We start from the raw sequence: 68,576 nt of genomic DNA on the forward strand, positions 1-68,576 counted from the left end.
TGCCCTCTGATCCCCCAGAAGAGCCTGTTCCTTCCACCCACCAAGAGCCCGTAATCGGCACCCTCAGGCTGGAGCCAAGGCCAGCAGCTGGGGCTGGGGGGGGAGACGGTCTGTCCTCAGGGGCCCCAGTCAAGGCTCCACCCAGCTGTCCTTCATCCCCCAGCCTGTCCTGAGGCCCCCACGAGGACCCCCAAGAGGTCTCAGCCTGTAGCCCTAACCAATCCCACCTGGCTCACAGACCCCGTGACACTCCCCATTACCCCAAGTCCAACAACGAACCATCTTTTCCACTGAATTTCTTTATTCTGTCAACAAACGCTCCCAGAGCCCCATCTGTGTCCACCCTGTGCTAAGGCCTCAGCCCAGCCCCCAAAAAGCCCCCAAGTCAAGGAAGACAGAGCCGGACACAGACACTCCCCCAGCCCCAGGGTCAGAGTTGGGCTGGAGGAAAGGACAGGGCTGGGATAGTGGTGGGAAGGCTGCAAGGATGTGATAGCTGGGGTTTTGAGAGATGAATGAGTTTTCCAGGGAGGCAAAAGTGGCAGAAAAGCTTTGCAGGCAGGTGAGAAGGAGCAGTGGGAGCTTAGCCTCACAAGGTGCCTCACACCAGCCTCAGGAAGTTGACTCTGCATAGCCAAGGAGCACACTCTGCCCATTTTACCGGGGAGAGACCTGAGACCCCAGAGAGGGAAAGCAACATGCCCACCAGCACGAGTGCAAGTGGCAAAACCCTGGGCTCCAACATGTGGGCTGTCAACCTCCTTCCTCTGAGCCTCCTTGCCCTGGACATGCTATTCCCTCTGCGTGGAATGTCTGTCATTCCCTTGACTGTCCAGAAAGCTCTCACCAGGCTCTGTGCCATCCCTTTGTGACTCTTGGAGGGGCAGGACAAAAAGGGCCCCATTGCACAGGATCCCAAACAGACACATGGGCTCCCCCAAACAGCAAAGTCCCAACCCCCGCAACTGCTCTTGTCCTTGGCTTCCTCTGGGGAAAGAGAGAGAGAGAGCAGAAGTCTGATGTCGTATGCTTAAAGCTACATTAATGTCCCTAATGGAAATAAGACAGGAGACTCCAAGCCAGGTGCGGTGGCTCAGGCCTGTTGTCCCAGCTGTTTGGGAGGCTGAGGTGGGAGGATTGCCTGAGCCCAGGAGTTGGAGGCCAGACTGGGCAACATAGTGAGACCCTGTCTGTTTAAAAAAAAAAAAAAAGGAAAAGAAAAAAACTCAGGGGAATGGGACGATGGGAGGGGCTTGGCCAGGGCCTGGGAGGTCCCACTGGCCCATCCATCTTGAATCTTTACAAATTCCAAAGGCCACCAGGCTACTCCACAAGCCAGGGGAGCCCCCTAAATGCAATGTCATTTGCCACATGGGGGTGTCCGTCAAGCAGGGGACCCTCATGAGGCCTGAGGCCAGAGAGGGGCACTTCCTTGCCTACTAAGGTCACACACACAGCCAGTTAGTAAAGACCAAATCCAGAAGTTTATGTGCAGGAGCTATAAAAATGACAGGGAGTGGGGTTTGCCCTCTGGATGAGCACGGAAGACCTGGGTCTCACACCCCAGCTGCTACCCCCGTCTTCCACCCCACAACGCCTCCAGCTGGGGGCCCAAGGTGCTGAATGACGGCCGGTCCTGGGGTCTAGGGGCCCAGCACAGCTTCATGAGCTCGTGAACCTGTGGAGCAGGGGAAGAAAATGGGGTCATACTTGAGCTGTTGGAAGGACATGACTCCCATTCACAGATTTTAAAACATAAATGAGATTTTACCCTATCTCTACTCCATAACCTCCCATGGCTCCCTATGGATCTTAGAACAAAATCAACTAAGTCTCAACCCTTCCCTCCATCACTTCCCTCCAACCACACCAGCCCCTGCCACTTGCTCCATGCAGCTACACCTGCTTCCATCTCACTGTGAGTTAAAGGCACCAAGTTCATTCCCACCCCAGGGCCTTTGTGCCTACTGTGTCCTCCACTGGGAATGCCTCCTCCTGGCTTTATTCATGGGTGGGCTCCTCCTCCTCCTACAGGCATCACCCCCTGCGAGGCCCTCTTCAGTCACCCCACCCCACCCTCCCCCCTGCTCCTCTCTTTCAAGGCACCTGTCACTACCAGAATGTTCTTATTAGCTGCCACTGGTTATGGGAGGACAGGCTAGTAGTGTCTCTTCTCTCCCTGACTAGGTCCCCAGCACCCACGTCAGGGCCTGGCATTTGATAACTGTCTGTGGACTGAGTGAGTTGATGTATGAATGACCAGCCGCGTGTATGAATGACCAGCCAAGTGACAAACACTTCCACAAAAGTCACGATTATCAACCCTAAGCGTCACCACCGCTTATGGAGCGCCAACTGTGTGCGGAGCTCTGAGCTAAGCGATCATAGGCATTAACTAGTCTGATCTTCCCCCACCCTATAAGGCTTTACGATTCCCACTGTGGAAATGGATAAACTGAGGCTCCGAAAGCGTCGCTAACGTGCCACACGATGAAAGAGCAGCCAGGTCGAGGCCAGCATCCCGTTCGGCCTCACACTCGCAGTCAAGAGACAGGGCAGCCCGGAGGCCCAGAGAGAAGGGCCAGCCGGCTTGCCTGAGACCCCAGCGGAATCTACAGATTGGGAAACTGAGGCTGGCCTTGCAGCGCTCACCTCAGCAGGGCAGGCAGGAGGCGCCGGCAGCCTCTGACCCTCCTCCAACAGTTCCAGGAGGCGACAGAGGGCAGGGGCATCTCGCTCACATCCCATCATCCGCAGGAACTCCTGCGGCCAAGGGAGAGCGCCGTGGTGGGGGAGGGATTCCTGGTGATGCAGGGGGCGGGGCTGCTGCGGTGGGCGTCGGCATGGCGAAAGAGGGTCGTCCCCACTGAGGCCTGCGATGCTGGGACCTGGTGACCCCAAGCTAAAGAGGGACGCAGGCGCGGGCAGGTGGAGAGTGGCCACGAGGGGGTTGGGGAGCAGGAGACCGGGGGTGCAGGGTGCCTGGACTCACGGACGAGGGGCTGCAGCTTTTGTCGCTGTAGGTGAAGAGCTCGTACAGGACGACCCCGAAGCTCCAGACGTCTGACTGGCGCGAGAAGATGTTGTCCGAGAGGGACTCGGGGGCGTACCTGGCGCAGGATGAGAGGGACTTGAGACGCAAGGGTGGGGCAAAGGAGGAAGGGGCAACCTCGGAACGGGGCACCGGTCAGCTGCAAGACGGTCAGCCCCGGCCCCAGGGGCTCAGTTGCCCCAGCTGTGGAGTGGGTGGGTTCTCCGACCCTGTGACTTGCCTGGGAGGAGGCAGGGCCAGCGCTGGGGGCGGAACCAGGATAGATGAAGGGGCGTGGTCAGACAGCTGGGCGGGGCTATGCAGGATGAGGGGGAGGGGCCGGAGCTGGGGAAGGGCGGGGCTAAGTCTGGGGGCTGGGCTGGGTGGAGCCAGGACAGGGGGCGTGGCCAGAACGCTAGGCGGGGCTAGGCAGGATGAGGAGGAGGGGCCGGAGCTGGGAAAGGGCGGGACCAAGGCTGGAGACGAGCGCAGGAGTGCGGGAAGGGGCGGGGCCATGGCTGGGGGCAGGGCGGAGACGTGGGGGGAGGGGCAGGGCCCCCGCGTGGGTCCCCACCAGAAGATCGGGCTCTGGCCGGGCTCGCGGACCACGTAGTAGTCTTTGTCGAGCGGCAGCAGCTTGGCCAGGCCGAAGTCAGCGATCTTGACGTGCGCCTCGCTCTCCACTAGGATGTTCCGGGCAGCCAGGTCGCGGTGCACGCAGCGGCGGGAGCCCAGGTACTCCATGCCCTGCGCGTCGCGCGGGGTGAACATGCAGATGGACCTCGGGATGATCCGGCGGGGACCCCCAAGCCTGACTTGGCATCTAAGCCCAAGCCCCAACCCCAGCCCAGACCCGAAGCCTTGCCCTGCCCAGACCCACCCTCCACCACTCTGCCACCCCCCAGCAACCCCCGCACCTTGCAGATCTGCGAGGCGTAGAGGAGGAGCCGGCTGGCGTCCAGGCGCGCGCGGTGCCGCTGCAGGAAGTCGCGCAGGCAGCCGCTGGGCAGGTACTCCATGACCAGACGCAAGCTCTGGCGGCCTGGAGGAGGCGGGAGGTGTCACCACAGGGCCCAGCCCTGACTGCTCCCCTCATTCTTCCCCCCATTCACGGTGGCACCTTGTGTCCCTACAGACCTCAGTGTTGCTGTCTGTAAAATGGGAACAGGGACAATGACACTTCTTGCTGATATCTCTTAAGCATCTTTCACAACGTACACTGCTTCGTTTAAATACCATATGAACACACTTTTCAGCTGGGGAAACTGAGGCTCAGAGAGGTTTAAATTGCCTGCTCAAGGTTGCCCAGCTGGTAAGAAGTGGAGTCAGGATTTGAACCTATGTCCCACCTTAATGTGGATAAACAAGTATGTTAACAGCATCCCTGATGGTCCCAGCCCACTCAAAACAGCACTGCAGGAGGCACCCACAGGCCCTGGTTCATCCATCTGGGAGGTGCTTACCGGGGCCATAGCTGACACCGCGGTACTTGACGATGAAGTCACTGTGCATGGCTTTGAGGATCTGGATCTCTCGCTGGAAGTCCCTCTGCTGGTCTGGCCCACTGTGCTGCAGCTGCTTCACAGCCACCAGGGCGCCTGTGTTGTCCCCCAGCGGGTCGTAGCGGCACAGCTCCACGCTGCCAAAGTTGCCCTGGGCAATGGTGGGGCTGGTGTCCACGTGCCTGGGTGCTGCCCTGCCCACCCAGCCCAGCCCACCTCACCTTGCCCAGCTGTGAGATGTACTTCAGATGTCTCTCCTCAAAGATGGTGGGGTCCTGGCAGGCATAGAGCTGGGCACCATTCCACAGCCCATCACGGGGCGCCAGGGCACCAGGTGTGGGGTCTGAGAGGAGCTCATAATCTGTGGGGGCATGTGGAGTGGTGAGCAGCCCATCTCATCCTGGGCCCTGCTCCTGAGCTTTGCTGTGTAACGTCAATCAGCACACTTACCCTCTCTGTGCATTATGGAAGGGCCACTGCAAGTCAAAGGGTACCTTGTGGGGACAGGAAAAAGGTACCCTCTCCGCAAAGGCAGCCGCCTTGTGCAGTGCAACTCTACATGGGTGAGACCCCATTTCCTGGGTTCCACTGCTAGGAGATGTGGTCACATCACTGAGCGCAGGCTGATAGGTGAGACATGCTGGGTGCCCCTCCAGTCCTGACCCATGGAAACCTAGCATGGGGCCCTCCATACTCTCTCTTATCTGCAGAGGATCCAACAGGGACCCAAGGCCATGCAGTGGGTAGAGCCACAAAGTGAGAGGTTCCTGCGGACATGGACATCTTCATCAAATGAGAACTAAATATCAGGCTGGGCGTGCTGGCTCACACCTGTAATCCCAGCACTTTAAGAGGCCGAGACAGGAGGATCACTTGAAGCCAGGAGTACAAGGCCAACCTGGGCAACATATCAAGACCCTTTCTCTAGAAAAAAAATTATAAATTGGCCGGTGTGGTGATGCACGCCTGTAGTCCCAACTACTTGGGAGACTGAGGCAGGAGGATCACTTGAGCCCAGGAGTTTGAGGCTGCAGTGAGCTCTGATCATGCCACTGCACTCCAGCCTGGGTGACAGAGCAAGATCCTATCTCAAAAAAAACAAAAAACCAACTAAATATCATCATGTTGAACCTTGACCCAAGGGGCCTGTTTGTTACAGCATCTGTCACAGCTCACACTGGCTGTTACAATCACCAACCACCCCAGTCTTGCCAGGTACACAGGATGGTTTCTGTGTGTACAACACACTCCTCCCACTGGGCCCAATATGACATGGCAGCCCTGCCCATCCTGCCTGGCCCAGGGGGCACCTGAAGTGATAAGGTTGTTGAGGTCACGGATGACGGCTCGGAAGGAGGGCCTCTGGCCTGGATCGTAGGCCATGCACTGTTGGATCAGCAAGGCCAGCTCTGTCCACTTGGGGGCTGGCAGCTGCTTCCGTTGCTCGTAAAACTGGAGTTTCTGAGGGCAGGAGGAGGGGCTGGTCACCCCCAACAGACCCTCAGGAGGCCCACAAGACCCACTCAGCCTCCCCTAAACTGGGCTTCATCCACCCTTCTGTCAAAATGGAGGTTCTCAAGACCAAAGCTGGGTAGAGAGCTCTAACCTTGGCAGGATCCAGGGTGCTGATGGGCATGGTGACCCCACTGAACACCTCCCAGACTGTGGCACCGAAGCCCCACTTGTCAGCTTCCAAGCCAAGTGTCTGGGCCTCCTGGAGACACTCAGGGGCCACCCAGGGGATCCTGTCGGTGAGCACTGAGGGGCGGGATGGGGTCAGAGATCCACTTCTACGCCCTGATAGGCCCCTCCCTCCTTCACCTCTAGGCACTTACTCTCCAGGCTTAGCACTGTGGGGCTGACCCCAGGGTCACTCAGCTTGATGAAGGGTGGGCTCCCATCAGCCCCCTCCCGAGCCAGGAGCACCTTCCGAGCTGAGACATTGCCATGGGGAAGGCCTTTGTCCTCCTAAGCAGGCCAGGCATAGGGAAATGCCAAGGAGTGTTTAATGAATGAATAGTCTGTTTGGAAAGCTCCTATACATCCTTCAAAGCCCACCTGGGACTGCTCAAACAAGCTCCTGCATCCTCCCTAGTCTCCTAGCATCCGGTCTTACCTTATGCTGATCTGTGTCCCTTCCCGTCTCAAACATCACCCCCACTGCCTTTGGGACAAAGTCAAATCTCCTCAGCCTGGCATATAAGGCCCTCGCTCACTCTTCCCATAAGCTTCTCTTCTACACCCCCCACCTTGGTTTCCTGCCCACTGAACTACCTGATGGGTCCCAAGATGTCCAACACACTATCTAGCCTGCAGGCCTTTGCTCAGGCTGTTGCCTCAGCCTGACATGTCCTCCCTCCTTTCTCTTCCTGATGAACTCCTATTCAACCGTCAAGGTCCCAACTCCAGTGTTCCTTCTTTTAGGAAACCTTCCCCTCGTCCAGCTCCACCATTCGCTACTCCCCTTGACATGCATGAATGACCAGTTGTCCCCTTCTAGTACTCTCACACCTCTCAGCCTGCACACATGCTGTTCCCTCAGTCTAAAATGCCCTTCCTTTGTACTCTTACCAAACTCCTAACTATGCTACAGAGCCCATTCTTAATTGCCCCTCCACCCAGAGGACACCTTCCCTGCAAAAGGAGGGTGGAGAGGGCGGAGGAGCACTCACCAGATAGTTGAGGGCATAGGCCAGCTGTTTGGTCACCTGCAGCTTCCAGCTGGCTGGCACCAGGTGGCCACGCTTGCGCAGATACATGTCTATTGCTCCAAGGTGTACGAATTCCTGCACCATGGTGCCTGGTGGTGTCAGGGAGCGGCAGGGTTGGGAAGTGGAACTGCACTGTGGTCAGCAGGCTCTGCCCCACTCCACCCTCCTCCTCCCCACCTCCCACCTCTGAATTATTTGGCTGAAATGCCTGGAAGGTCCAAAGTCCTCCTTGTATCTCACTTCCAGTACTTTACATGTCCTGCGTCCTCATCCTCTGCCTGAAACACCCCTCTTCCTTCCCTTCCCTAATTCACACTTGACCTTGCCTTTCCCCGCATCCTCGCCCACCCAAAGCATTGCCTGAGCCCCAGGTTGGGCCAGCTGCCTCTCTGACCACCCACAGCACCCTGTGCTGCCCTCTTCACACCCCCCTGCGCCCAGCCCCTGGCACATACTGGGCTCCCAGTAAATATAATAACTGCTCAATTAAAACTGCCAAAATCAAGGCTTAGAAAGGTTACACGCCCCATGCAAAGCTGTGGAGTGAGACTGGAAACCCAAGTTTGTCCGACTTGAGAGAATTCTCGGGCTGGGTATTGCTGGGGACCTAGAGTTGCTGCCCAAGGAGTGATGAGTGAGAGACATGAGGACAGGATGACAGACCCCAGGGGACACTGGGTCCCATCCAGGCTGGGCTCAGTGTACTGTTGGTGCCGCCACGGGGAGGCTCAGAGCAGAGGTGGGAGGAGCAGCCCGGACTTGGGCAAGGCAGGGGTGGGGTGCGGGGGCGTCTCACTGTCTCCAGCCATGCACACGCCATGGAGCAGCACGAGATGCTGGTAGGACACTTGGCTCATCAAGCTTGCGGCTTCCAGGAATGACTGGGGAGGGTGGGAGAGGAGGATGATGCATAGTGCGCCATTAGCACACACAATGCTCCGTCACGATTCTCATGCGGCTGGAAGTCCCACTATAGTCTACCTCAAATCTCTCACATATAAGTGGGAGATTTGGGGGTTGAGAAGGGCTGAGCCTTCCCCTGTGTGGTCCAACCCCTCCTGCTGTCTTCAGCCATGTTACTCGCTTCTTCCATGCTCCTCCTCTCCAGCCAACTTGCCTCCTCCATGTTCCTTAAACCTGTCAGGCTCAGCCCTGCCCCAAGACCTTTGCACTGGCCGTTGCCTATAACTGATATATTTCCTGTTGGCATCTAAATTCCCAGATCCTTTCATGGTTCAGGCTCAGCAAGGTGGTGGCCATACTTCTGTTGGTTCAAGACTCTGTGTGTTTTTAAATTCTCTGAATCCACGAACCCATCTCCAGCCAGTCCTGACCCAAAAGGTCTGGTTCCCTTTGCTCACCTCCATGCAGTTCTTGTGCTTGGCATCCATCACCTTCAACAGCACCTCTGTGTCTCGGGCCTCACCATCCACAGCCTCGTGGCGACAACCCCGGTAAATCTTGGTGAAGGACCCATGGCCCAGGTTCTCATGCTGGTGGGTGAGGCGACATCGAGAGATGCCACTGAGGGGGTTCCTACAGCATCCTATCCCCTGGCCCTGGCCCAAGCCAGACACGGGTGTTGGCCCCATTTTACACATGGGGAGACAGAGGCAATGGAGGGCTATGGCATATGCCTGAGGCTGCACAGATATAGACCCACGTCTCTGCACCCCACACTGAGGTACTGGGACCCCTTACCCACTGCAGGCTGTTGGCAGGGATCTTGTGAAATGTCATCTGACTCAGCTGGCGTTGGGATTGGGGATGAACAGGGGATGACGTGGGCAGGCTGCAACCACTCCGGACCACAATCAGGTTGGACTTTTCTATGACCAGAGGATGGGGGAGAAAAAAACAGAGGTCAGAGATGAAAAGTCCCCAACGGTCAGCTCACTCCTTGCCGTAGGTTGGGTGGCCCCAGAAGCTGACCCTGAGGTGAGGACCCCAGGGCACATGGTTTATAGGAAGAGACTCCAGGAAGCCCCAATAGGTGTAAGGGACATGAGACATGGAGGGAAGGATCCTGCAGGAGGCGCCAAGAAGCAGGTGACACTGTGGCGCCACCAGGGTTCAGTCCTACTAGGGATTATGGGAAATTCCGGAGAACCTGCACTTCAGAACTATCTCATGGAAGGGTTTGTCTAAGAGTGAAATTCACCCAGAGGAGCAGGGCGAGATGGAGACAAAGCGCTGGTGACATGACCAAGACCCGGCTCCTCCTGGATCTAGCCACACCTGCCGGCTGCACCCTAACCCAGGAGCCAATAAATCGCCTTTTCTTTCCCAAACCACCTTGACCTGCAGTTTCTGCCACTTGCCACCACACAGGAGCTCTCACCAACATAGAAAGTCACGGCCCCACAACAATTGGTCAGCTCAGGAGAGGGGGCAGGCTCACCTTTGGGTCTGGGGGTGCAGCAGGAGGTGAGGGTCAGTGCCACCCCATCGACGTGCAGCCCACCTTCCCAGCAGGCTGCCAGGAGCTCTCGAAGACTGCTGTGGGGCCGGCCAAGGTCAACCAGGGAGAAGGTTCCTGGGGGGTCTCGCCGAATGAGGCAGCCCTTGTAGTCAGGGCCCAGGGGGGTCTGCAGAGCGGAGTGGTCCCTGAGTGGGAGTACACAGCTCCCTCCCCTTCATGCCCTGTCTAAAGCACTGCAAGTTCTTTCCAACCTCCGGACCTTTGCACATGCTGTTCCCTTCCCTGGGAATATCTTTTCCCTCCCCTTCCTCAGGGAGCAAATACTGACACATCTTTCAGGTCTCAACTCCAATGTCACCTCCTCCAGGGAGCCCTCCCCTGCTCTCGCAACGCACTGACCTGGACACAGACGGTTAGGAGGAAGCTGTCGAAGTCCTGCGGGCTGCGGCGGAGAACATAGGAGCCTGGCCGTGAGCCTGCAGCCTTGAGCTTGTGGACAGCGAAATCCAGACTGTGGAGAAAGGTGGAGGGGACAGTGAAAGACGGAGAACGACAGAGAGACCCGGGTTCAAGTTCTGGGCCCTCTGGAGCTCTGGAGTCCTTGCCAGGTAACGCCCCTCCACCATCTATAAAACTGGCCAAAAGTCTTGGCCTCTCCCTGGGAGATTAAATAAGAGGCTGTGGGTGATGCTGGGTGACTTGTGCATGCCCAGGAGTGGCCCTGGGGCCCCAGGGAGCAGACGGAGGAGAATGGCTCCCTGGGCAGCAGGAGGGAGACTCAGCCTCACTGAGCACTGATTATGCACCAGGCGCGCTGTGAGCGTGCGACCCCTGTCCAGGGCTTCTGGAAGGTGACGACACTGAGACGTCCAGAAGGGGAGTGACCCCCGAGTGGCCGCGGAGGACAGGCATGGGGGGGATCCTTACGTGATGGGGCCGTGGCACTGCTCGGCCACCTCTTCCAGCAGCCGCGGTGGTGCCACCTCCTTGCAGAAGAAGTGCCGGGAGTCCGTGGTCAGCCGGAAGTAGCCGTCCACGAGCGCCACGAAGGACAGCGCCTCAGGCAGCCCCGGGAACTCAGCCTCCTGCAAGGGCCCAGCCTCAGCACCCCGTGCACCCCGTCTGGCGTCCCTGCCCTCGGGGTCCCGTACCCACCAGGATCTGGTTGTCTGTCCTGGTGACGGTGACCAGGCGGTGCTCCCCGGCCGGACCAACACAAGGAGCCTGCTTGATGCTAATGTCTACGATCTCTGGAAAGTCGCAGAAAGGCTGGAAGGCCTGGGAAAGAGGGGGAGGGCTGCAGCAGGGGGGCCAGAGCCACCCGCAACCAGGCCTAGGAGCCACGCCCCTCTCAGCCACGCCCACCCCAATCCCCACCCCCCTCGCCCCTCCCTCAACGCTGCCAAACCCCTTCCCAGAGTCCCGCCCACCCGCCCAGGCCCCTCCTTCTAAGCCTCTCCCATTTCGGTCCCATCCCCTCTCTCATCCCCACCCCCACTCGACTGCCCCCACCCACTCCCCAGTCTCCGCCCCTTCCCCCTCCCTCCAGATCCCCACCCCCCCCAGGTTGTCCGGGCCGGGTGCCCGCCGTCACCTGGTCTTCTCCCGGGCTCCAGGCCAGGCCGCTGCCACCAGCCACGCGGAGCAGCCTCAGCCCATCCTGGCCCCCGGAGGCCCCTGGGAGCCCCACGCGGAAGGTTTCGGCGGCCCCCGCTGGATCCAGCCTCTCCAGGTCCAGGATGTACTTGGCCATGAGCGAGTGCCGGTCTGCCTGGCAGGCGGCCACGCGGCGCAGGGCCCGACGCACAGTCCTGCGAATGCGCCTCCGCGTGACGAAGCTCAGGCCCTGGATCATGTCGCGCAGGCTGGGGGGCAGGCAGGCCTTGTAGCTGCGGGGTGGGAGAGACGGGCTTTAGCCGAGGGGCTGGAGTGCGGTCTCAGTGGGGCCAGGAGGCACACACGGACTCATTCAGGGGCACACGTGGGCACAGGACCTCAGGGTGGGGAGGGCCGGGAGCACCCATGGGTAGAACAGGGACACCGCAGGCCTTTCCGCTGCAGGAGGTGGGTCTCCGTCCTGTCGGAGCTACAGTGGGGGGCTGGGTGCATGGGAGGCCCTGGGTCACAGGGACACGCTGCAGGCTTGTAGGGGAGTCCCATGGCGGGGGGTGGGGGACTGGGATCCCCGCAGAGCCCCCGTTTGCTCATTCCCAGGCAGGGGCCGGACCTCGCAGCCTGGAGGTCCTCACCTGACGGTCTTTAGCAGCTCCGCTGGCCGCTGGGCCTGCTCACGGGCCATCCGGGCCAGGTCCAGCACGGCCAGGCTGAGACACTCACCCTGCTCCTTGAGGCTGAGGCCTACAGGGAGGTGCCCGCTCAGCAGGTCACTGCGGTGCTGGGGGCCAGTCACAGGAAGCATCAGCTAAGGGCACCCAACCACAAGCCCTGATGTCGCCCTGCAGACTCCCAATGCTGGGCTACCACAGGAAGTGTCGCCTGAGGCCTCCCCACCCAATCGCCAGCCCTAAGGGTGCCCCGCAGACCCCTACCCCTGGGTGGAGCCCCACGTAGACCCCTACCTGGGCAAAGAGGTGCTCCAGGACTGGCAGGTCAAGGATGGCACTGGTCAGATCCTTGCGTAACCCGAAGCGGTGGCACTTCTCCAGCCCAAACCAGTTGGGGAAGTAAAAGCTATGAGAGAAGAGAGAACCCACCTCAGCAGGAGTGAGGGTATGTGGCAGGTGGCAGACTCTGCTTAGGACTTACAGAGCCCAGGTTGTGCCATTAATTTGCTGTGTGACCTTGGGCAAGCGACCCACCCTCTCTGGTCTCATTTTCTTTTGTGAAATGGGTAATGATCAGACCCTCTCTGGGCGGGGGGCACCTCGAGGTGCAAGGAGGTGATAAAATTGCACGATCCCTGGGGGCTGGACAGCACTTCCTACCGGAGCCTGTAGAGCAAGACTTGGGTGCCCGCGTCCTCCACAGAGAAGATGTGGCTCGGGGGGAACCAGCAGGACAGGTCCTCCGTGGCCAGGGCAAAGAGTGAGTGGTACACAGGCAGGATGCCTAAGAGACAGTTCTATCAGCTCCCTCCTGAGTCACCCCATCTATCCCCCACAGGGCTGCGAGGGTCACCCTCATGCAACCTCACCTTGGACTCTGACACTATGTCTTACCCCTGCTCACACACACTCTGCCCCCTACCCTACTGCTCTCAGGAGAGAGGCCACTGTCCACTCTATCCCAAGAGGTGAGCAGCTATCCTGCCTATGTGCCATCGCACCTCTGAGTCTTTGTACAGGCCATTCCCTCTGCCTCAAATGCCCACCCTGTGCACCCTTCTCCATTGTCAAATTCCTACTCATCCCCCAAAGCCCCAGCTCCAGTGTTGACTCCTTCAGGCAATGATTTCAGCTCCCAATCTGGGCCCCCCCCACAGCCCTATACTTCCCTCTGGCTGAGTCCTCCAGGGAGACACTCACCGCTGGCCTTGGCAGCCTGCACACACAGCTCCTCAGCCAAGTGGTCCCCAAAGGAGAAAGATAGGCGCAGGGGTGGCCCAGGGCCCCGAGTGGGCAGCAGCACGTGCAGGGCACCAGCCTCTGAGGACGAGAGGCTACAGGAGCGCTGAGGAATCAAGGGTGTCTCCTCACTGGGAGGCGCCATGAGTGCAACCTGCCTGGGGCACAGAGAGAGGCAGCCCCTCAGTCCCAGTCAGAAGGACAAGGCTTCTGGGGTGGGGGAGGGGACTGCTGGAGAAAGAGGAGGGGACAGCGGAACAGAGACACACAGAGACAGAAAGTCAGACATGAAAAGAAATAGAATCTGGAGAGGGAGTGAGTGTGCAAGGTGGGTGGGCAGCCATTACCCCCAGGCAGGGGCCATGCTGGGGGCTGGAGGACATTGCACCTGGATTTGTATTTGTCATGCCCAGGGCAGACATCTCCAATCAACCTGCAGCCTCCACATCTACCCCTAACTAGCCTAGCCTGTGCCCCCAGCAGGCATGAGCAATTGATCACAGATGTACAGATTTGCCAGAATGGGTGCTGGCTGTACCCACAGAGGTTTGTCATTCTCTGTGGGTCTTGGGGCCTTCAGCCCATCTGAGGCTGGGGCTGGAAATTCTGCACCTAATATGATGCATGCCCTGGGGGGTGGGTCCAGTCTGGTGACTACACCAACAGGAGTCTCTCTCTCTCTCTCTCTCTCTCTCTCTCTCTCTCTCTCTCTCTCTCTCTCTCTCAGTCCCTCCCTACTGAGCCACTCAGCCCCACCCCCATAGCATCTTCCTTAAGCCCCTCTAGGCCCTCACAGTAGGAAACCTCCCCTCTGCTTTCCAGCCCCTTACACCCCTCCCAACCTCCAGCTCTCTCTCCCTGGGGGCCCTCAGAGCTCCAGACCCCCAGCTGGGTGAGGCAAGGGGTGGGGCTTCGAGCCCAGGGAGAGGAAACAGGTCCCTCAAATGGACCTGAATGAGGAAGGTCCAAAGACAATGTGGGGTAAAAAAGTCTATGTTCCTGGCACTTCGGGAGGCTGAGGCAGGAGGATCACTTGAGGCCAGGAGTTCAAGGCTGCAGTGAGCTGTGATAGTGCCACTGCACTCCAGCCTGGGCGACTGGGACAACAAAAGAAAAGAGAAGAGGGGGGGAGGGGAAAGAGGAGAGGAGGGGAAACAGGAGGGGGAAGCAGGGAGGGGGTGAAGGGAAAGAGGGGAGGAGAGGGGAGAAGGGAGAAGGAAAAACTGTTCCAAAATAAGGCCCTCAGGGTAAGGCGGGGAGCAGTAATGAGGTGTTAGCACACCCAGCCTAGGAGCCTCCTGCTGGGGGTGGGTGATGACCCCAGGCTCTGGGTTTAAAATCCCAGCCCCTTCATATTCGTTTGGCCCCGCAGAGCGAGGACCCCTGGGACTCAGCTTTCCCAGCTGTGACATGGGCTGACTCCCCACTAGTTCCAGTGAGGTGGTTTGCTGAGCCCAGCCCAGGCCCAAAGTCTCCATGATGTTTAATGGGCATTAGCTGGAATAATCCCTGTGAGTGCTCAAGAAACCCTGCTCAACCAGACTGGAGGGACACATGGCAGGTGGTGTAGTGATTACCATGAGAAGGGAAGTCATGGTGAAGACAACATTCCCAAAGTGACACCGTGGTGTTGCCAGTGCCCAGACCAAGAATCAGAACATTCCCAGTCCCCAGGAACAGGGGGACCCCCATCACTGCCCACAGAGGCGACCCTGGTTGTGATTCTAGCACCGGAGCTGACATCGTCTGGTTTTGCCTCTTTGTCCCAGTGGCGTCATCACAGCTCACTGCAGCCTTGAACCCCTGGGCTCCGTCCTTCTGCCTCAGCCTCCTGAGTACCTGGGACTACAGGTGGAGCCACAGTGCCTGGCCCCAAAATAAATCTTAAAGAAACATGATGTTTTAAATACTGAAAGTGAAAATTCCTTCAGAGTAGAGGAGGGGGAAAAAAATAGACAGGGAAAAGGGAGAAAGTCAGAGGTGGCGTTTGGGCCCAGAAAATGCCTCCTCTTAAAAAAATTTTTTTTTTTAAATTTCTCTAAGCCTTAGTTTGTCTATAAGACACCCCTGTTTTTAACACCCAAATTCCTGCATCCTAGGGTTGTTGGGCTTCCCTGTCCTTAGGCCCCGGGGCTTGGACCATCGGAGCTGGGAACTTTGTCCCCAGGGGTCGCCCTCGCCGTCGCGCGTGCGCAAGCCCCCATCCAGAGCCAGAGGGACTGGGAATTCCGGGTCTCCTTTTGTGCAGGAGGAGGCCGAGGCCCAGAGAGGGTAGCGTTCGCGGGAGGCCAGTCCCAGGTCTCGGCTGCCCGGCAGCCTTCCTCGCTGGCCTGGAAGGCGATTTCGCCTTTGCCTTTGTAGAACCCTCCACCAGCTACTGTCCACCCTCAGTGCGTGGCCAGAGCCATGTGGCATCATCAGTTCCTACCTGGCAGATGGGGACCCTAGGCCGACGAGACAGGACGGCAGAGCCGGGAGGCAGCAAGAGGAAAGTCCCACTGTGCTCCTTCCTGTGTGGGCCCCTTGGTTTCCTGAACCACCGTCGCTTACCGAAAGTCAGAGCCCTGTGGGGGACGGGGGTGGGGAGGTGAAAAGGCCCGGCCAGGGAGGGGCAGAAAGTTCCGGAAGCCCCTGTAGTGGCGGCGCTGCACAGGCTGCTGGAGACCCCAGACCCCAGGAAAGGATGACAGCACAGAGAAGGACCCAGGTCACACGGAGGTCTCGTCAGCCCCTGTAGCTTCAGTTTACCTCTGTGTAGCACGTGTGGGGTGGGCACCCGATGGAACTGACGCTACGCGCAGGGAAGGAGGCAGGGAAGGTGCCCAGACAAAAGTCAAGTTCCCTTTGAGGAATTTCTCCCGTAAGCCTTCAGCAGAGATAATGACACATTTTTTTCTGCGCCATCCTAGAAAACCAGGCAGCGCAGCTTGCGCTGGACACAGTTAACGAATGAGCGATTCAAATCATCCTGAGTAATGAGGAAAGCCAGGGTGACGGAGCAGACACAGAGGAAGCTGACGCCTGAGACAGGACGCAGATCTGGCCCGGGAGAGGCCTGGGCGGAGGGCACAGCCAGGGCACAGACCTGCGGCGGCGGCGGGCGCTTGGCAGTTAGCAGAGCAGCTGGAGGCCTGTGTGCCAGACGGAGGAGGAGGAAGGGAACGGCAGGGCGGTTGGCAGGGCCAGATCATGGGGACCTGCTCAGGGTCCTTAGGAGGAGGGTGATTTTGTCCTAAGAGTAATCTCGAGCCACAGGAGGGATCAGATTTGGCATTGAGGCCGCCACGGTGCAGAGGAGCAGGTCGAACAACAGGTGCAGAGGAGCAGGTCGAACAACATCAAGGTGAGACAACATCAGGGGACAGAATGAGACCCCGGGGAAGAAAAAAGAAAAAAGGAGTGAGACCCTGTCTCAAAAAAAAAAAAAAAAAAAGGCCTTCTTCATCTCTATAATTCCATCACAAGTCACTGACACAACAATGGCTTTGGCAAGTATATTGTTGACTTTAACCACCACTTACTGGGTGGGTGCTTACTGGCACTGCCATTGTGCAGAGCATGGGGACAAGGCAGACCCAGTCCCTGGCCAGGGGAGCTGACAGTCCAGTGGGGAGAAGGCAATAAACAAACTATTACCCAATAAGTATTTCAGTTGCCCTTGCCAGGTTGCTAAGAGAGATAGCTGAGTCTGGGAGGGCTTCTTGGAGGAGGTGACTTTGATACTGAAATCCAAGGACAATGGAAATAGCCAGAGAGGGCCCTAAGGACGTGGGTGTGAGGAGTTCTGGCAGAGGGAACAGCCCAGGCAAAGAGTGGATGAGCTCAGGGTGTTCCTGAGAAGACTGAGGTGGGGCACACTGGGAGCTAAGCCTCATTTGGAGGCGTGGGAGGGGCTTCGTGGGTGGAGAGAAAGGGGTATGGATGTGTCCTCTGCTCAGTGGAGCCACAGCAGACTTGTGGCAGGAAGTGCCAAGCTGGAGCTTAGCTGTAGTATTTTTCTTTCACTTCCTGGGTGGCTTCAGCAGAGAGCAGTGCGAACGTTCCTGGCCCTGAGACTGCGGCTTCTGCCCTCCCAGAAGTACAGTGAGTTTCTGGGTCACTGGCAACTCCAGTGTGATGGTTTCTGCAATACTTTGAGAATGAGCACGACAGGAAAGGGGTGAGGACAAAGGTGGTACCTCATGGTGGCCAGGGAGGGACAAGTGAAGACTTAATAGGGAAGTTCTGGGGGCAGAGCCAAGAACCTGCCCAAGAAAAAATTGAGAGCATCAGTGATGCAAACATCCAGGCTTTTGTGTTTTTTTTTTTCCTGCTGACAAAAAGCCAATAAACACAGTGAAAGAATGAACAAGTGAAACTGAAAATAAAGTTGAACTCATGGATTAAAAAATCCTTATTATATAAGCAACAGCTAGAAAACAGTAAGAAAATACCAACAACTTAGCAGGATATGGACTCAGAAATCACAAAAAATGAAGTACAAAATGGCTTGTAAATCCAGTAAAAAGGTGCTCTGCCTTACTTACGAAATGAAAATTTAAAGTACAGTGAAACCATATGATCATTTCAGTGGCTGAGGGAAAGATTTGACAAAATTCAAAACCCATTCATGATAAAATAAAATAAAATAAAATAAAATAAAAATACACCTCTCAGCAACCTAAGTGTAAATGGGAATTTCCCAATAAGGAATATCTACAAAAAAGCCTATGGGTAATATTACACTAAATGGTGAAAGATTGAAGTGTTTCCTCTTGAGACTGGGAACAAAAGACAAGGATGTCCCTTTTCACCACTTCTATTCAGCATTGTTCTGGCCGTCCTAGCCATTGTAATATGACACGAAAAATAAATGAGCTCGGCATGGCCAGGTGTGGTGCACACACCTGCAGTCCCAGCTCCTGGGGAGGCTGAGGTGGGAGGATTAATTGAGCCCAACAGTTCAAGTCCAGCCTAGGTAACATAGTGAGACCATGTGTGAAACAAAACAAAACAAAAAATAAATAAAACTGACATTATTTGCAGATGTTGTGATTATTTACATCAAAAACCCAAGGGAATTTATAAGACAGCTGCTAGAAGTAATAAATAAATAGCCAGGGTCACAGGTTACAAAGTCAACTGAATCCAATACAAAATTCAACTGAATTCTTATATACTGGCAGCAAACAATTGGAAAATGAAATTTTGTTTTTAAATTCCACTTGCAGCAGCACCAAAAAAGATAAAATACTGCTATCGTCTGAATTTTTGTGTCCCTCCAAAATTCATATGTTGAAATCCAAACCCTGAAGATGACGGTGTTAGGAAATGGGACTTGTTGGGAGGTGGTTAGATTATGAGGGTGTGGCCTTCGTAAATCAGATTAGTGCCCTTATAAAAGAGGCCTCAGACCAGGAATTTGAGACCAGCCTGGGCAACAGTGAGACCTTGTCTCTGCAAAAAAAAAAAAAAAAAATAGCCAGGGGTGCTGGTGGCACCTGTACTACCAGCTACTCAGGAAGCTGAGGTGGGAAGATCGCTTGGGCCCAGGAGTTTGAGGCTGCAGTGAGCTGTGATGACACCACTGCACTCCAGCCTGGGCAACAGAGTGAGACCCTGTCTCAATAATAAATAAAAAAACTAGGCCCCAGAGAGACACCTCACCCCTTCTACCATGTGAGGACATGGAGAGAAGAAGGTGCCATCTATAAACCAGAAAATGGATCATCATCTGCTAGTGCCTTGGTCTTGGACTTCCTAGACTCCAGAACTTTGAGAAATAAATATCTGTTGTTTATAAGCTCCTGCTTATGGTATTTTGTTATAGCAGCCCTAATAGAATAAGACAAATAGCTAATTTTATAGGGATAAATCTAGCAAAAAATGTAATCCCTCAACACTAAAAACTTGAAAATCTTGCTGAGGGAAATTCACGAAGCCCTAAATAAATGAAAAGATATACCTTGCTCATGGTTTGGAAGATTCAACACCGTTATGTTTGTTCTCCCCAAACTGATCTGCAGAGTCCATCAGGTTTTTGTTTTTTTGTTTTTTGGTAGAAACCGACACTGATTTTAAAATTTATGTGGAATTGCAAAGGACCTATAATTACAAAGTAATTTTTTAAAATAAAATTAAAGTCAGAGGATTTATCCTGCATGGTTACCAGACTTATTATACAGCTGCAGTGGTCAAGGCAGTTTCATATTGGTGAAAAGATGGGCACATGGATCAATAAAACAAAATTGAGAGTAATAGACCCACATAAATATGGCCAGCTGATTTTTGACAGAGACTAAGGCATTTAAATGGGAAAGTCTTTTCAAAAAATAGTACTAAGAGAACTGGATATCATATGGAAAATAATTAATGTTGACACTTGCCTTACACCATATACAACAGTAACTCAAAGTATATCATAGTCCTGAATATGAGAACCAAACACTATAAGACTTCTAGAAAAAAAATAGGACAAAATCTTTGCAACAATGGGGTAGGCAAAAATTTCTTAGAAGACGATTTCTTAGCCTCAGAAAAAATTGATAAATTCAACTCCATCACAATCAAAAACTTTTGCTCTTCAAAAGACACTGTTGAGAAAACAGAGGCAAGACACAGGTCAGGAGAAAATATTTGCAATGCATGTGTTCAACAGAGAACTTGCATGCAAAATACAGAAAGAACTGTTACAAAAGTCAATAATAAAAGACAAACAACTCAATAAGAAAATAGCCAAAAAATCGGATTAGACACTTAGTGAGTAGCCACTAAGCACGTGAAAAAATGTTCAACATCATTGGCCATCAGGGAAATGCAAATCAAAACCACGAGGAGGTGGGCCAGGCACAGTGGCTCGCCCTATAATCCTAGCACTCTGGGAGGCTGAGGTGGGAGGATTGCTTGAGCTCAGGAGTTCAAGACCAGCCTGAGAAAGAGCGAGACCCTGTTTCTACTAAAAATAGAAAAATAAGCCGGGCATAGTGGCACGTGCCTGTAGCCCCAGCTACTCAGGAGGCTGAGGCAGGAGGCTTGAGCCCAGGAGGTTGCTGTGAGCTAGGCTGATGCCACGGCACTCACTCTAGCCCAGGCAACAGAGACAAACTCTGTCTCAAAAAAAAAGAAAAGAAAAAACATAAATAAAAATAATTTCAGTGCAGCCTAAGCGTACAGTGTTTATAAAGTCTGCAGTAGTGTACAGTAATGTCCTAGACCTTCACATTCGTGCACCCATCCCTCACTGACTCATCCAGAGCAACTTCAGTCCTGCAGGCTCGATTCATGCTACCTGCCCTATACAGGTGTGCCATTTTTATCCTTTATATCGCATCTTACTGTACCTTTTCTATGTTTGCATATGTTTAGATCCACAAATGCTTACCACTGTGGTACAGTTGCCTACAGTATTCAGTGCAGTTACATGCTGTGCAGGTTTGTAGCCTACAAGCAGGAAGCTCTGGGACTCAGCTGTGCTCCTTTTAGGAACTCGGTCTTTCGGGAATGACACCTATACACTGTTATTTATTTGCTGGAGCCGTGTGTGTGTTTGTGTGTGTGTGTGTGTGTGTGTGTGTGTGTGTGTGCGTGTGTTTTAATTGGAGACAATGTCTCCCTCTGTCACCCAGGCTGGAGTGCAGTGGCCCGATCATAGCTCACTGCAGCCTCGACCTCTTGGGCTCATTTGATCCTCCTGCTTCAGCCTCCCAAAGTTCTGGGATTACAAAGCATGAGCCATGGCACCTGGCTGCTGCAGCCCTCTGTGTGACAGCAACCAATGGGAAACAAACTAAATGCCCAACGACAGGGGATTCATTGAATAAGCTATGGTCATTCTTACTGCAGAATATTATGCAGCTATGTAAAAGAATAAGACAGCACAGTGTGAAAAGATCTTCAATTGCAAAGGGAAAAGCAAACTGCAAACTTGCCTGAGCAACAAACTTTACTTTGTATGGAAAAGAACAGGCAATGAGAATTTCCTTGTATCTGCGTAGAATGTCTCCAGAGGGAGACACAGGTTATTTATTTCAGTGATGGTGGCTAGGGAGGGGAACTGGGGAGCCATGATGGGCAAAGGAGGGAGGCTCAGTTCATCCAGTTTACCTTCTTGTGTCTGTTGAATTTTGCATTTGTAAATTCATTTGCATAATAATAACACGGTTTAAAAGATACCTATTTGATACAAAAAGGAAGTTTGGTTTTTTGGTTTTTTTTTTTGAGACAGGGTATTTTTGTGTCACCCAGGCTGGAGTGCAGTGGCACGACGATAGCTCACTGTAGCCTCAAACTCCTGGGCTCAAGGGATCCTCCTGCCTCAGCCTCCCAAAGTTCTAAGATTACAGGTGTGAGCCACAGTGCCCGGCCAGGAAGCATATTTAACCACATGGACGGGAGATGAAATATGGGAAGTTGACCAGGAATCAAAACAATTTAATTGATAATGAGAACAGCAAACACCTGTGTACACTGTGCACCAGGTGCCTACAGTAGCATTTTACGATAGCAGTTAATTTAATCTCCCAACAACCTCAGAGGTGTGCACTGTGATCCCCATTTACAGAGGGGAAAACTGAGGCTCTGAGAGGTCACATGACAGCAGGGAAGAGACCCCAGCTAGCTCTGCCTCTCCTCTGCACAATGCCCTAGGAGCCTCTCCCCTTTAGGCTGGAAGAAGGAGTGACAGGTGTGGGGGCCAGCAGACACCCTGCCTCACTTTATTTTTCCACCTAGCACACATCGTATCCCGCCATTGCATATTTTTCTTATTTATCTTGTTTTTGTCCATTTTCTCCATCATTTTCCCTACCAACTCTCCCAGGGCTCGGGCTTCTGTTTGTCCCAGTCACAGCTGTGTTCCCAGTGCCAGCACAGGGGCTGGCACACAGTAGGTATTCAGTGAATGAATGAATAAATGAATGAATGAATTCAGAAGAGGAAACTTAGGAGGGTTGGGAGCAGGGACAGTTGGAGGCAGGAGAGGAAGGGGTAGGAGACCAGCACTTGGAACCTGGGGTGCATGCAAGTGGGTGGCTTTTGGGTGTTTAGGGGACCAAGGGACAGGGGCATAATCTTGGCATTCTCCCTGGTCCTGGGACCAGCCCTGGAAGGATGCAGGTGCCAATAGCTGAAATAGGGAAGGAAGTGGGCAGGATGGTGACAGATGGGCATTGTGGACCTGCAGTGATCCAAGCTGGGGCTTGGCTCAGGATCCTGGATTAACAAATGGGCAGCTTGAAGGTCCCTCAGAAGAAAAAAGACAGGGAGGACGGGGCACCCCGGGGCTGCCTCACCAACCAGGAACTCATGTTGGCCTGATTGAATGATGGTGACAGAGGCAGAGGGATGTACAGCTTGTGGCCCAGGACCAGACTGCCCGGTTCGGCTCGGCTGGGATTCCTGTGTGACCAGAGGCTTGGTGGAGGCATCCGAGAGGGGCTGCTTCCGGGGCAGCTGTGTCACCGGGAAAGGGAGGGGGCCTTGGTATCTCTCAGGTGCAGCCAAAATGTAAAATAATAAATAAATAAACAAGCCTAGCAAGGTGGTTCTCGCGTGTAATCCCAGCACTCTGGGAGGCCGAGGCAGGAGGATCACTTGAGCCCAGGAGTTTGAGGTTGCTGTGAGCTGTGTTGACCCCACTGCACTCCAGCCTGGTGACAAAGCAAGATTCTGTCTCGAAAAATAAATAAGCTTTGAAACAAACATCAGGCAGAACATCACTGCATGCCCCTCCCTGAGAGCCCCGCCTTCCTCTCCAGCTGCGGGAGTCACCCCCATCCAAGCCTTGGAGCTAGAAGTGTCAGGTCCCAAGGCAGGGGCAGGGTCCCAGCCCTCCCTCTCCCCTACTTCCTTCTCCCCTGTCCTTCCGGGATCCTATTTGCCCTACAGACTTTGCTCTCCGCTTCCAGGATCTCTTCCTACTCATTTGTCCCCTCCCCGCAGTTTGGGTAAACTGAGGCCCAGAAGGGTGAGTTCAAGCACCAAGGAAGGGGGCAGGGCCTGACCTCCCCAGTCCAACAATCATATGTCATTTCGATCTCTCATATCAGCTCTAGAAGTTGGGGACTGTTACCAGCCCCATTTTGTGAATGGGTAAAGTGAGGCCCAGAGTGGCCGTGCACCAGGGATCAACCGCTGTGTTGTGAACCCCGTCGCAAACCACCCCAGTGTCTCCCGCCTCTTGGCCTGGACTGGGCAGAGGCAGATGGAGCTTCTGCTGCCACCTGGTGGGATCTCGCGGCAGCGCCATTCAGACAGAGTCCCCCTGCTGTCGCGCCAGGGCAGGGGATCCCAGGCAGAGAAGGGCTGGCCTGGTCCCCTGACCTTCCCACAAGGCATCATGCCCCTCTCCCGCAGATTTTCCGAACTGTCACAACCCAAGCGTCTACCAGGAAGATACTGGCTAATTAACCCCCTCCCACGTGTGTTGTGTTATGTTGGGCTAAAAAGTCAATTGGCCCACTTTACAAGAAATACTAAAGGAAAATCTTTAATCTGAAAACAAGTGACCCCAGATGTTTATTCAAATCCACACAAAAACTGAAGACCACATATAAAGGAGCAAGTGTACTTGGCTGGCTGACTTCAATTTTCTTCATTTTCCTGAGGAAGGCACCATAGCAGTTACCAACGATGCCCACTTCTTGGTGGGTTTAGCCATGTCACTGCAAACTAGGTCCTAGCCCAGAGAGAAACACATTCCTTTTTGACAAGATGACTCAGTGAGGGAAGAACAGTCTTTCCAACAAATGGTGCTGGGACAACTAGATCTCCACGTGCAAAAGAATGAAGTCGGACCCCTACCTCATGCCATGTACAAAAAGGAACTCCCAATTAATCACACACCTAAAACTGCGGGGAGTCAGCTACGCTCCCTGCAAAGAGGTTTTTTCTCTTTCTTCGGATCGGGTCTCTAAGTTGACCACGCCAGTTTGCGGGGAGTTAGCTACGCTCCCAGCAAAGAGGTTTTTTCTTCCGATCAGGTCTCTCAGGCAGGGGTCATCGCAAAGGATGAAAAAATAGTAGGAAACAGAAATAATGATAATAATAATACACAGAGCCAAAGATATAGTTTATAAAGTAAAGGTTTACGAAAATAGATAAAAGGAGGGTATCCGGATGGGTATATTTCTTCCCGCCAAAAATATATCCAAAACTGAAACTCCACACAGGTATTACATAGGGTAGGTACAGGCTCCCGTTGCCAAGGGCAATGGGATTTACATACTAACAGGCAGTTTGCTTTAGGGTCAAAGTCTTCTAAAAGGCTACTACAGATCCTTTAACTAACTCTAACTAGGGGAACAATGAGTTGTAAAATCTTCTTGGGGCAAACTTCTAAGTTTTCTGATAAGGCTATTACTTTAGCAAAAAACAGAGACATCTTGGCTCTGGTGATTGTGTTCGTGGAGACAGAGATGATTTCAGAAGTCAACAAGAGCTGTTCTTTGTGTTAATTACTTTAACCACATGGCTCCCTCTGCGCCTGGCTTGGGCATTAGCATATCTCTCTGATCAGCTCTCATCTCCGGGGGTCCTTGTCAGCTCCGGCAACCCATGGGTCTAGGAAGAGGCCTGCCTTGTCTTTCAAAACAGGTGAGAACCATAGGCCCAGTTTACAGCTGTCTCTTTGAAGTGCAGCTATTACTGACCAAGGAGACGCCGCCGTCCTGAGACAAGGCAGCTTCTGAACCAACACATTTCTTTTTTCTTTAAGGCAAAGCCTTATTTGACTTCTGAAATCAAATCTTGTCTCCAGAAATACAGGGGGCATTTCTATAATTCAGTATTCTTAGGCTCAACATAAAACTGCAAATGTCTTCGAAGAAAACGGGCATAAGCATCATAATTTTGGATTAGGCAGTGGTTTCTTGGGTAAGACACCAAGAGCACGAGCTACAACAACTGACAATCTAGAATTAAACACATTTCTTTTGTTGTCACATAAACTAACAAAAAAGGATAAATTGGACTTCATCAAAATGAAAAACCTTTGTGCTTCAAAGGGCTCCACCAAGGAAGTTAAAGGGTAACTCATAGAGTGGAAAAATTTTACAAATCATGTATCTGATCAGGAGCTGGAATATATAGCAAGTGCATGCCATTCTGAGCAACAGAATGAGGCCCTGTCTCTTTAAAAAAAAAAAATGGGCAAAGGATTTGAATAGACATTTCTCCAGAGAAGATATACAACTGGCCAAGAAGCACAGGAAAAGATGCTCAACATCATTAGATCAAAACCACAATGATGTACTGCTGCACACTCACTAGGATGGCTGTCATAAAAAGAAAAACAATAAGAAGTGTTGTTGAGGACATGATGAGGTTGGAACCTTCATGCATTGCTGGTGGGAACATAAAATGATGCAGGCATTTTGGAAAATCGTCCAGCAGTTTCTTGAAAGGTTAAACACAGAATTACCATGTGACCTAGGAGTTCTACTTCTAGCTATATGGCCAAGAAAAATGAAAGCATACATTGACACAAAGATTTGGACCCAAATGTTCTTAGCAGTGGCATTCACAGTAGCCAAAAAGTGGGAAAAATCCAACTGCCCATTAGCTGACGAGTGGATAAACACGACGTGCTATATCCATGCACTCAGACACTGTTCAGCAATAAGAAGAAAGGAAGTGCTAATCCCTGCTACACCACGGAGAAGTCCTTGAAAACATTATGCTAAGTGAAAGAAGCCAGACACGAAAGATCTCATTTGGTATGATTATGTGAAATGTGCAGAATTAGTAAATCTATAGAGACAGAAAGTAGATTCCTAGTTGCTTAGGGCTGGGGGAGGAAAGAAGGGGAGTGACTGCTAAAGGTTAGGGGTTTGTTTTGGGGGTGATGAAAATGTTCTAAAATTATGGTGATTGGCTGGGCTCACGCTCGTAATCCTAGCATTCTGGGAGGCTGAGGCGGGAGAATTGCTGGAGGTTGTAAGGCTGGTAGCAGGCACCCCTCCCTTCCCCAGTGAAAAAAGAAGAAGCCCCTCCTATTCCTCAATACCTGCCCTAAAACTACAACAAAGAAGTTCCTTACTCTTCGCGCTGAAATCTCCCTGCTGAAGAAACTCCCATCCTCCAGCCCTAAAAACATATATAAACCCACTCAGACTTCTGTGCCATGCGACTTCTCCAGTCTCTCTCTCTCTCTCTCTCTCTTCTGGGACCGAGGATCTCGCCCGGGCCCCCTCTCTTGGGACCCGTTACCCTCACCCAGGAGCATCCCCATAAAGCCTCTTTACTTATCCCTTTCAACTCTGCTCGTCTTTCTTTCTCTGGCACCGGTCAATCCAAAAAACTTTACATTTGGTGCCAAAACCCAGGAGGGGTGTCTTGGTCAGGCCGGGCCATTTTGACCCTCGGCTGCGCTGGCCCCTCTGATGACCTCTGCGCTTGAATCGGGACTGCAACCGACTGCCGGAGGGTCCCTCTTCAGTTCCCCGTCAACGGTAAGTCCTCCCTGTGTTTGCCTGACTCAGAGTTCCTTCGGGAGACCTCTGTTTCTGTCCGGGATCCTGGATCCCTCCGGAAATCGCGGGGCCCGCGTCAGAGGTATTCCCCAGCTCCGGCCTGGGATTGAGGAATTTGGGGACGCCCGATTCCTCTCTTCCCTTTTAGTCTGTGGCAGTGTAATCTGAGTGGAGACGTCCCTCCGTTTGCACTCGCCATCCAACCTCGGGCTCGTTCCTGGAACATCTTGTTGGTTCTTGGGATCCTGGATCCCTTCTCTTTCTGCTGAGTCTGGCACCATCGGCAGCCAAATTTCCAAAATCCCTTGTGAGACTCCCCTAGGGTGTCTCCTGGCCAATTTGAAGGGTCTGGGTTCGGACATTCGGCCAAAGCGACTAGTCTTTTACTGCAACATGGCCTGGCCAATGTACAAATTGGACAATGACTCCCGTTGGCCCGAGAACGGGACCTTCGACTTTAAAATCCTCCAGGATTTAAGCAATTTCTGTCACAGAAACAGCAGATGGTCGGAGATCCCGTGTGTCCAGGCCTTTTTCTGTTTGCGCTCCCGTCCTTCTCTGTCTGACCTGCCACCCCGCACAGGTCCTCCTTGCGCAGGGTCCCCCCACTGCCCTCCGCCTCTTCTCCCTCTAACTCTCCACCGCGCGTCTCCTCAGACGCCCCTTCTGCTTTCTCCGACCCGCCTGAGTCTCTCAGCCGTCCCCCACTCTACCTCCACCGTGCGCCCCCACCCTTCCGAGCCGCCCAGCCGCTCACCGCCGCCGTCCCCCTTCAGCCGTCACACTCGCTCTCGCGCAAGCCCCTCCAGTCAGTCTCTCCTCTGTCGGTTGCAGGAGGTGGCGGGCGCCGAGAGCGTCTTTCGGGTGCACGTTCCCTTCTCCCTTTCTGACCTTTCCCAGATTGAAAAACGCCTGCGTTCGTTTTGTAATGACCCTACAGCCTACACCAAAGAGTTCCGCTGCTTGACACAGGAAAGGCAGGAAACGGTGGGACTGCATATTGCAGTGTGTCCTTGCCGGCCTCCAGGCCGCTGCCCACCGTGCTGTAAATTATGATAAGCTCAGGGAAATCACTCAAAGGGCAGACGAAAACCCCACGGCCTTTCTCAGCCGCCTTACAGACGCCCTTATCCAATATACCTGCCTAGATCCTACCTCCCCCGCGGGGACTACTGTCCTTGCAACCCACTTTATTACTCAGTCCTCCCCTGACATCAGAAAGAAATTCAAAAAGGCAGAGGAGGGCCCTCAGACCCCTATCCGAGACCTGGTGAACATGGCATTTAAAATCTTTAATTCCCAAGATGAACACAGGCAGAGGCCCAAGAGGAGGCCCGTGTCTGCCAAAAGGCACACCTGCAGGCCCAAGCCTTGGTTGGAGCCCTGAGGCCGGCGGGACCCGCGAAACCATCGACCTCGTCTAAGGTGGCCAGCCGTGCTCCACCAGGCACCTGCTTCAAGTGCAGTAAGGAAGGCCGCTGGGCCAAGTGGTGCCCGCAGCCACTTCCACCCACCACGCCTTGCCCGGCATGTGGTGAAGAGGGACACTGGAAAAGAGACTGCCCCTTGGGACAGAAGTCCGGAGGGTCAGTCCTTCCATCCCTAGACCTGCCGATGGCGGTTTTGGGACTGACTGCTGAAGACTGAAGAGGCCCCGACTCAGTGACCCCCGATAACCCTCGCCGAGCCCAGGGTAACAATCAAAGTAGCGGGTTTAGTGTCCTTTCTGGTTGACAGGGGGACTACCTACTCTGTCCTGCCTTCCTTTTCAGGCCCTACTTATCCTTCCCAGGTGTCAGTCGTGGGTATTGACGGCAATCCCTCTCGACCCCCCCCCCCACCGGTCCCCTAACCTGCCTGATAGGTGACCGTCCCATCACCCATTCCTTCCTTATCATGCCCTCCTGTCCTGCTCTGCTATTGGGAAAGGACCTATTAACCAACCTGGACACCACCCTCCACTTTTCCCTTCTTCCTCTATCTCTCTCTCCAGATTCCTGAGCTCCGTCCACAGCCTCTCCCACCTTACGAAGCCCTACATACCCTCTCCCCTCTGAACTGGTAGACCCCCGAGTTTACGTTAAAGAAATTACGTGTGTAATTTTGTCTAATTCAGAGGTTGTTTAGAGATTAGTTCAAAGCATGGATTTGGAGGAAAAATAAAACCAAGATAGAAGGCAACTAGTAAGGTGAAAAAAAAAGATGTAGAAAGGCTATGAGCACAGAAATGTGTTTTTGTTAAGAAAAAATCAGCGAGGGAATAATTTGTGTGGAGAAAGATCTTGTGTAGTGACTTTTTGTCCTGGAACAGAATGGCTGGTTATTTGAGAAACAGGAAATTTAGGACAAAAAAGAAAGCCCAAGTATGTCGTAGATGGTCTGTGTAGGTTGTGATGGAGTTCATGGAAGGAATTTACGAAAGAATTTTGTGTTTGGTTGACTCAGCTATAATTAAAGGAGAAAAGGTTTGGTTAAAATCACAAGGTGTTCTTGAAATACTGGTTTGTTCTTAATGAAACTGTTAGAGCCGGTTCCCCTCGGCCCTGGGAACAGAAAGACAAAGTCACTGAGGCTGCAAAAAGGCAAAGGAGTTTTATTGACTAGCTCGAGCTAGGGTCCAAGCACCGAGCACCAACGCAGTGGTGTCTTTCCATGGGCAGGGACCCGCGCAGCGGGGCGCATGTCTTTTATACTTTTTAGCAGAGTACCTGCACCGGGACATGCCATCCACCCTCCCTCCTTTAATTCATTTGCTCCTTCAAAAGTGGCTGATTGTCTTGGCTCCTGATTGGTTGGTTTTCAAGCCGCGGGACTGGCTTTTGATTGGTTGGTTTTTTTTAAGTTGCAGGACAGGCTTCTGATTATGCTTTGCCATTCTTATCTGGTTAATTGGTTGGAGGCCCCGGGGCTCTCCAGCCCTTTATCAGGAAGTAACTTGCGGTACCTGGGTACCTGTCACGGCTCCACTTAAGCCAGCAAGCCATATTTACAGAAGCAATTAGCATCCGTTAGAATCAAAGAGAGCACACTCTTTTTTTTTTTTAAAAAAAAACAATTCCCATTCTTCAAAACCACAAAAGTGTTTTGATTCTAGATCTACTGACAGCCGAAAAAGGAGGGACCTGCATCTTCCTTCAGGAGGAATGCTGCTACTATGGCAATGACAGGCCCCCTCCAAAGTTTAGCTGTCTAAGCCTACTGTCACATACCTTGGACTTAGTCTCACCCCCATTTCCTGTCATCTCACTGTTAATCGCCAGCAGGCCCTTCACGACCTCCAGCCTCCCACCACTACTGAACAAATTCTACCCTTCCTCCGGTTCGTTGGTTTCTTCCGACACTGGATCCCCAACTTTTCTCTCCTTGCCAAACCCCTCTATGAGGCAGCACGTGATGCCTCTGCTGGCCCTCTGTTAATCCCTCAGGCTGTCTGCCGTGCGTTCCTAAAACTTCATGACTCTCTCCTACAAGCACCCCCTCTAAGACTCCCTCATCCTGAAAAACCCTTTTATCTCTACATGGATGAGTGCCAGGGCCTGGCCCTCGGCGTCCTCACCCAACCTCTGGGACCTACTGTCTCTGCGCCTTAGCCGCGGCCACTACTCTCACCAGGGAGGCCCTGAAACTCTCCCTGGGACAGACTTACATGTCTTCTCCACCCACCGTTTACAGGACCTTCTAACTCACCGCTCTTTAGCCCTCCTCACTCCGTCTAGACTACAGGAATTCCATCTCTTATTTATAAAAATCCCACTGTTACCTTGTCTCAATCACCAACCTTAAACCCCACTACTTTACTTCCCATTCCATGCCTCATCCTATCTTCCCATTCCTGCACTGAGATGCTTGAGGCCTCTGTCCTCCCCCACCTGTCAGACCAACCCCTCCCTGGGGCAAACTTAACATTGTTTATTGATGACAGCTCGGTCACAGGTGAGGACAGCAAATGCTGGGCAGCCTATGCCATTGTCTCTGCCTCTCAGGTAATAGAAGCCTCCTGTCTTCCGGGAGGACACCACCTCCCAAAAGGCAGAACTCATTGCTCTCACCCGAGCCTTACATCTAGCCAAAGGTAGGATTATAAACATTTACATGGACTCCAAGTGCATTTATGATAGCTCACTGAACGGGGCTTTCTCTCCACCAAGGGCTCCCCTGTTATTAACGCCACCCTTATCTCCTGTCTCCTCCAGGCCCTTCAGCTACCCACCCAATTAGCTATCATACACTGCAAGGGACACCAGTCGGACCGGTCCCCTGTCACTAAGGGAAACAACTATGCTAATACTGTCGCCCACAGCCTAACATCCCCAAAACACCCTAGTCCAGCTCCTTTTCCTTTCCATTCCTTCCCTCCAACCTCACTACACTCCAGAAGAGCGCGACAGCCTTCTCACCCAAGGGGGATCAACCACCACTGAAGGGTGGGTCCTTCTTAAGGAAGGATGGCAAGCTGGCTCTCCCTAAGGCACAGGCCCTGGAACTTGTTCAGGTCCACTCCTCACTTCATATTGGCACTAAGGGCCTCTCCCACTTCTTACAGTCTCTATTTTCACACCCTTCCCTGTACTCCCCCATCAAAACTGTCTGCTCGGACTGTGACATTTGTGCCTCTGTTAACCCTCAAGGGGGCCTCAAACCCCCTGTGTCCACCCACCAGATGCGTGGTCACCTCCCCGGACAAGACTGACAGGTCGATTTCACTCACATGCCACCTCACAAACGCTTTAAGTATCTTTTAACACTGGTAGATACATTCATGGGTTGGGTTGAAGCTTTCCCCACTGCTAACGAAACGGCTGGAGTTGTGGCCTCCACTCTCATTTAGGAAACCCTTCAGCGGCTATTCACATCAGCCGTGAATACATCCTGGCCCACCAGACGCAGGTTCAAATATCTATCAATATTCTGGAGGCAGAACAAACTCTAGCAGGACAACTTTCCTCCCGCACTAAACATTTCTCTCTTACCTCCTGGATAAATATTATTCAACATACCCTTGCCTTCCTAAACTCCTCTAATGTCTCCCACTGTTTCCTCTGCACCTCCCTTCAGTGACCCCTACTGGCCGCTGTCCCCCTAAACTTTTCTAACCCCCAGACGACTCCCTCATCGGCTCCCTCATGCTCCACTCCGCTCACTTGTGTTCCCCTTTGGGAACCTGAGCCCCCAGGCCAACCTTACTCGGATTGCATATGCTATCTCACCTCCCTCACTGATCCCCAACCTACAACTTCAAGGACGCTATCTTACTAACCATACTGTGGCCACAACCACCACTTCTGCCCCAGGACAGTTCTTCTGGTGCAACGGAACACTTACCCGCTGCATCAATACATCCACCCCGGGTCCTTGTTTCCTTGTCATGGTGGTCCCTCAATTAACTCTATATGGTGAGTCTGAATTTGGGTGGCTTCTCCTGGGACCCCGCTCAAAACAAGCCATCTTCTAGCCGGTCATGGTGGGTCTCAGTTTGTTCTCCTCCATTGCAGCCTCAGGGCTTGTGGGAGGCGCCCTGGGCCACAGTGTCATTTCTGCCCAAGACTTTGCAGATCGCCTACAGCTATCCCTGGAAACCACGTCCGCATCACTAGCTTCCCTGCAGAGACAACTGACCTCTGTGGCTCAGGTAGCTCTCCAAAATCGGAGGGCCCTAGACCTATTAATGGCTGAAAAAGGAGGAACCTGCATTTTCCTCCGCAAGGAATGCTGCTACTATGTCAACAAGTCAAGCCTTATAGAGCAAAACATAGACAAACTCGACACCCTGAGCAAAGAACTGCACAACCGCCACTGGCAGAATACATCCCCCATCGGATGGATACAGTCCCCACTAGCCACCTGGCTGTTACGCTTAATAGGACCCATTGTCATCATTTGCCTAAATCTTTCTCTTTGCCCCCTGTCTTTTACAGTTTCTCCAATGCCCCCTGCAGGAATTTTCCAGAGTGGCAGTAAATCAAATACTTCTTCACCCCTACTCTCCCCTTCCAGTCACCCCTCCACCAGCCCGCTCCAGCCCATAGCCCCTACTACGCCCCTCAAAAGCAGGAAGTAGCCAGAAAGACCTCGGCGCCCTATTATCACTAAAAGGCCAGAATGTAAGGCTGGTGGCAGGCACCCCTCCCCTCCCTAATGAAAAAAGAAGCCCCTCCTATTCCTCAATACCCACCCTAAAACTACAACAAAGAAATTCCTCACTCTTCACGCTGAAATCTCCCTGCTGAAGAAATTCCCATCCCACAGCCTTAAAAACATATATAAACCCACTCAGACTTCTGTGCCATGCGACTTCTCCAGTCTCTCTCTCTCTCTCTCTCTCTCCCTCCCGGGACCTGAGAATCTCGCCTGGGCCCCTCTCTTGGGACCCGTTACCCTCACCCAGGAGTGCCCCAATAAAGCCTCTTTACTTATCCCTTTCAACTCTGCTTGTCTTTCTTTCTCTGGTGCCGGCCAATCCAAAAAACCTTACAGAGGTCAGGAGTTCGAGACCAGGCTGAGCAAGAGCAAGACCTCGTCTCTACTAAAAATAGAAAAAATTAGCCAGGCATTGTGGCACAACCCTGTAGTCCCAGCTACTCTGGAGGCTGAGGCAGGAGAATTGCTTGAGCCCAGGAGTTTGAGGTTGCAGTGAGCTAGGCTGACGCCACAGCACTCTAGCCCAGGTGACAGAGCGAGACTCTGTCTCAAAATAAAATAAAATTATGGTGATGGTCACACTGTTACTGAAAACTCTGCACTTGTCCACGAGACCGGAGAAGAACGAGGACAAGCGGTTTGAAGAGGAAGGAAAGAGAGTTTACTTTGCCGGCAAAGGAGGAAAAATTGCAGACCTTCTTGTCTCAAAATCCCAAATTTCCCCAAACATTCACAGACATACAGAGCTTTTAAAGGATGGGTTCTCAGTTTCAGGCAATTACAGTAGATAATTCTGATCATCCCATCTCTGCTGAAGACAATCTCACGACCTCCGCCCAGGATCTCCCTTTACCAGGTCAGGCTGGGCCATCTCCTGTTGCACAAATAAACAATAGACTTACCCTGCCCCTCCCAATCACTGAGGCAGGGATGCAGGCTTTACTTTAGAGACAGAAAATATTTTTGCCATTTTTTCAGGTCATTTCCTCTGTTACAACACAACTGTGCCTATACTAAATATATGTGCATGAATACAAAATATACTAAAAAAAACCCCATTGAATTGTGTAGTATGTAAATCATATGTCAATTAAGCTTTACCAATTTTTTAATAAAAAAGAAAAATGCCAATTGGGCTCAGCTATCGCCTCCTCCAAGAGTCCCCCCACCCCAAAATAAATTCCCTGTTTATTCTATTTCCTCTTTATTTTACTTCATAGCCTGTTATCAGTGAGCCGTTTGTGATTGTTTCTTCTTCTGTCTTTGGTCTCACCCCCCACCCCCCGCCACTTCCAGGAAAGCCTCTTTCTGCCTGAGCAAACTGCGAAGCCTTCAAAGGTGGGGGCCGGATCTTGCTCAATCCCAGCGCCTCCTGCCCGCTCTCCCTCCCATGCCCGTTGCCGCAGGACCTGTATGAACTGGAAGCAAGCAGATGGAGTTTGAACCCCAGCTACTACGAAACCCAAATAGGGTCCCCAATAACAACAACAATCAGCGTTCCAGTGCTTAATCAATATTCGTGCTGTACCATCTCTAGGAGAAAATTATTTTTATTCCCATTTTACAGATGAGAACTCTCAAGTACGTGGCTCGAGACCTCCGTACCACAACTCCCGGGGAGAAGAGGCCCCGAGTAGGACGAAAGGCCGAGATATCATCATAAACACCGCAGCGGTCCCAGGTAGAGTTCAAGGCTTAGGCATCCCGGGGAAGAGCAAGGCTTGAATCTGTCACCTAGACCAGCGGGGTGCCTACAATTCCCGGCGTGCCCTGCGTGCCCACGCTGCATTACTGCCGCGGTGGAAGAGGTGGAGCTAGCCTCTCTGCCTTCTGGGAAATGTAGTCTTGCCGTGAAGCGAGGCAGGGCTGTGCGTGATAGGCGGACCCGGAGCCAGTAAAGAAGCTGATCTCCTTGAGTGCAACTCCAAGAAGCCAATGGACGCGTAGATCTGAGAGGGCGGGACTTCCGGCAGTGAAGTCGTGGGGAGAGGCTGCGCGAAGAAAGGAACTTCTTTTTGTGGGTGGCGGAAAGCTTGGAGAGAGCGCCATGAAGGCCTCTGGCACAGTAAGGCGCGGGCGATGGGGCTGCGGGCTAGGGGACGGGGCGCGGGCCGCATCGGGGACCTGGGGAGGTGGTGTGGGTCGGGTCGATTATGCGCAACCCCTTTTGAGTCTCCTTTGGCCACGCGCCTCCGTCCCCAAGTGCAGCCAACATGGCGGGCGCCGCGTGGGGAGGCCTGTGCGTGGTTTGGTCCGGCTCGCAGATCGCGGAGACCAAGGATGCTGGGTCTCCTTTCCAGTAGAGGGAACAAGTCGCGTAGCATGTTGGCCCGTGCCACGGCAACTCGTAGAGTCGCCAACCCTCAGTTTCCCCATCTGCAAAGCGGACACGTTGGGGGAGCAGTATGGCGTGGCTGTGAAAAGCAGATGAAAATTATGAACAACGAGTTGAAACGAGGAGTGTCGGGCTTATCGCTGTGACATGCACTAGGCAAAATCAGATGATGCTATGGCGCAGACATGAGAAAAACTAGACGAGTGAGCCTATGTACAGATCTCACTGGGAAAGAGGCAGGCTCCCTCATTCCTTTCCTGAATGTGCGGGCTGGAAGCTGTTGGGTCAGGTTCAGAGCGGGAAGTAGGAGCCAAGTCTGTGATAGTTGGGGCTAATTTTCATTGACATTAGTAAAAGCTGACAAATTATTTATGAAAGAAGCTTTTCTTGCCATATGATAGGGCTGGGATTTGGCAACTTTCTCACCTTTTACAGTGAACCTTCTCTGGTCCAAACCTTTGGACTACAGCTGGGAAAACAGGCGGCTGAGGGTTGAATGGCAGCAGTGCAGGGAGCCCAGGGCTGGGGAGGGAGGGGCCTGGAGTCTTGTCCTGGTTCCATCCAGAGTGGGCTGTAAGATGCCAGCCTGCTCGCTGTCTCTGGGCCCCGAGTGAAAGAGGATGATGGTTTGATGTTGTGAGCTGCAGAGTGGCTAACAGGGACTGCAGAGCAGTTCAGGATTGCAGCAGGGAGAAAGGCTGTGGTGTAGGATTTAGCTTTCCTGGCCTGAAGCTCTTAGCCAGGGCAAAGGACAGGCAGGCATCTCAAGTAATAGTCTCTGAACCCCCTCTCTGCCCTCACTTCACTTTTTGGATAAAGCTCAGGTCAGTGCTGTGACCCACAGTTACCAGAATTCCACTCAGAGGCCCCAGGACTTACCTGCCTCCTCGATTTCTTGAATCCTGTCATCACTGGGCTTGGGAAAGGGAGCAGGGGATCTCCCCTTTGCTTCTGGGGGTTCTGGGTGCTGACCCTACCTCACTCCCATTTCCTTTCAGCTGCGAGAGTACAAAGTAGTGGGGCGCTGCTTGCCTACCCCCAAATGCCAGACTCCACCCCTTTACCGCATGCGGATCTTTGCACCTAACCATGTTGTCGCAAAGTCCCGCTTTTGGTACTTTGTATCTCAGCTAAAGAAGATGAAGAAATCTTCAGGAGAAATTGTCTACTGTGGGCAGGTATGGAGTGGATTCACACCTTCTTATGGGGCATCATGCCCCACAGAGCCCTGGGCCATGTTCATGTTTAGGCCACAGGACTAGACCCGCGCCTCTGTGTCATTGTCCTGATTAGAAAGCCTGGGACCCAGGGAGGGGGGTCGCTGGCATCCTCCCCGGGCTGCATCTATAAAAGGGGCAGAGGTGCTATCACCTGGTCACTGGGTAGCAGCAAGTCTGAGGAGAGTTGTTTGGGGAGGAGTCTGGAGCTCTGCCTGCACTGCTCAGGGGAATTCCCTCACATCGCAGGTTACCTGAGGGTGCCTGAAGGTGCGGGCACCAGGGAACTAAGGCGCAACAGTCCTGGTCCCCAAGGAGGCCTGGGGGCTGGGGCGAGACCTGTTTGTTGCTTTTGTCTCATCCTGCGTCCTCTTCCTGGCAGGTGTTTGAGAAATCCCCCCTCCGCGTGAAGAACTTTGGCATCTGGCTTCGCTATGACTCCCGCAGCGGGACCCACAACATGTACCGGGAGTACCGGGACCTGACCACTGCGGGTGCTGTCACCCAGTGCTGTAAGCTGCTAGGCCCCGCCTCCCACAGTTAGACTCCCCCCGGCCCCCTCAGACTGAGGCAGGGCAAATGCCAGAGGCTCCCGGGTGGCAGGGCATTTGCTTGGATGGCAGGAAGAGTAGAGGATGCTCCATGCACCAGATGTGCTTTTCTCTGGAGCCAGGCAGCAGTGCATCTAGGGACTCCGAGGGAACCTTGACCAGGCTGGGTCATGCATCACATCTGTTATACTTTCCTCTTTTGGGTCTGCCTCTCCAGGCTGCACATCGCAACTGCTTTTGGGAACCCACTTAAAACCTAGTTCAACCTCTGTCAGTGTTGGGAGCTGGCACCAAGTGTCCCAGCACTAGTAGGAGTTCACCTCCTAGGCCCCTGAGGCACCCACACCTCCCTGCTTGCACCTAAACCCAAGAATCGCTGTTTCTTGTAACAGTGGTTTAAACAGAGGTGCAAACAGCAAGTGGATCTCGTCGCCTTTGGGGAGCTGTGGCTGTGCCCCTCAAAGTGAATTTGGAGGTTCTACATTCCTCATGGCTAGTGCCTGCTGGGACCAGAGCCTGTGGCCACCTAGCCCCCCGGTCAGCCCCAAGCTGGGACTCCCACGCAATTGCTGTGTTTGACCGGACATGCCAGGTCACTGGGCAGGCGCTGCATAGATTTGCCAGCAAACTCGGTCTCCCTGCCCCCTCCCCCTTTCCGCAGACCGGGACATGGGCGCCCGGCACCGTGCCCGGGCCCACTCGATCCAGATCATGAAGGTGGAGGAGATCGCGGCTAGCAAGTGCCGGCGGCCGGCGGTCAAGCAGTTCCACGTGAGTGCCCTGCAGGCCTGGCGGGTGGGGCCCAGGAGGCTGGAAAGAGGCTCCTGCTCCGACGCAGGAACCCTCCGGGGGCAGCCACACCTCAGTGACTCCCCAAGGACAGAGTTAAGAGTCCTCCAACCCCCTCATTCCCCTCTGCTCACAGGACTCCAAGATCAAGTTCCCGCTGCCCCACCGGGTCCTGCGTCGACAGCACAAGCCGCGCTTCACCACCAAGAGGCCCAACACCTTCTTCTAGGTGTGGGGCCTCCCGGGGCTGCTCAAATAAACTCGAGAATGCAAGGGTGCTCTGGCCTGTTTTCTTTGCTGGCTCTGCAGAGCTCTAAAGGGCCCCCTGAGAGGCCAGCCCCCCGGGGTCTCCTCCTGTGTCCTGGGAGAGCCCTCAGTGCACACAAATAAATCCTCAGGATCCTCCAGGAGAGGTTGAGGCCCTGTCCCCTAGCCCCTCCTGTGTGCTCGCCTCCCCCCAAGTCTAGTGGGGGTTGTTAGGCCACCCTGTGCTGCAGGGTGCACTATAGGCCTTAGGGCCCCTAAGTCTGTCCCAGCTGTCTGGTCAGACGCTGGCCTCCAGTGGCTCCCTTCTGACCCTGGGCCCTGGGGAGAATCCTTGGAGAGGGTGGGGTTGAGATTCCCTCCCCACCTGGAACCTGGGGCTGTGATGCCTGAGAATCTCAGAGCAGACACGAGGGGCCACCCTAGAGGGGCGGGGTCTGCTGCACTCGGGCTCTGTGGCCCATTTTGCCAGATTGCAGCCTCTGATGTGGCCCTAATCTTGCCCAAAGAGATCGGGATCTCAGCCAGGGAGTCTGTCTCCAGGAAATTGCCTCAGGCCTGGAAAATTCCAGGCAGGAAGCTAATCCCCTCCCTGGGGTGGCTGCCCTGGTTTGGCCTCTCCACCTGGTGAAGGCTGAAACATTGAAGGGGGAGCCTCAGACCTGGAGACAGGACCTCACAGGCGACCAACACAGCTGGCTCCTTCCCACCTCAGGGCCGTGCACTTGAGTGCTTTGCCCAGAACACTCCACAGATTGTCACTGGGTCGGCCTCACTGAGGTATGTAAGCCACATACCTAGTCACGTGTTTCTGTCTCCCACCAGAGGGCACCACATGTGTCACCCACTGTGTCCCCAGAAGAGGCTCAGTGAACCTTTTGGATAAATGCCTGGGTGGTCAGGACCTGGGAAGGGCATTGATGGGTGACACCTGCCCTCTGTCTGCACCACATGGGGTGACTGAGAAGCTACTGGCCTGAGTTTTGTTGTTACTGAAGCTGGTCAAGTAAAGCAGTGGGACTGGGGTGGGGACAAAGGAGTCTCTGGTTGTGATCAATGAGTCGTAAACGCCACTACTCGGGCCAGCCCTGGACTCAGTGGACACTGCCAGATTTCCTCCGCAGGTGTGCGGGCGTGCCTCCCCACAGCACAGAGATGGAAGCCAAGCACCGAACTAAAACCATTTGTGGTAACCTTGTCTACGGCTTTGCCCAGGGACCGATTGCTCTACTTACTAGACTGTTGGTCTTTTCTTATTGTTTTGTAAGAGCTCTTTACATATGCAGGGCAAAAGCAAAGGGAAAGTCTCAGACAACTCTTCCAGGACATCTTTTGATGTTCCTTAGAGTATACTTGGGTGGAGGGGCATGGCTAAAATTTTTAAAATTTTTGCCTAGTCTCAATCTTGCGTGGCTTCTGGCACAAATTCTGTCAGTTACGGGATTGCTATGTTTAGATGCCACCTAGAAAAGAAAATATTTTCCCAGCCTCCTTTTCAGTTAGGGTTGGCCATGTGGTATTAACAGTAGTGACATGCCATTTCCAAGAAATGCCCACCTGTCTGGCATGTGGGCACGATGGCCAGTGCTCCAGCAGCTGTTTGGGGTTATGAGGGAGGCACAGAAGTGGCAAGGAGGAGCTGGGGTGCCCGACACTGAGGTGGCTTCCCCAGCCCAGGCCTGAGCCTCCCCCTCCACACGGTCAGGAAATAGGAGTCTTGTTCAGGCCGTAATCTGAGGCTGGGCCGTCAGGTGTGACTGCCTTGAGCTGGCCCGCCCTGCTGCCCTGAACCTTAGTGTCTTCTGTATAAAGTGAGGGAGGCATCAGATGAGTTAGAGGCCAGGGGTGCGGGGGAGGTGAGGGGGCAGGCCAGAGCCCCGCCATCCATCCATCTGTCCATTTGCCCACCACCCGCCCATCCACCCAGGTAAATTTCCACCATCTGTTTGTCATCCATCCCTGTCAGTTCTGCAGCCGTCTGTCCATCTAACCCTGCATGGTCACCCATCCACCCCCAGCAGTCCATCTCCCTCCGTCCACAATCCCGTTGTTGAGCCTCAGTCATCCTCGAGCCCTTGTGTCATGCAGGGGCCTGTGTGTTAATGCCAGCCAGGGAGCCTGGCGGGACAGACAGACCCTGGTCCTTGGGAGGAGGCCCAAGCAGCTGAGCCCTATTGGGAAGGCAGAGGTGCGGGACCAGCCAGCGCAAGGGCCAGCAGGGGAATGGGCTCTTCCTTGTGGCCGGGGAGGGCCTGGAGTGCCGGCAGGCTCCCTAGACAGCAGTGCTACCGGTGCTCACCCAGGAGCCCCACCACCTCTTCAGGTGCTGAGACCCTCTAGGTCCTGTTCTTGCACAGGGCTGGGAGATCTAGGGGAGAGACACCCACCCTGCACCCCCAGCCCAGTGCCATGGCCAGCAGGACATGACAAGTGGCGGCCCTAGGAGACTGCAGACCCAGATCATGAAACCAAGAGAGACTCAGAATCGTGGAGCCCTCAGTCCTTAGAATTATGGAACCTTACAGGCAATAACAGCAAGTACAAAGAGTTTGCGTAATGGACTGTGGAGTCCAAGTTCAAGGACAACCTGCATGTCCTTGAAGACTCCCAATGAACTGGGTCCAAATACTGCTGTGGCGGTTGTTGTCACTCCCTAGTTCACAGATTTGGTGTCCAGAGATGGACAGGGCCACCCTCCCGGTCCTGCTGGAACCAGAGCAGCTCACAACCTGTCACCCCTGACCCCTGCCCTGTCTCGGGGCGGGGGAGGGGGAGCCAAGGGAGCCCTGGGGGGCCCTGGCAGCAGTTGGGGTGGGGCAGCGCCCCTTCCTGTACCTTCTCACACTGGCCCTTAGCTGTCTCCTGGGCTCCTCCTGCCCTCTCCAATGACAGGAATCACAGAGTCTTGGAAGGTGTGACCTGGCTTCTCCCCACCTTCCCCTCCCCCCTGGGCAGGAGATGGTCCTGCCCACCCCACAGGGCTCCCTACTCAGGGTGGCCTCTGGAATTCCAGAACACATTCCAAACCCACCCAGCAGCCCCACCTGGCATATGGCTGGTTTTTCAGAACCTAGAAATCTTCCCGGGCTCTTCACTTGCTCCACACTCTCCTGTGGCTGCCCAGTGCCCTCAGAATAAACTCACACCCCTCACCCAGGCCCAAGAGATGCCCTATGATGTCATCCCTCATTCACTCTGCTTCAGCTGCCCAGGCTTCTTGGCTGGTCCTCAAACTCACTCCTTCCCACCTCAGGGCCTTTGCACTGGTGGTCCCCTGCCTAGAGCACCCTTCCACCAGCTCTGTCCATGTCCAGCTCCTTCTCTGCCTGCAGGTCTCCACTCACCCAGAGGCCCCACAGAAAGTCACCCCCAAGCCATCTCCCTGTCTTACCATCTTCCAGCCTCAGCCTCCTGAGTAGCTGGGACTACAAGCACGTGCCACCATGCCCAGCTAATTTTTTGTATATATATATATATGTTTAGTTGTCCATATAATTTCTTTCTATTTTTAGTAGAGACAGGGTCTCACTCTTGCTCAGGCTGGTCTTGAACTCCTGAGCTCAAATGATCCACCCGCCTCGGCCTCCCAGAGTACTAGGATTACAGGCGTGAGCCACCGCACCCGACCTACCATTGCCTTCTGAAATAAGTATTTGTCTCCTGGCTCAGCCGAAATCCATCCTGACCTTGCTATGTTGCTGTGTCCCAGCACCTAACAGAGGCCCCTGCACACAGTAGGTGCTCGATGAATGGGCATCTCAGCCCAGGCCTCTGCCTGCAGCCCAGACCCTCCACGGTGGGGGTATCGTATCCTAGAACCTCCCAGGAGAGACAGGTTCATTTCCATGTATTTGCATCAATTTGCATATATCTGTATTGGTTTGCATAGCTTTGCTAAAAAGGGGTCCCGTCTGGATCTTCCCTTCCCCACCTAAGGTGGACGAAGGAAGAGCTTCTGGCACAGACAGAGGGTATGGGCCCCCAGTGTCACAGACCCAGAGGGAGGCATAGGACAGCCCTGCACAGCCGGAGAGGAAACAAGAGGACTGTCCCACGGGTTATCTGGGGACACGTGGGAGGACGCTGGACCCAGCTGGGGTGGCAAGTGCAGACCAGAGGAAGCCACCAAGGAGTGGCAGAAGCTGGAGAGAAGGGCTCTTCCTGCTTTTTCATTCAGCCCAGAGGACTCGGGCTCCGCCAGCCTGCAGCGGCAGGGGAAACCAGGCTTGGAGGTGCGTGACCACCTGGGATGGAGGCCTGGAACCTCCAGATGCCAAAGGCTCCCTGGGGCCAACAGAGAAGGGCCCCAAGATGACAGTTACTGAGTCCCGTGGTTGCATCCCCACGCCCCTGACCTTGGTGTCCTCATCTGTGCCACAAGGACACCCTGGACCCTGCCTCTCTGGCTAGTAATTGTCTCCATGTATTTGGGTTCATAGCCACTGATAACACCCCCACAATCTCCATTTGCCACCAGCGCCTGCCACGGGGTGACTCTTGGCACATGTTTGCCGAGGGAAGCGAGGAACGAATGAATGAGGTGCCTGCCATGTGCCAGGCTTGTGTTACCAGGTTCAGTCTATCATCTGAGGCAGTGGCTGGTTTATCCCCACTTACAGACGAGGAAACTGAGGCCTAGAGAGACGCAGAGCCTTCCTCAAGTATGCGCCCACTCGGGAATCTAGCCTGGTCTCCCACCCAGCTTAGCCCAAGGGCAGGGCTTGGTGATGTGCGCCCCTTAAGGCTTTAGGTCCAGGTGCCAGTTGTGGGAGGTGCTAAAGTTGAGCAAGTTTTCCTACAGGACCCCCCAAACCCTGAAAGCGAACCCCAGTCCTGTGGGAGAGTGAGCTCCCCAAAATTTGGGGTATTCTAGCACAGCAGGGCTTTGAATGCTGAAAGAGGCTGTGTGGCCTTGGGCAAGTGGCATGCCCTTCCTCTCTGAGCCTCAGTTTCCCCACCTGCCAACAGTTGATAGTGACAGCCTTGCTCAGGGGAAAGTGCCACACGAAGCACACAGGTGTGTGTGGAAGGGGCATTGGGGAGGACTCCCCAGCCCTACTGCCTGCAGCCACCCCTGGTGGCCTGCCCGGTCAATCCCAGTCCCGGGCGGAAAGGGTGTGACTCCTCCCCCACCACAGGTCTGGGGGCGGAGCCGCCGTGACCCGGAGCCCAGTAAATCTGCAGCCCACAACCGCAAGCTGCCCCTTTAAGCCCCACCGCGACCTCCAGCCCGGTGCCCGGGAAGAGGGACAGACGCCCGCTGCACTAGGCATCGGACCCCGAGTGAGGCGAGGTGGACGCACAGACGGAGACGAGGGACAGGGAGGCGGACAGCGACAGCAAGGACCTACAGATCCCTTGCCCAGGGAGCCCACTCAGGGCCTCCCATCCCAGGGCGCGACAGGCGTGCGTCCCCCGCAGTGGCCGAGCATCCTGCCACTGCCCGTGCCGTCCCGACGCCCCCGCCGCTGCCAGCTCCCCCCGGTGGGCGCGCGGGCGCCACACCTGCCCGCATGGAGGCCGTCGAGGCAGGGGCGCGGGCCACCTTCGGAGCCTGGGACTACGCGGTCTTCGCGCTCATGCTGCTGGTGTCCACCGGCATCGGGCTGTGGGTCGGGCTGGCTCGCGGCGGGCAGCGGAGCGCTGAGGACTTCTTCACCGGGGGCCGGCGCCTGACGGCCCTGCCCGTGGGCCTGTCGCTGGCAGCCAGCTTCATGTCCGCGGTGCAGGTGCTGGGCGTGCCCGCCGAGGCCTACCGCTACGGCCTCAAGTTCCTCTGGATGTGCCTGGGCCAGCTGCTCAACTCCCTGCTAACCGCCGCGCTCTTCCTGCCGGTCTTCTACCGCCTGGGCCTCACCAGCACCTACGAGGTACCGGCAGAGGCCGCGGGCGGGACTCATGTGACCCGCTGGGACCCTGGCGGGAGGGGGAGGCCCCGGGGCTTTGAGCCTCTGTGCAGGGGCACGCAGACGGCTCCGCGGTGCCTTAGTAGGGAGCCCCCAGGCAGACAGGTGGAGAGGGTTCCGGGAAGAGGCCCCAGGCGTGGGTAAGGGGCAGGAAGGAGGAAGAGTGGAGCCCGCGTCCTGGCTCTGGGTGGAAGTGCGCGGGGGGCGGGGCGGCCCGACCAGGTGTGTACTTAGGAATGGACAGTCACACACCCGTCCCCAACATGCCCAGGCCTGCGCACCCTCTGGCGGGGGTTCCAGAGCTGGCTTCTCCGTTTTCTCCTACCTGGGGCAAGGGGGCGTGCCCCTCTCTTCGGGTTTCCCAACGGTCCAAGTGGGCCAATTACAGGACCTCCCTCCAGCCAGAGGGTAGAGCGATTAAAATCGGGACCTGTATTCAGTAGGCGGCTAATGCCATTAGCCTTGGGCTCTGTCTGTATTGCCTGCTTGCAAGCACGTCGGTGTACGCGGAGCAGAGGCTGTTCCAGGAGCCTGGGCCGGTTGGAAGCGAACGAGTGACAGGGCACGTGTACACGCATGGGTCGGTCATCTAGGGCATACGCCGCGTGCACAGGCACGGGGATCGCTCGTGTGCACAGGTGCGGCGAGCGCAGGCGGAGGTGCAGCAGCCAAGAGAGCAGTTGAGGGACCCCAGAGGCCTCGCCCAGGGTAGGGCCTGCCCAGGTGACCGCGAGCCGTCGGCTCTTCGTTGCAGTACCTAGAGCTGCGCTTCAGCCGCGCCGTGCGGCTCTGCGGGACGCTGCAGTACCTGGTGGCCACGGTGAATGGCCTCTGCCCTGCTGTCGCCCAGTGCACAGGGCCCCGCCCACAGCCCGCCCCATCCCTTGGGGCCCCGCCCACATACCCGCCCCTTCCATCAGAGCCCCGCCCATATGCCCGCCCACATCCTTCAGGGCCCCGCCCCTATCCAACGCGGACCTGCCGGGGGTGGGGGGCCCACACATACGTGTTCTGATTCCCTTCCCTCCCGCACACCCCATCTGCCCATCTGACCTGACCCCGCCCCCACGGCACGACCCAGCCTGCGCGCCCCGCCCACCTGCCGGGACCACCCCTCTCTAGCTCCTTTGCAATCCCCAACTCGCCCGGGCGCGCTCCCCACCCCGTCCAGCCTCACGCGACCCACCCTCCATCTGCAGACGCTCTACACCGGCATCGTGATCTACGCACCCGCGCTCATCCTGAACCAAGGTTGACCCTGGGGGGTCTGGGGAGGGTTCCGGGAGGGGACAAGGAGAGGGCCGAGGGCCTAAGACGGTGGGGACTAAGTTTGAGCCCCGCCCTTTTGCACAGTGACCGGGCTGGACATCTGGGCGTCGCTCCTGTCCACTGGGATTATCTGCACCTTCTACACGGCTGTGGTGAGGGGCCCCGAGAACCCACCTCACGCACGCAGGGACTGCAGGCCCCCTGGGTCCCTTGTGGGGAGACTCTGGGACGGCCGGTTCACTCTCTGCTCCTCTTCTCCCGAGGAAGCCCCTGTCCCAGGTGGGACTCAGTTTCCTCATCTTTATAATGAAAGGTGATCTGAAAGGCTTATTGCCCAGAGTCTCAAGATCACCCAACTTCGGGCATGGCTAGATCCAGGAGCTCCAACAGTGTGCCCTGGGTCGTCTCCCTCCTCCCTGAGCTCCATCAGCTCCAGGCTTCCACATCTTCTGGCTTCCTGCCCACCAGAGACTGGGCTCCCGTTTCAGCACTGGGCTGGCCAATGCCCCATGTCCAGGTCACAGCAGCTTGCGGGGCTGAGATGCTCTGTTGGCTGTTTCTGGAGTGGCTACTTGTGGGGTCAGCCTTGCCTGAATGAGGGAGGAAGGGGCTTCCCCAAAGAAAATTCGGGGTGCCATGGGAAGGCAAAGGCATGGAGGGCCCATGGGTAGAAACAGCAACTAATGATCATAGTCGCTGTAGTGGTAATAATAGTAACGGCAGTAATGATTCACTGAGCACGTGCATGTGCCAGGTGCTGTTCCAAATCTTTTTTCACTTATTAACTTGTTTAATTCTCACAACACCACCATGAGAAAGTACTATGATTAACCCCATTTTACAGATGAGGAAACAGAGGCAGAGACAGGTGTCGTTCCCAGCCACAGCTGGAGGCCAGGCTGGGTTAGCCACAGCCAGGTCCCCCATCTGACCCCCCCACCTCTGTCCTATCTCTCAGGGTGGCATGAAGGCCGTGGTTTGGACTGATGTGTTCCAGGTCGTGGTGATGCTGTCGGGCTTCTGGGTGGTCCTGGCCCGCGGTGCCGTGCTAGTGGGTGGGCCCCGGCACGTGCTCCAGTTTGCCCAGAACCACTCCCGCATCAACCTGATGGAGTGAGTGACAATGTGGAGGGACACTGTGGAAGTATGGAGCAGGACTCCCTTCGTGCCACGGGGAAAGCCAGCTAATGCCTCCTGCTCCAGGAAGCCCTCCCTGCTCCACTCCCCAGACTCTCCTGGCTCCCTCTCTCTGTGCCCCCTTAGACTTCTCTAGCCCTCATCCCTCCATTGGGCCCAGGCCTGACCCTGGGGTCAGAGAGGTGGGTTTGTGTCCACCTCTGCCCACCCCCCATCCCAGACTGGGGACTGAAGCTTCTCTGAGGTCCCAGCTGGGAAAAAGAAAGAATCGTTTTAGAATGCATACATAGATGAACAAATAAGTGAATTTTCAATCTGGCAAACTCCTACACATACTTCAAAACCCACTCCAAATATCCCCTTAAGGTCCATATGGTACAGAATGGCTATCTGGGGCCCTTGAGAGAGTGAAGTCAAGGTGACATCACCACATGGCTGACTTTCCCTGTCCCCACCCAGCTTTGACCCTGACCCGAGGAGCCGATATACATTCTGGACACTTGTGGTAGGCGGCACTTTGCTGTGGCTCTCGATGTACGGTGTGAACCAGGCACAGGTGCAGCGCTATGTGGCCTGCCGCACAGAGAGGCAGGCCAAGCTGTGAGTGTATGGGGACGATGTGGGGGCTTCTGGGACATGTTGCCCCCCCCCAGCCTGAAGCTGCCCCCTCAGCCTGAGGCTGACCCTCCCTCCAGGGCCCTGCTCATCAACCAGTTGGGCCTGTTCCTGATCGTGTCCAGCGCTGCCGTCTGCGGCATCATCATGTTTGTATTCTACAGTGGCTGTGACCCTCTCCTCACAGGGCGCATCTCCGCCCCAGACCAGGTGAGTCCCACCCAGGCTCCCGTACCCACACCCCAGCCTCAGAGGATGGGGTGGAAGAGCATTCCTAGCAGAGGGAACAGCCTGTGCAATGGCCCAGAGGCAAGAGAGAGCTCAGAGGAGGATCTGGGGAGAGTGGGGCAATGAGTCTGGGAGGCAATGGGCAGCCAGTGGGGATGTGAGCAGGAGAGAGGCACATTCAGATCTGGAGTCACAGAGACCCCCTGGGAGACATCAAAGAGAAGATGGAACTGTGGTGCAACATGAAATGATGATGTCCATAATAATAATAATGGCCAGCTCCCATGTCCCAAGTGCCTCCTCTGTGTCTCATGTTGTTCCCTTCACAGTTTTCCCATCAAATCCTCCAAAGTGCACTGAAGCCAATGCTGTCACAGCTCCCACTTTACAGATGAGGAAACTGAGGCTTAGGGGAGAAGCAGCTGCCTGAGATCAGTGGGCAAGTCAGGCGCAGGGCTGGGGCCAGGACCCAGGCCCAGGTCGTGTCACAGCTGGAGTTCTGTCCATGGGGTTCAGAGTCAGCGGGGCTGTGAGGCCATCCCACCGGCCGTCCCCCCTGGGGTCAGGTCCGGGACTGCCTGACTGTGCAACCTCAGGTAGGGGCTGTACCTCCCTGCCTCACCGTCCTCATCAGTAAAGTGGAGGTGACACGGGGTCCTCCCTCACTGGATCCCAGGGTGCAGCACACAGCCCAGTGACAGTCCTTGGATCCACATTGTGGATCAACAAACCCACCTTCAGTGTCCCCCAGGGAGGCCTGTCTGTGCCGGGTGCTGGGGACATGCATGGGCAGCACAGACAGAAGCCCCTGCCTGGGGAGCTGCTGTCCTCGGGCTGACCTCCATCTCCCCCCAGTACATGCCCCTGCTGGTACTGGACATTTTTGACGGCCTGCCTGGAGTGCCCGGGCTCTTCCTGGCCTGTGCCTACAGCGGCACCCTCAGGTAAGCAGTCCTGCTCACCCACCCAGCCTTATCTGAACTCCTTGGGGCCTCCTGGGTCCCTACTTGGGGCCTTGCCTGAGGACTGGAATGTTCTGGACTTGTCCCCCATTCACAGTCCCTAGTGGGCAGCTCAGGTGGGCTCCAGCAGAAGGCACACTCTGGGCACAGGGACCCCAGCGGTGGGGTGTCACCCTGTTACCTGGCAGGGCCACACCTCACTCTCTTCTCTTCCTCCCCAAAACAAATGCTTACCGAGCAGAGCATCTGCCGTGGGGTGGGTACTTCTGTTCTAAATCCTGGGGCACAGCCGCGACCACGTGGTCCCCTACTCCTGCCCTCCAGGGCCGCATTCTGGGAGTTTCAAGTCTTCTGGGACTTCTAGTCACATGCCCTCACTCTCCCCTTTGCAAGTCTCCTGCTGTGACTGGGGTCCCATTTGGCACTTCCCTCTGTAACCAGAACTTGCCTGTCTGTCTTGGCTGCCCTTGGCCACAGGTGTCCTTAGTCCAGGGGGGATGTCTCAGGTTCCAGGTCAGGGAGTAGGTGGACATCTCCTCTACTCCTGGGGGACTTGGTGACCACCACCTCTGTCCTTGGGCTGAGTGGAGTCACGGCAGGCCCTAGAAGGGGTGTGCCAGTCTCCCTGTGTGTCCTGAGGACCCTCCCTTGTTTTGCTCCCCACCCCCCAGCACAGCATCCACTAGCATCAATGCCATGGCTGCTGTCACCATAGAAGACCTCATCAAACCACGGCTGCCAAACCTGGCACGCAGGAAACTCGTGATTGTCTCCAAGGGGCTCTGTGAGTTGAGGGGAGACCCGGGTGGGAGGCCAGGGCAGCGTGTCCCCATTGACTTTGCCACCTCCATCCGCTACAGCAATCTTCTATGGCTCGGCCTGTCTCACCGTGGCGGCTTTGTCCTCGCTGCTGGGGGGAGGCGTCCTCCAGGTGAGCCCCTACCTCGCTGGGGTCTCCCCAAGAGGTGGGGTCTTGTTCTCATTGAACCGAGGCTCAGAGAGGGTCACACATGTCGGTGGCAGAACTGGGTTCACTCTAACTCCTGAGGCCGGGCATTTCCTACAGCCACCTGGCCTGGGACAGGGACGTGGAAGGTGCAGGCGGCGGCGGCGGCCTGGAGGCAGAAAGGGTCTCCCTGGCTTGGGGGTCGGGGCACAACCGTCAGAGGATCAGAATTAGCAGGGGAGAGAGGCAGGAACAGAGAGTCCCCTCCTCTTTGAGGAAACTGAGGTATGGAAGCGTCTCAAGGCCCGTAGTGGAATTTCTCAGGTCTTGCTTTCCCAGCGGGTACACTGAAACCTGGAGGGGTGGGGCGACTGCCCTCAGCCCCACCCCCACGACTCTCCCAGGGCTCCTTCACGGTCATGGGTGTCATCAGCGGCCCGCTCCTGGGAGCCTTTGTCCTGGGAATGTTCTTGCCCGCGTGCAACACGCCGGTGAGCGGGCCGGGCGGGGCGAGGGGTGGGGCGAGGGGCGGGGCCAGGCCGCTCCTCCCCTGACGCCGGTTCCGCCCCCAGGGCGTCCTCTCTGGGCTGGGAGCGGGCCTGGCCCTGTCCCTGTGGGTGTCCGTGGGGGCCACGCTGTACCCGCCCAGCGGACAGACCACGGGGGTCCTGACGTCATCCGCCGTCCGCTGCGCGGCTCCCTCGGCCAATGCCTCGGGCCTCCCGGACCCACGGCTCCTTGCTGCCCACGCCTCCAGCAGCAGGTGACAGGCCGGTGGCGGGAGGGTGTGGTCAGGCCCGGCCCCTGACCCTGAGCTCTGTCTGAGAAGGAGCCTGGCTACGAAAGCGCATTCCTGGCTGTGGGAAGGGCGAGTGCGAAGGCCCTGGGGCCAGACTCAGTTTAGAAAGGTCCAGCCACTCTGAGGTCCAGGAGGATTTAATGGGACAAGGGAGGGGTAGGCGACACGGTGAAGAGAGAGGAATTTAATTTGATCCTGTTTTTTTTATTGAGATGTAATTCACATACCATAAAATTAACTATTGAAAAGTGACTTTTAGGCTGGGTGAAGTGGCTCACGTCTGTAATGCGAGCACTTTGGGAGGCTGAGGTGGGGGGATCACTTGAGGCCAGGAGTTCAAGACCACCAGCCTAGGCAATACAGAGAGGCAGCAGTCTCTACAAAAAAATACAAAAATTAGCCGGGCGTGGTGGTGCGTGCCTGTAGTCCCAGCTACTCGGGAGGCTGAGGCAGGAGGATTGCTTGAGCCCAGGAGTTTGAGGTTGCAGTGAGCTATGATGACACTGCTGCACTCCAGCCTGGGCCATAGAGTTAGACTCGTCTCAAAAAATAAAACGAAATAAAATAAAGTGGCTTTTAGCATAGTCACAAGATTTGTGCAACCGTCACCACTATAACTCAACGATATCACCCCAAGAGGAAGCTGCGTCCCCATTAGCCGTCACCCCCCACTTCCCCTCCCCCAGCCCCTGGCAGCCACTAATCCACTTTCCGTCTCTATGGATTTGCCTGTTCTGGACATTTCATATAAATGGAGTCGTATAATATGTGACCTGTTTTGTCTCAGCATCATGTTTTCAAGGTTTGTTATGCACGTGGTAGCAGGTGTCAGTGCTGCATCCCTTTTTATGGCTGAAAAATATTCTGTTGCATGGATGGGCCGCACTGTGTTTATCCACGCACCAGCTGACGGGCATCTGCATTATTTCCACTCTTCAGCTATTGTGAATAGTGCTGGAAGCCCGTGCACAAGTTTGGTGTGGACACGTTTTAATTTCTGCTGGCACTTACCTGGGAGTGGCATTGCTGGGTCACATGGTCATTCTGTGTTTAACTTTTTGAGGACCTGCCAGACCGTTTTCCACACTGGCTGCACCGTTCTACATTCCCACCAGCAGTGCACAAGGCTTCCAGCTCTGCCACGCCCTCACCAAGGCTTGTTACCCTCTGTGCTGGTGGCTGGGAAGTGGTATCTCATTGTCATTTGGATTCGCATTTCCCTGATGACTGACGATGTGCTTATTGGCCATTTGTATATCTTTTTTGGAGAAATGTCTATTCAAACCCTTTGCCCATTTTTTATTTGGGTCATTTGTCCTTTTTTCTTCTTTCTTTCTTTCTTTCTTTTTTTTACTTTTTCTTCTTTCTCCACAACAGGTGTAGATGAGAATGGATCATTTGTCTTTTTGTTGTTGAGTTCTAATTTACATATTTTTATATCTTTGTATATTCTCTTTTGGTGTCATAGCTAAGAAACTATTAATAGCCTAATCCATGCTCATGAATTTGGCAATAATCCACTCACACCTATGTTTTCTTCTGAGAGTTTAATTTGGTTTGATTCCGAGGGCAATAGGGAGCCACAGAGGGTGACAGGCAGTGGCCAGAGGTGATCTGAGTTACCTTTTAGTAAAGCTCCCTCCGCCCGTGTGTGGGGAATGCCGGGAACTGGGGGAGGGAGCGGGAGGAAGGGAGAGCTGGCTGCAGCTCGCGTCTGGGTGTGCAGTTATGGGGGGCTGGGCTGGACCGTGACAGAGGGGACGGAACGAAGTGGGTAGCTTGAGAGTGGCTTTTGAACATAGACAGGAGGTGAAGGAGAAAGCCCATCTCACGCCCACCTCGCCCACCCCCAGCTCAGGAATGGACCCCAGCGGACCTGCCTTAGCTGACAGCTTCTACGCCATTTCCTACCTCTACTACGGAGCCCTGGGCACGCTGACCACCGTGCTGTGCGGAGCCCTGGTCAGCTGTCTGACAGGTAAGCAGGCCACGTGCCCTCCTCAGAGGCCACCTGCTCCACCTCCCTGCCTCAAGGAGCCACCAGGCAGGGAGGAAGGACGCTCCCATCAGCCAAATGGACGCTGCACGCCGGACACATCCGCACCCTTTAAGCAACCTTCACAGCAACCCTGCACCTCACAGAACTTGCCCTGTTTTGCAGAAGCAGAACCTGAGCACACACACACACACACACACACACACCCCCAGCTCCTCTTCCCTGGAAAATTGAGTCCTTCCTAGAGGACATGGGGTGTGGCTGCGAGGCGCTATCCCTGGTGCTGAAATACCCTCTCCTGGAGGGCACGGCCATTCCGCGCCCCTCCGGGAATTCTGAGCCCCACAGAGAAGCGGAAAGAGACCAGGAGAAATCAGTAGTGATAACAGCACCTGTTCCCACTTCCTGTGTCTCCGACTTGACGCTGATCAACCAGGCCTTAATCAAGCCCTCCTCCAGGCCGGCGCAGTGCTGGGTATTGAGGACGCAGCAGGGAATGGAAGCATCTCTCACAGCTGCTCACTGTGCCGCGGAGGGTTGCTGTCAGAAGTGGCACTGGACCCCATCAAACCCCGTCGCCCAGGGCTCTCCTTTCTCCTCCCCAGGGCCAGGTCTCCGGCCCCCGCGGCCCCTTCACTCAATGCCCCCCCTTTGTCCTGCCTCTCAGGCCCCACCAAGCGCAGCGCCCTGGGCCCCGGCTTGTTGTGGTGGGACCTCGCACGGCACACGGCGTCAGTGGCCCCCAAGGAGGAAGTGGCCATCCTGGATGACAGCTTGGTGAAGGTCAGTCTCAGGCCGGGTTCCCAGAGCAAGAGGCAGGGGAGTGGCTTTGGGGCATGCCCATAACTCTGGAAGGACTGGAGGTATCACTGTCTGTCCCTGCCTCTCATGGCCTCCCGTGGAAAGGCTCCCTGGGGAACTGAGTTGTCCTTAATTGGTTTTATTATCGCCTTTTACAAGGAATGAGCTGTTCATTCCTGTGGTATCTGTTTTTACAGTTACTTCCCATCCTTGGCAGGTGAAACTGGTTTGCCGTTAGAATATTGACCTCAAGTCTCTTCTTAAAATAAAATGACTTCATTCCAAAGTGACTCAACTTAGAGAAAATCTTACATAAGAAACAGCAGAGGGTAGACAGATTTCAGACAAAGTTGCATGGTTGCTCTGTGAATGCCCAGAGTTTGGGAAATGCTGTCCCTGGGGAAACTGATCCCAGGCCTGTCCCTGCTTTGGATTCATCCCTTCATTTACTGAGCACCTGCTGTGTACCCAGCTCTGCTCTGAGCTGGGGTCCGGGCCCACCATCTAGCAGGGGCAGGTGAAAGCTGAAGAGAGAAACAAGGAGGACAATCAAATGGCATGCTTGGAGGGGAGCAACTTTAGCCAGTACAGTCGGGGGCTGCCTCTTGGAAGATTCACTCTGAGAGACAGGGAGCCAGCCGTGGAGAGATCTGGGGGCATGGCAGAGCTGGTGGAAAAGCCCTGGAAAAGCAGGAACAGGCTGGACTTGGGGGGTGGGATTTTGGCTGAAGGGTTTTAAAGCTCCGCCAGCTGCCCTGGGGGAAATACTGTTTTTGAAGGGGAACAGGCAGAGAGAGGAGGGAGGCAGCTAGAGCAGGCATCCGAGCAAGCCTTGATGGCCTGGACTGTGGGTGACACCTGGGTGGAGAAGAGAGGTAAGTGGAGGTTTTGGAGGCAGAGGGGACAGGACTGGCTGATGCACTGGACAAGGGGGTATTGTGTGACTCTGTGCAGGCCCCCGTCCTGTCTGGGACATGAGCTGACACAGAGTGGGGACAGAGTCTCTGATGGGGTCAGTCTATTCCCTTCCCCCCAGGGTGCTGAAGAACTCCCCCCTGGAACCAAGAAGCCCCCTGACTTCCTGCCCACTGATGAGGACCATGTGGTCTTCCTGGGGCAGAGGGAGCTGGAGGAGGCCAGTTCCTGGACCCCCCGCAGTGGATGTGACGGTGACAATCTACAGGAGACAAACCTCTGATGGCAGGGTCAGCCTAGGACTGACCCTCTGGGATGGAACCTCACAGAGAGGCCAATCCCAGGCCATGGGCCAATGGTCTTGGACTCTGATTGGCTGGACTACTTTGTATGCAAAAGAGCTTGGGACTGCTCATTTGCATACAGGAAGTCATTTCATCCTGCCACCTGCTTCTAGCCACCCCTAGCCATAGGTGCTGCATCCCTGCCCGCCTCCCAAACAGGGCTGGATTTTTCTCTGTCTATAATGAAAGATGTTGGAGTCTCCTCTGGACAACATGGGAAACCTCCACATCTGACATCAGGGTCTGAGAAAGACCCTAGCTCTTCCCTGAAACATGTTTAACCTTAGCAAGGATTTTGGAAGTCTTCAGGCCCAATCTCCTGTGCCCCCTTTCACAGGTAGAGAAACTGAGGCCCAGAGAGGGGCAGTGACTTAGTCAAGATCACACAGCAATTCTGACACTCACCATAAGTTGGACACTAGCTCTCTGCCCTCCACTCCTTCTCCATTCTTCTCCATGGGGCAGGGGAGAAGGTGAGTCAGACCCAGTGTGGTCTTCGCTCACACACCTACCATGGCTCCCATTTCTGAGGGGGGCATCCCCTGCTCACCTGGCAGTGGAAGTCCCTGTACTGGGTTGAACCCCAAATTCGTTTCCAACTGCAAACACAGAATGTGCGCTTACTTGGAAAGAGGGTCTTTGTAAGTGTAATTAAATTAAGATGAGACCATACTGGAGTGGGGAGGGCTGTGAATCCAATGACGGGTGTCCTTACAAGAAATGGAGAAGAGAAACAGAGATACGCACAGGTAGGCCAGGCGAAGATGGAGGCAGAGGCTAGAGTGATGCATCTAGGAGCCAAGGAACACCAAGGATTGCCAGCAGCCACCAGAAGCCAGGAGACAGGCATGGGACCGGCTCTTTCTTAGGGCCTTCAGTGGGAGCAGGGCCCTACTGATGACACCTTGATTTCAGACTTGGGGCCTCCAGAACTGTCAGAGAATAAAAGTTTGCTGTTGTATCCACCCAGCCTATGGTGGTTTGTTACAGCAGCCACAGGCGACGCACATGCACCTCCCGACCGACCCCACCTTTCCAGCCCTCAGAGACCTGGACCTGTGCAGGCTGTTTTGATTGGATACCTTTAGATTTGGACTTGAAATTGACCACTGCAGCTTTAAAATCAATGACTAACATGAGAAACAGACTTTCCGTCTGTTGGCGGTCCTCACTCAGAACAGAGCCCAGATCTGGGGTGGCAGAGGCATGAGGCGTAGGGACGGGCTGAAGCTCTCCTGAGTGGGCAGAACAAGCCCATCTCGCTGCTTTTTCGAGGCTCTCCCGTGGTGTTCCTTGTGTCAACAGTTCATTCCTTGGTATTGCCGAGTAGAATTCCATAGTGCGGATGGACCCGCAGTTGTAATCCATAACACCGGTTGAGGGACATTTGGGTTGTTTCCAGCTTTGGCTGTCACAAATAAAGTTGCTAGGGACATTCATGTGCAAGACTTTGTGCTGACATATGCAGAGGTTCCTCAACTTACGATGGGGTCACCCCCGACAAACTCATTGTAAGCTGAAAATATTGTAAGTCAAAAATGCATTTAATACATCTAACCTAACAAACCTAATAGCTTAGCCTAGCCTACCTGAACTGTGCCCAGAGGGCCAGGCGTGGTATCTCAGACCTGTAATCCCAGCACTTTGTCAGGTTGAGGTTTGAGACTAGCCTGGACAACATAGTGAGACCCCATCTCTATCAATAATATAAGAAAAACTAGCTGGATGTGGTGGCCATCGCTTGTGGTCCCAGCTACTTGGGAAGCTGACGTGGGACGATCACTTGAGCTCAGGAGTTGGAGGCTACGGTGAGCTGTGATTGTGCCACTGCACGCCAGCCTGGAAGACAGAGCGAGACTCTGACTCTAAAAACAAAACAAAAAAATATGCCTAGATCATTAGTCTACAGGCTGGGCAAAATTATCTAAAACAAAGCTTATTTTCTAATGACGTGTTGAATATTCTCATATAATTTGTTGAATATCGCACTGAAGTATGGTTTCTGCAGAATTCGTATCACTTTCTCAGCATCATAAGGTTGAAAAATCATTAAGTTGAACCACTGTGAGTCAGGAACTGTCTATACTTTCATTTCTCTTGGAGCAAATATCTAGGCGTGAAATGGCTGGGGTTGTTTCTGGAGTTTCTGTTTTGCTCCATTCGTATATTTTTCTCTCGTTCATTCTTTTCTCTTTGTTTTTCTTTTGAGACAGGGTCTTGCTCTGTCATCCAGACCGGAGTGCAGTGGCGTGGTCAGAGCTCAGCGCAACCTCCCACTCCTCTTGGCTCAGCCTCCTGAGTAGCTTGGACTACAGGCACACACCACCACACCCAGCTAATTTTTTTCTTTTTTTTAGAGAGAGAGTCTCGATATGTTGCCCAGGCTGGTCTTGAACTCCTGGCCTCAAGTGATCCTCACAATTCAGCCTCCCAAAGTGCTGGGATTACAGGTGTGAGCCACCACACCTGGCTTACTGGTGTATCTTTCTATCCTAGGTTTTCTCAAACTTGGCATTACTGGCATTTGGGACCAGATCTTTTTTTTTTTTTTTTTTTTTGAGACAGAGTCTCACACTCTTGCCTGGGCTAGAGTGCTGTGGCGTCAGCCTAGCTCACAGCAACCTCAAACTCCTGGGCTCGAGCAATCCTCCTGCCTCAGCCTCCCGAGTAGCTGGGACTACAAGCATGTACCACCATGCCCGGCTAATTTTTTCTATATATATATATATGTTTTTAGCTGTCCGTAAAATTTCTTTTCTATTTTTAGTAGAGATGGGGTCTCCCTCTTGCTCAGGCTGGTCTCAAACTCCTGAGCTCAAACAATCCGCCCACCTCGGCCTCCCAAAGTGCTAGGATTACAGGTGTGAGCCACTGCGCCCAGCCGGGACCAGATCATTTTTTGTGGTGAGGTCTGTCCTGTGTACTGTAGGATGTTCAGCAGCATCTGTGGCCTCCACCCACCAGATGCCAGTAGCACCACTCCCACCTCTAGCTGTGACAACCCAAACTGTTCCCAGACATTCCTGATGTCCCAGGGGGACAGAATCATTCCTTGTTGAGTGTCAGTATTCTATGCCCAAAAAGAATCAAGAAGGATACAGGTAGGGTTTCTTTTCCCATGGTATATATTTAATTTTTAAAATGATTCATTTTTATAGTCAGAAGAGAAAAACATTTTGAAATGATTGTCATTTACTGAGCATACACTATGTGCCAAGCAGTCTACTTGTGTTAGATGTGTTGATGTTTATTGAGCAGAGACTCGGTAGTACACACTTTTTTGAAGTATACTGATTGATTACTTTTTAATTAATAGACTATTTTTAGGGCAGTTTTAGGTGTACAGTAAAATTAGGTAGAAAGTCCAGAGAGCTCCCATTTCCCCCCCTACCCTCCCCCACCCCCACAGTTTCCTCTGTTATTAGCATCTTTCATTGGATTGGTATATTTGCTACAAATGATGAATGAATAATTGATACACTGTTATTAGCCAAAGTCCACAGTTTACATTAGGGTTCATTCTTTGTGTTGTACCTTCCACCGGCTTTGACAAGTGCACAATGACAGGTATCCACCGTCACGATATCACACAGAAGTTTCACTGCCCTAAAAACCCCGAGTTCCATCTATGTTGGTTTGGTTTTCAGCCACTTCCTCAGTTCTATTCATTTTATTTATTTGTTTATTCTTTTTGATTTTCTATAGATGATCATATTATTTGGTCTCAATTTTTTTTCTTGTCTTATTGCATTGGCCACTGCCTCCACATCAGCATTAAACATTAGCCATGATCTGGGGCATCCCTATGTCACCCTGAAATATGTTTTCCTCTCTTGTTTCACCATCCAGCGTGATGCAGGTGGCTCCTTTCTAATCACCATCTTTGATCAAGCTGATTTCTTCCTATTCCCCATCTACTACTAAGAACTTTTTAAAAAATAGGAAGTGGTTGCTGAATCTTATCCGATGTTTTTCCAGCATGGTGACATGGTGACATGATCATGTGGTATTTTTCTCCTTTCATCTTTCCATTGAATACATGAAGCTTTCAGAGGCTGAGCTTTCCTTGTCTCTTTGGAATAAAACCCTACATGCTACTTGTATGGTGTCTTTTACAGCTCAGCTGTACTCAACTTACTAATATTTATTTAGCATTTTTGCATGCACCAAGGCTCTTGACCTCTTCCTGGCATCTCAGTACCCTGCAGCTGAGCCGGCAGAATCCTGGAATTTTTGCATGAGCTCAACTGGGTAACTTCTGCCCAGCAGCTCCCCAGCCACCCTCCTGGAACTCCCCCTCCTCTGAGGGGCCCTGCTGCCCCCCTCAGCATCCCAGGCGGCACCTTTCTTCCTGCACCTCCTCACCCTCCAGGCCTCATCTGCAGTCCTGCGGACTGTTCTAAATGGCCAGGAGGCAGGGCCCCTCCCCCACCAGGACCACAGGCTTGTCTCTGTCTCCCCTGCTGATCTTGGTATCTGCAGTTTAGGCCAAGATCCAGGCCCTAAATTCCTGTTCATTCTGGTGCAGCAGGGGAGTTGTCAAGATGCCAGGCTGAACAGAGGAAAGGACCAGGAAGGAAACAGGTAAGTTTCCACCAGTCCACCTCCACCTGCCTCCTCCCCAGCCATGAGGCTGTGTCAGCTGCAGATTCAGCTGTTTCCAGGCACACCTGGGGCACGGCAGTGCAAGGATGGAGGATCCTCCAGTCCTTCCGGGAGCCAGGTCACAGACTGGGGCTAGGATTGGGGACTGCCCCCAAACCAGTGGATCCTCAGAAGGTAGCTCACCTCATGCCATTCCCACCCAGTATGGAATCCTGATGGAATTGCTGTGTGGCGTGCAGCCAGTCGCTGCCCCTCTCTGGTTACCCACATCATTTTCTCCAAGTCCTGACCTGGCGATGTATTGTTTATGGAGCTGGTCAAATTCACAGTTGCCCCAGCAACGCAGAGCTCTCAAATATGAAAAAAAAAATCTAGAAAGGGAAAGATTTTCCTTTTCCTTAAAAAAATGAATTTTGGATCACATAATTCACATTACCCTGGACATCACTTTTTTCCTTCAAGAGTAAATCATAGAAATGTTTCCTGATGAATAAATAGGAATCTGAATCATCTTTTATTTTTAAATTGGCTTTTCATTTTTTTTACATCACAAAATAGCTTAAGAAGCCAGTTTGTTCTGGAAGGCTTGTTATGAAAATCTGTAGCCCCCTACAGGCTCTCGTGTTTGATGAAATCAAGAAAAATATCCACACAGTTGTGGGAGGAACATGAACGGTGCTGTTGCTTTGCGGTTGAGTGCTGGTTTTGTTTCAAGACACGACATAAGGCCGGACGCGGTGGCTCACGCCTCTAATCCTAGCCCTCTGGGAGGCCGAGGCGGGTGGATCGCTCGAGGTCAGGAGTTCGAGACCAGCCTGAGTGAGACCCCGTCTCTACTAAAAATAGAAAGAAATTATCTGGCCAACTAAAAATATATATAGAAAAAAAAATTAGCCGGGCATGGTGGTGCATGCCTGTAGTCCCAGCTACTGGGGAGGCTGAGGCAGTAGGATCGCTTAAGCCCAGGAGTCTGAGGTTGCTGTGAGCTAGGCTGATGCCACGGCACTCACTCTAGCCCGGGTAACACAGTGAGACTCTGTCTCAAAAAAAAAAAAAAAAAAAAAAAGACACGACATAAGAGAAAACAAAACTCACCCATCACTCAACATGACACTTCTGAGGCCAGATGTCTGGGGGCAGGCGAGTTTCCACACACTAAGCAATTCTCCAGTGGACGCCAGCTGAGTGTCCTCTGATCCCATTCAGTTCTGACACTACCTACCCAGAGATGGCGTCAGATCCAACAGACTAAGGACTCAGTCCCACAAGATGACCCCCACTTCTGATGCCAGTTACAAGCAGTGGGCTGTCACCTATACTTCTGACCACCTGGCTATAAATCGGGGCTCCCACCACCCCCTCCTTGGGTTCAACTGGTTTGCTAGAGAGGCTCACAGAACTCAAGAAAACACTTTCCTAACATTTACCGGTTTATTAACGTGGACATAAGAAAGGACATAGAAAGATAGCAAGATGAAGAGACACGTAGGGTCCGGAAGGGTCCCGAGAGTGCAGAGGCTTCTGTCTCCATGGGGTGGGGACACCACTCTCCTGGCGTGCGGATGTGCTCACTGATCCAGAAGCTCTTTGAACCCCATAGTTTGGGGATTTTTATGGAAGCTCCACTATGGAAGGCTCGATCCAATGTTAACTCAGGCTCCAGCCCCTCTCTCCCCTCCAGAGGATGCGGGGTGGGGCTGAAAGCGTCAAGTTTCTAATTATGGCTTGGTCCTTCTGGTGGCCAGTCCTCATCCGTGAGCCCACCAAGTGTCACCCCATGAGAACAAAAGATGCTCGATCACCCAGGACATTCTAAGGGATTTAAGAGCTCCGTGCCAGACGCTCTTACACCTCCGGAAATTATAAAGTTCTTAGGGGCTCTGTGTCAGGTACCAAGAGCATAGACCAAGTATTGAATAACATTATCATAAATCACAATATCACAGTCCACCTCTGGTCTTCAAACACAGACCCCTTACATCAAAATGATCACGTGAGTCAAAAGATGCTGATGCGTTGTTAGATCCCATCCAGCCACTGACAACCAGTGGGGCCTTTCATCACACCATAGGACAATGTCTCCCAGGGTGAGATCACAGATTCACAGGTTTCCATTCAACCTTGTCAAGTTCCAAAAGCACAGTGGTTTCAGCAGACACATAGCTTCAGCCTTTGAGGCATCTGGTATAATTAAGCTAAGAAAAACGTAATCTCTCGCTCTGAGCTGCTTTCAAGGTGTTAATGTAATATTGGGATCTCCCTCGTTACATAACCCATTTATTTATTCTCCTACCCTCAGCTACTCTTCCTTCTCTTCTATATTCATGCTCAAATATTTCCACCTCTGCAGTGGACATTGGGTTTGACTGCTGTGCTGCTGGAGATCGCAGGCAGCAGCAACAGTCTAGGCCTCCCCAGGTGGCCACCTCAGTGGAGCACAGCAAAATGTCCACCTGGTGTTTCCAGTCACCTGCCAAACATAGAAAGGTTTTCTTCTGATGAGCACTGACATGTTCTACTTTATTTTTATAATTTTATTATTATTATTTATTCTTTTTCTTTTTCTTTTTCTTTTTGGTGAGACAGGGTGTTGCTCTGTTGCCCCAGCTAGAGTGCAGTGGTGTCATCATCGCTCACTGCAACCTCAAACTCCTGGGCTCACGCGATCCTCCTGCCTCAGCCTCCCGAGTAGCTGGGACTAAAGGCAGGCACCACCATGCCTGGCTAATTTTTCTGTTTTTGTACACCATTTGGGGGGGCGGGGCTTGGACCACTGCTGGATTTATTAACCAGCCTTGGTTGGTCATATGAGTCACCACTGCATTCAATGCAGCCCTAGCCTGCTCTTCAGTTTCCGACATTGTCATGACATCGCTGGTATGGTGTAGTATTACACTGAGACCCACATCAACTACAAATCCCACTTCTGACACCAAATATGAGAAGAAAACATAAACTTTGCCCCTATACTCACACACGACTCATACAATATTTCTGATACCAGATATGTGGGGGGTTTCCATACCCACCAAGTGATGCTCCAGTAGACACCAGCTGGGTGTTCTCTCGTTCAATTCGGACACTGTCCACCCAGAGATAGTGCCAGATCCCACAGGTTAAGGGCTCAGTCCCACAAAACTGCCCCTCGCCTGGACTTCAGACACCAACTGCAAGTAGTAAGTTGTCACTCATACTTCTGATCAACTGGCTGTAAACTGGGCTTCCCATGGCCTCCTCCCTGGTTTAATTAATCTGTGGAGTGGTTCAAAGAACTCAGGAGAACACTTTGCTCATGTTTATTGGTTTGTTAACATGTATACAATGAAGATGCTCCTATACTCAGGAAATTATAAAGGTCTTAGGGGCACTGTGTCAGGAACTGGGTCAAAGACCAAATATTTATCTTATAAATTACAATATCACAGATGTGCAGAGGGAGGGATGTGGACACAAAGGCCCTAGAGAATGAGGTCCACAGACATACCACCCTGAATGCCCCTGCTCTTGTCCTATCTGGGAAGCTGAGCAGGGCAGGGCCTGGTTAGCGCTGGGATGGGGGAATGAGGGTGTCTGCACTGGACGGCACCCGGACGAGCCTCCCTGACACCCATCCCCAGCACCGTTCTTAGATCCTGTTCATTCAGACTCTGAATAAGCCACTCAGTCTATCCTCCCAGTGCTCTGGTCTCTTCTGCCGCCTCCTTCCCTACTCCTGAGGGATCTAACACTCGCCCCACCCCAGCTCACATACCCTCCATGGCTCCCTATTGCCCTCAGAACAAAGTTCACCTGGTGACATGAAACTCAACTCTGATTCCCCACCCCTCTTCATTGCCACCCCCAAGGAGGTGGATTAGAGCCAGATGGATCAGGGTTCCAATTTTTTTTTGAGACAGGGTCTCACTATGTTGTCCAGGCTGGCCTCAAACTCCTGGCCTCAAGCGATCCTCCTGCCTTGGCCTCCCAATGTGCTGGGATTACAGGCACGAGCCACCGAGCCTAGCCAGGGTTCCAGTCTTGGCTTTGCTGCTTACCAGCTGGGCAGGTCACTCACCTAATGCCTCACTTTCCTGACCTATAAAAATGAGTGGATGGGTGGAGGAAGTGGATGGTTCTGAGCCTGGTAAAAAGCCCTGTGCTTGGCCAGAGGCATGGGGCGAGTAACTGCAGGCTCCCAGGGGACACCAGCCCCTGTAGTGGGTGGAGGCCCGTATTGGATATAGGGAAAGAGGTACCAGGTCAGCGGCTATCAGGACAAAGTGGAAACAATCAAGGTGAACAAGGGCTGCTGGGAGCCTGCAGACTGTTGTCTAACGAGAAGGGTCAGCTCTGGAAAGCAAACAGAGGCTTTGTGTCCTCGAGGGGTTTGGGCACAACTTAACACCCAGTTCCTGCCCCAGCCCACCCTGGCCCTGTCACCTTCCACGAAAGCACAGGGTGTTTGTTGAATTCAATTCTTGCTCAAACATTTGTTTTGGGGACAAGATGCCTGCAGGTGCCCCATGGCCTCTAAGGAGCCTGGAGCTCAGGGCTGGGGCGGAGGAAGAGAGAGGTGCAAGGTTGGACCTGGGGGCTTGTCTCCATGTCTGTGACTCTGGGCAGGGGTGCGGAGTTGGGAAGGTGGCAGTCCCGCAGCTAGAGCAGGCACATGACCCACAGTGTGTGGTCATAGACTCAAGGACCTCCAGCCTTTCCTGTAAAAGGGAACGAAGTGCTGACCTGCGCCTTGATAACATGATGCTGTGTGAAAGCTGCCAGACACAAAAGACCACCCAGGGTGTGACCCCATTAATACGAAATGTCCAGAACAGGCAAGTCCATAGAGACAGCAAGCAGGTTAGTGGTTTGGGGGATGAAAACCATTTGGGACTAGATAGAGGCTGTGGCTGCACAACTAAACTACTAAACTGCCACTGAACTAATTTTATACTTTAGCTGGTTAATTTCATGTTATGTAAATTTTGCTCCAGTAAAAATAATAAATAAATAATTTAATTTAAAAGAATTATAAGCCAGGCGTGGTGGCTCACGCCTGCAATCCCAGCACTCTAGGAGGCTGAGGCAGGAGGATCGCTTGAGCTCAGGAGTTCCAGACCAGAATGAGCAAGAGTGAGACCCCGTCTCTATTAAAAATAGAAAAATTAGCCGGGTGTGGTGGGGCACACCTGTAGTCCCAGCTACTCAGGCGGCTGAGGCAGGAAGATCACTTGAGCCCAGGAGTTTGAGGTTGCAGTGAGCTATGATGATGCCACTGCACTCTCCTCAAGGTGACAGAGCGAGACTCTGTCTCAAAAGAAAAAAAAACTTTAAGTTTTAAAGTAAAAATGTTACAGTATTTGTTACTGAAGAAATCAAAATACTTTAACATAAATTCAGTGTAGTGTACATGTGCTGTTCACAAAGCCCACAGCACCACACAGTGACGTCCGAGCTTTCGCAATTCACTCACCACTCTGACTTGCTCAGAGCCACTTCCAGTCCTGCAAGCTCCTTCCATGATAAATGCCTCGTTTTTATTAATATCTTTCACACTGTATTTTTACTGTGCCTTTTCTATGTTTAGATGTATTTAGATACACAAATACTTCCCACTGGCTCAGAGCTGCCACCAGCATTCAGTGCAGTAGCACGCTGTGCGTGCGTGTCACCGGGGGCAGAAGGCTGTGCCATGCAGCCAGGCGTGCGGCAGGCTGTGCCGTGTAGATTTGCCTAAGTGCACTCTGTGACGTCCGTACGACAATGAAAGCGCCTAATGACGCATTTCCCAGAACGTATCGCTATTGTTAAGCAATGCATGACTACCTACCCAAAGCAGCTGAGAGCAGGGGCTCAGAGACTGGTGCCCCCACGTTCATAGCAGCCCTGTTCCTGATAACCACAGGGTGGAAGGGACCCAGGTGTCCACTGACGGCTGAGTGGATAAACACAATGTGCCACGTACCCACGACAGGGTGTTACTCAGCCTTCAGAAGGAAGGGGGTTCCAACACGTGCTACAGTGGACACGAACCCTGAAGACATTGTGCTCAGCAAGATAAGCTAGTCACAAAATAACAAACACTGTGGTCTCTGAGGTCCCTAGAGTCGTCACAGCTGCAGAGACAGAACGTAGAAGCGGGAGGGGGAGTTCCTGTTTAATGGGGCAGTTTCGGTTTTACAAGGTCACAAGAGTTGTGGAGATGGCTGCACAACAGTGGGAGTGTACTTAATGCCACTGAACTGGACACTTAAAAATGGTTCAAACAGGCCAGGCGCGGTGGCTCACGCCTGTAATCCTAGCTCTGGGAGGCCGAGGCGGGTGGATCGCTCGAGGTCAGGAGTTCGAGACCAGCCTGAGCAAGAGTGAGACTCCGTCTCTACCAAAAATAGAAAGAAATTATCTGGCCAACTAAAAATATATATACAAAAAAATTAGCCGGGCATGGTGGCTCATGCCTGTAGTCCCAGCTACTCGGGAGGCTGAGGCAGTAGGATCGCTTAAGCCCAGGAGTCTGAGGTTGCTGTGAGCTAGGCTGATGCCACGGCACTCACTCTAGCCTGGGCAACAAAGTGAGACTCTGTCTCAAAAAAAAAAAAAAAAAAAAAAAAAATGGTTCAAACAGTAAGTTTGTTACCACAATGAACAAAAAAGAATCTATAGCCTTCCGATCTGAGATGCCTAGAATTTGGGGACTTCAGGGGCAGAAACCTTACAGCATGTCCCCTCTGACAACAGTCCCGTTCTGACCACGGGAAGCAATGTTAGTTATTCGTGGGCACTCTCTGGAGAGCCCCAGGCACTGCTGCGGGGAGCTACGTTTGACCGCGGTGGGTTTATTATTGGCTCATTCTCAACAAGGGAGACACGCACCGCGATGCATCAGCCAAGGGGGGTTAGGAGGGGCTTCCTTGTGGATTTGGGATCCTGTTAGGTGATTCTATGTATGGTTCAAGGAAATGAGGGTTTTGAAATTATTTTTTCCTTTTTAGCAAAACATGGGCAGATCAAGGAAATGAGGTTTTTTGTTTGTTTGTTTGTTTTTTTTTTTTGAGACAGAGTCTCACTTTGTTGCCCGGGCTAGAGTGAGTGCCGTGGTGTCAGCCTAGCTCACAGCAACCTCAAACTCCTGGGCTTAAGCGATCCTACTGCCTCAGCCTCCCGAGCAGCTGGGACTACAGGCATGCACCACCATGCCCGGCTAATTTTTTTTCTATATATATTTTTAGTTGGCCAGATAATTTCTTTCTATTTTTAGTAGAGACGGGGTCTCCCTCTTGCTCAGGCTGGTCTCGAATTCCTGATCTCGAGTGATCCACCCACCTCGGCCTCCCAGAGGGCTAGGATTACAGGCGTGAGCCACCGCAACTGGCCTGTTTTTTTTTTCCTCAGCCACCTCCTTTTGGCCAAGGACAAATGAAGTCAGTCTGTGAGGGTTCAATCCACAATATCAAGTTCCTCCCCACTGCTGAAATCTTACTGATTAGTCCAGAGAACACAGTCACAGCAGAATGAAGCCACTTCCTCCAGCTCTTTATATGCAGTCATTGGATCCTCTGAAGAGAAAATTGAGTCTTCAGTGGAATTTAAGAGCCCAGACAGGATACACTGGCCAACTGCAACATAGGCCACTCCCAGAAACAAACCTTTTATGAGCCCTTATAATGGGCCCTACATCAGTTACCTACTGCTGTGTAACAAATGACCCTGAAATTTAGCAGCTTAAAAGAACAGACATTTTACCATCTCGCAGTGTCTGTGGGTCAGGAATATGGGAGTGGCTTAGCTGGGTGCCTATAGCTTAATGACTCTTGTGAGGCTACAATCAAGGCATTGGTGGGGGCTGTGGTCATCTCAAGGCTCCACTGGGGTGGATGGATCCATTCCCACGCTTATTCACGTGGGCCTCCCCACCAGCAGGACTGACCTGAGAGAGCAACAGAGAAGCTATAGTCTCTCTCTCTCTTTTTGTTTTTTCGCTTAAACACATGGATTTTTTTTTCTTTTCTACATAATGTTAAAAGAAAGACTTTAGATAAATTAAATGTAACATAGTTTATTTGCACAAAGAATGATTTTTTTTTTTTGAGACACAGTCTCTGTCACCCTGATAGAGTGCAGTGATGTCATTGTAGCTCACTGCAAACTTCGGGCTCAAGCCATCCTCCCACCTCAGCCGCCCGAGTAGCTGAGACTCCAGGCATGTGCCACCACGCCTAATTGTTTTATTTTGTGTAGAGACAGCATCTCACTATGTTGCCCAGGCTGGTCTTGGATTCCTGGGCTCAAGCGATCCTCCTGCTTTGGCCTCCCAAAGAGCTGGGATCACAGGTGTGAGCCACCGTGCCCAGCCAAGACATGTTTATGGCACAAACTCCACCTTGTCTGGCTCTGAGGAAATCACCCTGGCCAATGACTTTGAACTGGTCAGCTGGATTTCCAGAGCAGAGCCTGTGTCCTCATGAGAGGCACCGATTGACGTAGAAGGGCACTGGCATTAATGGGAACAAAAGTATAGTTTACCTCAACAGACGTGAGCCAAAAAGTGGTCCTGCAAGGGGACAGGTTTCCGAGTGGAGTTAAACAATCCTTGCAAAGGCTGGGGTGTCTCTGGGAACACACTGATGATTATAGCAAACATCACCCAAATACTTGTTTCCACTTTTGAGGGGCTGCACTTGCTGACAGGAGTGTCATGACCTCAGCAGTAGCATTCTGTGGACGTAAGATTAAGACCCAATTTTGACAAGGTAAAGTTTGTGATTAAGTATATGAAGAAAATGTACATTCTAGAAGGGACCTATAGAAGGAAACCTATGATTTTCCTGGGGCCACTGTAATGTAATTCCACAAACTGGGTAGCTTAAAACAGCAGAAATTAAGAGTGAGAGATTAAAAAAAAAAAAAGAACAGTTCTGGAGGCCAGAAGTCTAAAATTAAAATCAAGGTGTTGGCAGCACTGGTTCCTTCTGGAGGCTTCGAGAGAGAGAGAGAGAGAGACAGAGAGAGAGAGAGACAGAGAGAGAGAGAGAGAGAGAGAGAGAATCCATCCCAGGCCTGGCTTCTAGCTGTAGCCCTCCAACCTTTGCCACTTCAACATACGGCCCTACGTCCAAAATTCCCTCTTCTAAGGACACCAGCCATTGGATTAGAGCCCACCCTAACCGAGTGTGACCTCATCTTAAATTGATGCTATCTGCAAAGAGCCTATTTCCAAATAAGGTCACATTCACAGGTACCAGGGGTTAGGACTTGGACATAGCTTTTTGGAGGACATCATTCAACCCTCAACACCTACCTTCTGGGCTGTCTAAAGGAAGAGCTATTAAACTTCCACCAGCAGGGACAAGTGGGGCCTGAGGGGACGCAGCCATCGGCCATGTCCAGAACAGCAGCTGTGGGCTGTGGAGAAGGCACAGGGCGGTTTTCCCGCTGCTTAAGTAGCACAAGAAAACCACGGGAGGTCAACAGTATGGGATGAAGGTAGAAATAAAAATAATAATTGGCGCTCCATTCAGTATCAACTCACCTCCCAGCCACATGGGCACGTGACCTTCAGCACACAAAAACACAAGGGTCTCAGATGTGCACACTTTTGCTGAGCCGAGGGTCCCGGCTGGTGGTAGTGAGCATCTCTGAATCTCAGTGGGACTTCCATTCCTCTAGATAGATGTCCTCGAGGAAAATCCCACCAGGAACACATGCGCTGGAAGACCAAGCTGGGTGCACTGGCTCACTGCAACAGGAGAAGAAACAGCAGGGAGTTCGCAGAACATCTCAGAAAGAGGGTATTAGGAGGGGCTTGTTATAGAACTTGGGCTCCTGTGAGATGATGTAAGGAGAGTTCAAGAAAGTGGCGTTTTCCTTTGGATTGAATGCAAATAGCAAATGGGGACACTTCTCTAAGTATGTAAGATTTGTTTTTCCCCTAGGAGGCAGGGAAATCAACTGCAGCTATACTGTGATTAGTGAGAACAAGGAGTTGCTCCCATCAGCCAGAAGATGGAGAGGTTTGGCCATTTTTGTGGTTTGGACAATGCTCTTGTTTTCATCTGTGGTTAAGACATGATTACGGAAGGGTCTTGTTTTTGTCTTGCCTCATCCTGGTCCGAGTGGCCCTTCTGATGCTGACTACCTGGGAAATG

The 68,576-nt window shown here is 53.4% G+C and overlaps 3 protein-coding genes and 1 non-coding gene across 8 annotated transcripts; 3 read left to right on the plus strand and 1 right to left on the minus strand.

Annotated features, from left to right (window-relative positions):
- Positions 1 to 1,465: 1,465 nt before the first annotated feature.
- Positions 1,466 to 16,112, minus strand: JAK3 (Janus kinase 3). Of its 5 annotated transcripts, none has more exons than XM_045553454.1 (25): positions 15,939 to 16,112; positions 15,619 to 15,754; positions 13,152 to 13,344; positions 12,612 to 12,735; positions 12,246 to 12,357; positions 11,916 to 12,088; positions 11,261 to 11,555; positions 10,822 to 10,944; positions 10,594 to 10,751; positions 10,066 to 10,177; positions 9,646 to 9,832; positions 8,946 to 9,073; positions 8,606 to 8,737; positions 8,041 to 8,125; positions 7,206 to 7,333; positions 6,369 to 6,501; positions 6,140 to 6,291; positions 5,844 to 5,994; positions 4,755 to 4,894; positions 4,495 to 4,684; positions 3,949 to 4,073; positions 3,606 to 3,778; positions 2,993 to 3,110; positions 2,653 to 2,763; positions 1,466 to 1,678 (listed from the first exon to the last, which is right to left on the minus strand). In XM_045553454.1, the coding sequence occupies exons 3-25, from the start codon at positions 13,333 to 13,335 to the stop codon at positions 1,571 to 1,573; spliced, it is 3,342 nt and encodes a 1,113-aa protein (XP_045409410.1). In that variant the 5' UTR covers positions 13,336 to 13,344; positions 15,619 to 15,754; positions 15,939 to 16,112; the 3' UTR covers positions 1,466 to 1,570. The 5 variants fall into 5 exon arrangements, with proteins under 5 accessions (XP_045409410.1, XP_045409405.1, XP_045409418.1 ...); XM_045553449.1 differs by having other exon boundaries at positions 13,152 to 13,348; XM_045553462.1 differs by having other exon boundaries at positions 11,916 to 12,061; positions 13,152 to 13,348; positions 15,939 to 16,111.
- Positions 16,113 to 34,730: 18,618 nt separating this feature from the next.
- Positions 34,731 to 37,946, plus strand: RPL18A (ribosomal protein L18a). The gene is made up of 5 exons (XM_045553491.1): positions 34,731 to 34,841; positions 36,110 to 36,289; positions 36,711 to 36,840; positions 37,541 to 37,650; positions 37,805 to 37,946. The coding sequence occupies exons 1-5, from the start codon at positions 34,824 to 34,826 to the stop codon at positions 37,895 to 37,897; spliced, it is 531 nt and encodes a 176-aa protein (XP_045409447.1). The 5' UTR covers positions 34,731 to 34,823; the 3' UTR covers positions 37,898 to 37,946.
- On the plus strand, positions 37,233 to 37,365 carry LOC123630854. The gene has a single exon (XR_006732795.1). It is a non-coding gene; the product is annotated as a small nucleolar RNA SNORA68 (small nucleolar RNA).
- A 5,178-nt stretch (positions 37,947 to 43,124) lies between the features above and the next one.
- Positions 43,125 to 54,815, plus strand: SLC5A5 (solute carrier family 5 member 5). Its single transcript, XM_045553505.1, has 15 exons — positions 43,125 to 43,802; positions 44,593 to 44,658; positions 45,038 to 45,089; positions 45,192 to 45,259; positions 46,066 to 46,220; positions 46,704 to 46,844; positions 46,940 to 47,069; positions 47,943 to 48,031; positions 48,721 to 48,833; positions 48,910 to 48,980; positions 49,400 to 49,486; positions 49,568 to 49,758; positions 51,648 to 51,772; positions 52,458 to 52,573; positions 53,628 to 54,815. Exons 1-15 carry the CDS (start codon positions 43,446 to 43,448, stop codon positions 53,787 to 53,789), a joined length of 1,923 nt encoding a protein of 640 aa, XP_045409461.1. The 5' UTR covers positions 43,125 to 43,445; the 3' UTR covers positions 53,790 to 54,815.
- Positions 54,816 to 68,576: the final 13,761 nt, after the last annotated feature.

Source organism: Lemur catta, chromosome 1 (assembly GCF_020740605.2).
Source record: "Lemur catta isolate mLemCat1 chromosome 1, mLemCat1.pri, whole genome shotgun sequence".
Taxonomy (NCBI): Eukaryota; Metazoa; Chordata; class Mammalia; order Primates; family Lemuridae; genus Lemur; species Lemur catta.

What these genes read in the sequence shown, in the direction of transcription:
- SLC5A5 (XM_045553505.1), top strand. Translation starts at nt 43,446, where the DNA reads ATGGAGGCCGTCGAGGCAGGGGCGCGGGCCACCTTCGGAGCCTGGGAC. An exon ending in GCACCTTCTACACGGCTGTG is followed by an intron (nt 45,260 to 46,065) that starts GTGAGGGGCCCC and finishes CCTATCTCTCAG; the next exon opens with GGTGGCATGAAGGCCGTGGT. An exon ending in TGCCCGCGTGCAACACGCCG is followed by an intron (nt 49,487 to 49,567) that starts GTGAGCGGGCCG and finishes TTCCGCCCCCAG; the next exon opens with GGCGTCCTCTCTGGGCTGGG.
- RPL18A (XM_045553491.1), top strand. An exon ending in GGGTGCTGTCACCCAGTGCT is followed by an intron (nt 36,841 to 37,540) that starts GTAAGCTGCTAG and finishes CCCTTTCCGCAG; the next exon opens with ACCGGGACATGGGCGCCCGG. An exon ending in CGGCGGTCAAGCAGTTCCAC is followed by an intron (nt 37,651 to 37,804) that starts GTGAGTGCCCTG and finishes CTCTGCTCACAG; the next exon opens with GACTCCAAGATCAAGTTCCC.
- JAK3 (XM_045553454.1), bottom strand. Translation starts at nt 13,335, where the DNA reads ATGGCGCCTCCCAGTGAGGAGACACCCTTGATTCCTCAGCGCTCCTGT. An exon ending in GCAGGCTGCCAAGGCCAGCG is followed by an intron (nt 12,736 to 13,151) that starts GTGAGTGTCTCC and finishes ACTGTCTCTTAG; the next exon opens with GCATCCTGCCTGTGTACCAC. An exon ending in AGCACAAGAACTGCATGGAG is followed by an intron (nt 8,126 to 8,605) that starts GTGAGCAAAGGG and finishes CACCCTCCCCAG; the next exon opens with TCATTCCTGGAAGCCGCAAG.